This window comes from Astyanax mexicanus, unplaced genomic scaffold, assembly GCF_023375975.1.
Source record: "Astyanax mexicanus isolate ESR-SI-001 unplaced genomic scaffold, AstMex3_surface scaffold_38, whole genome shotgun sequence".
Lineage (NCBI taxonomy): Eukaryota > Metazoa > Chordata > Actinopteri > Characiformes > Acestrorhamphidae > Astyanax > Astyanax mexicanus.
The window spans coordinates 30,469-102,557 of NW_026040048.1; the positions used below are offsets into that span (position 1 = coordinate 30,469).

Genomic DNA, 72,089 nt, shown 5'->3' on the forward strand with positions numbered 1-72,089 from the left:
GACTTTGTGTGCTCTGTTTTTGTTCTGCATGCTGATCTTTTTTTTTTTCAAATAGAGCATCAAAGCCAGCTTTTCCAGCTGCTTGCTGAGACTTTGTTATTCTGGGTTCAGATTTGACAGAGAGGTGTCTTGCTTTGTAATCTGTTGTTAGAAGCCGCTCCATGAAGGTGTGAACCAGATCTTTCTTTTTGTTGGGCTCCTTGTATTGTAATGACAGTGTTAGATCAAGAAAGTGAGCCATCATGAGTACGCTCCCATTTTTGCCTTCCAGACCAAGTTTTCTCAAGAGGTCTCTTGAGTCTTCTTCCTAAAAAAACAATAAATACAGCAAAAATAACTACTATTATTTCTGTACCTTTCTTTGTCAAGGTTAATTAATATTTCAATAGGTATTAATGCATATACCATAAGAAACTCAGCTATGTATTAATGGCAAGTTTAATGTGTTTCCACAAACCCTGAACTGATGAACAATGCTAATATACCAGCCTTTTCCAAGCTACTGTCTCTCTACAGTCAATATAAGACATCTGGAGACAGTGGGGGACCAACATATTTAGAATCAGAGTGTCCCTGAACAAACAGCCCTATAGAGGATTTGTTACACAGAAAAGGGAAAAAGGAAGCAACTTAAATAGCAGGAGTTGAACGTAGCATTTGGGGCTCCCTGCTACCAGGCATAGAAGACTTTCTAGGCTTCACAGTGGGTGAAGAATCAGAGTGTCCCTGTGTTTTCATACCTGACCTCATTAGCTTTTTCCAGCTATATGTTATACACCACCTGTCTAGGTCAGGTTATCCACTCACATGGCTTTTCCGACCATTGCTTTGCTGATGACACCCAGCTATACCTATCATTCTCACCTGATGGTTATTCGATCTCTGCACGGATATCACAGTGTCTCTCAGACATATTTTCATGGATGAAGGAGCATCACCTTCAACTAAACCTCTCAAAGACTGAACTTCTGGTTATACCAGTGAAACCATCTTTTCGACACAGCTTCGCTATAACCATTGACTCATGCAGCAGCATGTCTGGTCTTCAACCAGCCAAAACGGGCACATGTCACCCCGCTGCTCATTGAGCTCCATTGGCTACCAGTTGCTGCTTGTATCAAATTCAAAGCCCTTACGATCGCCTACAAGGTGATGACAGAACAGCTCCTTCCTACCTGCACTCACTCCTGAAGGCTTACGCTACCTCCCGGCCGCTGCGCTCCTCCAATGAACGTCGCCTCGCTTTACCAAACAAACATTCACACGAAGCAATCCAGACTGTTCTCATACAGAGTTCCACAATGGTGGAACAAACTACCTTCCACTACCAGATCAGGAGAATCTCTCGCTATCTTTAATAAACTCCTGAAGACAGAGCTCTTCAAAGACCACTTACTCTCCTAACACCTCTAACAAACTAACTACTTTTAACCTCATCTGCTTCTACCTCTTCTCTACTCCTCTATCCCATAACTTCCGTTTGACCTCCTTTAGGCCCTATCTTAAGATGTTTTACCTTTAACTTCTATTATTTTTGTACTTAACTTCTATTATTTTGTACTTCACTATTGTAAGTCGCTTTGGACAAAAGTATCTGCCAAATGTAATGTAATGTAATGTTATTGTGCTCCACCTACCCATGCAGCATCATGGGTTTTCCAAAACAGCCCACACCCAGCTCCATTACAAACCAGATGGCATATATATGGGTTGGTTGTCAGCCCATATATATTGTCAACACAGTTGCTCAAGGGCCCAACAGTGGTCCCCTGACAAACCCTGGTATGGATCCCACAGGCTAAGTGTGCAGAGCTCAACAATGAGCTGCTCCATCAAGTCTTACATTACATTGCCAAATGCAAGGCAGTGGAGCCGATTCTTTTGGAAATATAGTGTACTTTTTACTGTTTGCACTTGGTTGTGGCTGGACCAAGTGTTATAGAACAGGCCTTCGCTTTTCCTTTATGACATAGGGACCTTGCCAAGAAGCAAGAAACTTGCCGAACTGGAACTTTATTTGAATTCATAAATTTGCTGAGCATTTGTAGGCACATGATCAGTTTTTTTTTTTTTTTGTTGTGGTAAAATAAAACATATTTACAGCATTTACAGCATAATTGTGTATAAAGTTAGCTATTTGTAGAAAGATGTACAGAGCATCCAAATGATATACCACGCTAACAAAAAAAATCTACTTTTGGGCGAACTAAACGTGACATGTTGGGGAAATGGCTCCCTATTTACTAGTTAGGGCACTATTGAGTATGTCAGCCATTTTTCTTTGAGTGTCCAAATCGTAAGGGGGAATTCTAGCGTGATTTTGAGGGCACTAAAAAACTCCCATAATGCATCATGATTTATAGTAAACATCGCTGCTTACTAAGCGAGCTAAATGTGTCCCAAAATGCATTACGGGTCTCGCTACTAAGCAACACACAGCCGAACAATGCGACAGCGAGCCATCAGGGTTGCCAGATTGTTACAGTGGGATTCAGAGAAAACCAATTCACTGGCCAAAACGTATTTCAAAGCCGCCAAAATACTGAGAAAATCACCCAAACAGCTGATTTTCATAATATAAACAATATTACAGGGTTTATTCCAACATGATCCTAAATAAAATACCATAAGTATCTTAAATATCACTAATTTAATAAATAATTTTAATAATAAAATAAATAAATAAATATATTAGTTTATCTTCATGTTTGTATTCTGTGTTTTGTGCATTGTATCATTGTATCACACAAACCTAAAAAACAAATACATTACATAAAAATAAGCTTGCAAGCAATGAAAGAAATACTCACATATAATAATGAACATAAACACAGCTAGGTTAAGTCAAAAAGCCAGTATCCCATGGTTTGGCCAACCGTGAGGAATGATTAAAGTAAAAAGTATATAGGTTGTTAGCTTTTTTGTTTTGCCATTTATGTGAAAATTTATGGTTTGTATGTGGTGACATGATAAATCTATTTTTTAACTGTGACTGGTTTAAAATTAGCTAACCTAGATAAGGCAGAGACAGTCTGGCATTTTGTGGTTCTGTGAGGAAAGAATTAATGAATGATGCAACCCCTCTTTAGGCCATGTCCCACTGCGATTGCGTCTAAATATCCACTAAAGTACGTCCAAATTTATCAGAAAATTTATCAAAAAAAGAATTTTGTGCCAAAAGTTTTACGTAAAAAAATAAAATCCACAATCAAAATTTTAAGAATCAAAAGTAAAACATGTATGTTGCAAATTCAAAAGAGAAAAAATATATATCAAATATATATACTTAAATATACTTGGTTATTTTATTATTCTTTGCACTTATTTGAAAATTATTTTAGTTTGGATTTTGCCAGTCTTTGCTTTCATTTTTGGATTTTTTTGGATTTTCTGTGGATTTTTGTGGATTTTGCTGCTAAAGACTTTTGCTTCTGGAATCTCTCCTTTGCTTCTGCTTCATTGTTTTGGTTCTGATTTTTGGCACACTTTTCACGGGTGGGCGGGGCTTAGAAGAAGGCGTTCCCCTTTAATCTCTATTGGTCACCTACCCTGAACCCTCGTCTGAGACAGACCACGCCCACCCCGCCAGCTTCAAGCGCTCTTCCAAACATGGCGGAGCGAACGGGGTTCAGCTCACAGCAGCACCAGCAGGTACTTTTCCAATTAAATTTCGTACAGACGTTATGTTTAATGTTATATTTCTTTTTTAAGTAAGTGTTTAACTCTATTAAGATGCTCATGTTAGCGGGGTGTGCTAAATATCCATGCTTAAATTATACTAGTTAGTTAGTGAACACTAACCTACCTAGTCAGTGAGTTAGCTAGTTTACCTAGGTTATCTGGTCAGCGAGTTACCTAGCTACTTAACCTAGGTCATCTGGTCAGTGAGTTAGTGGGTTAGCTAAGCTAGTTAGGTTACCTAGTCAGTGAGTTAGCTAGTTAACCTAGGTTATCTGGTCAGCGAGTTAGCTAGCTACTTAACCTAGGTCATCTGGTCAGTGAGTTAGTGGGTTAGCTAAGCTAGTTAGGTTACCTAGTCAGTGAGCTAGTGGGTTAGCTAAGCTAGTTATTATGCCCCAGGGTAAAGCCAAGTAAGTGCTGGTTAAGGTTAACTAGCTAACTCACTGACTAGGTAACCTAATATAACCCACATAAATTGCACTGGGTTATTGGGTGCAGTTTGTCCCCAGTCCACTAGAGGGTGCTGTGCCGCATGTAAAGGAGTGCATCGCCACTTAGAAGAAGACTTCATGAGCACATTTTCTCTCCAGTAGTAGATAGAGCTTTCAGGAGTAATAGAGAGATAAAGATTTAACAACATCTTGACATTTAACCATTCCTTTTCGATTCAATCCTTTGTTTTACTCATTCAAGAAGAAGTTTTCATTTGAATTACCACTCTAGAGCGTTTAATCATTGAATCTCCGGTGAGTGTCTGTTTTACAATGCAAGCCAGTGTATTAGACATTGGTTAGCTTCTTTTTACTCTTGAGGTAAAACAAACTTGATGGTCTAATTTTGTACTTTATGTTATGTGTGTTGTATGTAGAGCTAAAATAAAAAACCAGTTGGAGATATATTGAGACCTGTTATTGTTTAAAACCGCCGTGTTAGTTTAGAGCGGCGCCTTTTTTTCTGATCACGTGCACCCTGCGTGGGCACGCATATATAGGGCCAATGTTTTCAGGCCTAAAGCCATTGTAATGACGTTTTGAATGTAATATGATGTGGTTTACACATAGTAAGTTGCTAATGGCTTACTGTTGATATGGTAATTGTTTAACTGTGAATGTACATGTCTTATGTGTGTTGACTAGAGTTACAAATGACACACTGTCATTCAACTGAACTGGTACTGTATTGTACAGTTGTTTAAGCACTTGATTTACATTAGATTCTATATTTATAGAAATTATATTTGAGTCTAAGTGTTAATGCTTAAGGTGTGAAGTGAAACAATCCTGCATGGCACTAATGAGGTATCTTACACTGCCACTTGCAGATTGGTTTTTTTTGTTGTGCATCTTCTGCCACAATTAAGAGAGAGAGAGAGAGAGAGATACGGCGAGCCTGTGACCTTCCTAAGGACTGTGACCAGCGTGTGTTCGTGTCAACCTGCAAGCCTGTGACTTGGACGCATCCTGTTTGCATTCCCTTGGATTACAGATAAGAATTAAGATACACATCACTCACATACTACCCGGGTAGTGATTCAAAAAGGCCTTGTTTTCATTTTTTGTTCATTGATCTATTCAAAGTACGTACGAAGACTTTTTTTTTCCAATTTTTTCTACTTTTTTCCCTTCGTGTGGAATTAAAGAGCATTTATTGAACTTTGAACCGAAACTTTGAGTTTGAACATTGAGGTTGGATATTGAACTTTGGGGTTGAACTTTATTGCACCTTGTTGTACATTGGGTAACTGACTGACTATACATTTTACTGACTGACTAAGGGTTTTACATTTTCTATTGTGGTTACTGATATCTTTTTCCTGTGTGCTACAATAAATGTTACTCCTTTTTTTTCTTCATCTAAATTCTGGTCATTGCCAATTCTCTCCCTGTAGCCGAACCTAGCTCTGATGACTCTAGTAATATAGTAGTCCCATATATTATGTTAAGATAGAAGTGGTACATCATTTGGCGAGCCAGCCAGGAGAGTTTTGGGCCCGACCCTGACCGTTAAATCAACATTTTTTTTTGTGTTTTCTACGCATTAAGTGAATTATCACTTTCCTTTCTGGGTTTTTGTTGCGTGAGTGAACTTCTTTTTACTTGAGATATGGATTTTGAGCAGAAGTATGGTGTTAAACGAGAGTATTCCGTTGCCCTATTCGGTATTAATCATACCGATACTGATGCAGATATCACTGAAACTTTTGAGAAATACGGTAAAGTAGCTCAAATAGTGAGATTATCAAGCAGAGTAGATGGTAAATGCTCTGCCATTATTGAATTTGAATCTGACACTGCAAGTGCTTCCATCGAATCCCACCTACCTTCTAGCATACAGAATATCACAGAGCCCACTGTAACATGGTACATAAATAGTGTTGAAGCCCTGATGCTGACAGCTCATGACTCTAGCGACTCCAGCAACCAAGATGACAGTAGCGACGCTGACTCTGTCCATAGCTCTACTCCCCTCATAACCAGATGTAGAAAGACCCCCACACCTACGAAATCCTACTTAGAGACACCTAAGCAGACTAAGAATAAACCCTGTGCTGTGGCCAAGCAGAGCGACGTGGCCCCTGCATCTGAGGAGCTGGACGAAAATATGCTGAACCCGCCAGAGGTGAGACGCATCGTCGTTGAACATGTGATAAAAAACAATGCCTCCCAATCCCAGAACCAGTCCAAGTGGTTGCGCTCCTTCTCAGGCAAAGTGCCAAAGCCACCAGGCGAAGCTGACTTTGAAACATGGCTGCTCCATGTGGAACTGATGTTCCATGATCAAACCTCCATCGAGGTGCAGCGAAGGAAAATTCTGGAAAGCTTGCTTCCCCCAGCGTCAGATGTTGTGAGGCAGCTAGGTACATCTGCCCACCCTAGAGACTACACTAGGCTTTTGGAGTCTGCTTATGGTATCGTGGAAGATGGCGAAGAGATTTTTGCCAAGTTTCTCAATACGAACCAAGATCCTGGAGAAAAAGCTTCCAGCTACCTGCAGAGGCTGCAAACTTTGCTGAGCGCTGCTGTGAAAAGAGGTGGAATCAAGGCGTCTGCTGTCAACCGCCACCTGATGAAGCAGTTCAAGCGTGGCTGCTGGGACCATGACCTTGTCCTGCAGCTGGAGCTGAAAAGTGGAAAGTCCCTTGATTTTGCTGATTTCCTGTTGCAACTACGAACTGAAGAGGACAAGAGAGCAACCAAGCTTGAGCGCATGAACCGCCATTTGAGGTCATCCAAAACCAAAACCTCAATAAACACTCAGAGTGTGGTGAACACCGCCTGTGTCTCTGAATACAATGCCAATACACTACAAGCATATGTACTGGAGACTGAGAATCTCAGGAAACAAGTTGCTGCACTGCAAATGCAACTTGACTCAAAGAAATATAGAAAAGAAAAGAAACAAAGATCTGCAGTCCCCCAGTCTGCCCTGAATCAACCCACAATCCAAGCAGAGACTCAAGTCCACAGAACAACTTCTCAGGTTACACCCAGACCCCGGCCCAAAGCCTGGTTTTGTTTTCGATGCGGAGGTGATGGCCACATAGCCAAAGCTTGTGAGAACCCCTTGAACAAGGCTGCTGTCGACCTCAAATACAAGGAGTTGAAGGTGAAGCAGGACGAATGGGCAGCTAAGTATGGTCTTCATTTAAACTGAGCATGGTTTCAGGAGAGGGGCATCCTGAAGCCACTGAAAGAGACATTAGTCCCAAGGAAAAGGAAAAAGCCAAATGTTGCTCCCTTACACCCACAAGAGAGGAGCTCATGACTGGATTAGTTGGCTCAAGGTCCATGGTTAGTGTCACCATCGGAGGAATCCAGCATGGGTGCCTAATTGATTCAGGTTCACAAGTGACCACAATCTCCCAGTCATTTCACAATACCTACTTACCTTCTTATCCAGTTTGTCCTTTAGACAACATAATCGACGTGGAGGGAGCAGCAGGCCAGCGTGTGCCTTATACAGGCTACATTGAAGTTGACATAACATTCCCTGAAACTTTTGTTGGTAGGCCCAAGACCGTAACCACTTTGGCCCTCATTGTCCCTAATTACAGTGCCATCTCCATCCTTGTTGGCACTAATGCTCTGGACCTTTTGTACGAAGGCTTCGATGAAAGTGCCAGTGCACCTGTTCAAGAGACCTGTGCATATGCTGTTCTGGTTAAGCACCTTCGCAGTCTGTACAAGAGTAAGGCTGCACACAATGACAGGGTGGGTGTTGTCAAACTCCTGCACAAGAAAGCTGTAGTCATCCCACCAGGTCAAAGAATAGTGCTAGACGGCTACACAAGAAACGTCAGTAGTTTTCCTGAGGCTCCCTTGCTTGTTGACTTCCCCCCTCGTTCACTACCAGGTGGGCTGACATTTTGCTCTTACGTCATGTCAAGCCCCAGGAAGACATCTTTCAAAGTTCCTGTCTTGCTGAAGAACGATACCACACATGATGTCACAGTGCCAGCACACTGCACTTTGGCGGACCTCACAGCTCCGCTGTCAGTTTCTCCACTTACCTCCCTGAAGAGTGAAGGCCCAACCGGGTGCTCTGAGCCTGAATATTCTGTGACTGCTGAGAGCCCCATTGCCTTCGACCTCAGTGATTCATCTCTCTCTGAGGAGTGGAAGGAAAGGATAGAGGAAAAACTGAATTCCATTCCTGAAGTTTTTGCGAGAGATGACCTTGACTACGGACATACAACAGCAGTCAAGCATAAAATCCGTCTCTCTAATCCAACACCCTTCAAGCAGAGGGTGAGACCCATTCACCCGTCTGATTATGAAGCCGTCCGTCTCCACCTGAAAGAGCTGTATGATGCCAACATCATAAGAGAGTCTGAAAGTCCGTTCGCATCACCAGTCGTCATCGTAAAGAAGAAGAATGGCAAAATTCGACTATGCATTGATTACAGGAAATTGAATTTGCAGACAATCAAAGATGCTTACGCCTTGCCGAACATTGAGGAAACCTTTGCAGCTCTAACAGGGTCCAAATGGTTCTCTGTAATGGATTTGAAGTCAGGCTTCTACCAGGTGGAAATGGAAGAGGACGATAAACCCAAAACCGCCTTTGTCACGCCCATGGGATTTTGGGAATTCAATAGGATGCCGCAGGGAGTAACCAATGCTCCGAGCACCTTCCAGAGAGTCATGGAGAAATGCATGAGCTCCCTAAACATGAAGGAAGTTCTTGTTTTCCTGGACGACCTTATTGTTTTCTCAGAAACCCTTGAACAGCACGAAGAGCGGCTTATGAGAGTCTTGCACCGTCTAAAAGAATTTGGGCTTAAGTTGTCACCTGAGAAGTGTCATTTTTTCAGAAGGTCAGTGAAATACTTGGGACATGTTGTCTCAGAGAATGGAGTTGAAACTGACCCTGATAAGATTTCAGCACTCACCACCTGGCCCAGACCCAACAATATCAGGGAGCTCAAGTCTTTTCTCGGGTTCACTGGCTATTACAGAAGGTTCATCAAAGACTTCTCAAAAATAGCAAGGCCCCTCAACGATCTGACTGCCGGCTATATCCCTGCAAAGAAAAAGAACAAAACTAAGTCCTTCTCGAACGCTGACCTCAAGTCGCCTTTTGCCGAAAAGTGGACGTCTAAGTGTGAGGAAGCCTTTAAAAGCCTCATTGAGAAGCTGACCACTGCCCCAATCCTTGGCTTTGCCAATTCAAGTTTACCTTACACATTACACACTGATGCGAGCCTTCATGGTCTTGGGGCGGCTCTTTATCAACAACAAGATGGACAGATGAAAGTCATAGCCTACGCCAGTAGAGGACTATCGAAATGCGAGCGAAGATACCCCACTCACAAACTTGAGTTCCTTGCTCTTAAGTGGGCTATAACCGACAAGCTTTCAGACTACCTCTATGGTGCAGAGTTTACCGTTGTTACCGACAACAATCCCTTGACATATGTACTGTCATCTGCCAAACTTGACGCTGCTGGACATCGGTGGCTTGCCGCTCTGTCCAACTTTAACTTCAACATCCAGTACCGGGCCGGCAAGAGAAACCAGGATGCCGACGGTCTGTCCAGGCGTCCCCATGACTGCGAACTGGCAGATTCCAGTGCTGAGGCTGAAGACAACCGAGTGCAGCAGTTCCTGACAAAGTTCATGAGGGAGGAGAGTGATGCCACCTTCCCTCAAGAAGCAGTCAAAGCTGTTTGCCAGAGACACAACCTAGAAAAGCCCTGCAATACAGAGGAAGAAAGTAACCACTTACCTGTAATTGTTGAGTCCCTCGCCATGGATGTGAACGCCATCCCGCCTGAGTTCACCCACACTGATTTGCTTCCAGGGTCCAGCACCCTTCCCGGAATGTCACAGCTGGAATGGGCTGCTGAACAAAGAGCCGACCCAGTAATCAGCAGGGTCATTGACATCGTCAGTGCAGGGAAGCGGCTTTCATACCGGGTGAGGCAGAAAGAAGACAGAGAAGTCCAACTGATGCTACGAGTTCAGGATCAACTTGTCATCGACAATGCCGTCCTTTATCGTAAGAGAGTGAGCAAGAGTGAACCACTGTTCCAACTGGTCCTTCCCAAGAAGTATCGCGAAATTGCTCTTGGAGGTCTCCATGACCTAGTTGGACACATGGGATTTGAAAGGACAGTCGACCTGGTCCGCATGCGTTTCTATTGGCCGAGGATGGCCATGGACGTAGATGCAAAAGTAAAGACCTGTGAGAGATGCGTTCGTCGCAAAGCAAAAGCTGAGAGAACAGCCCATCTGGTGAACATCCGGACCAGCAGACCACTTGAATTAGTCTGCATGGACTACTTGTCCTTGGAGCCTGATGGCCGTGGAACAAAGAACATCCTCGTCATCACTGACCATTTTACTAAGTACGCTGTTGCCGTACCAACCACTGACCAAAAGGCCAAGACAGTAGCCAAGGCTTTGTGGAACCACTTTTTTGTCCATTATGGCCTGCCCGAACGCCTGCATAGCGACCAGGGTCGCGACTTTGAATCTGCAGTAATCAAAGACCTCTGCCTCCTCCTTGGGATTAAAAAGACAAGAACTACTCCCTACCATCCGCGTGGTAATCCAGTGGAACGGTTTAACCGTACACTTTTGGAGATGCTGGGTACCCTTGAAGAGGAAAACAAAGTCAAGTGGCGTGACTATGTTCAACCTTTAGTACACGCATACAATTGCACCAAAAATGACACAACAGGCTTTTCCCCTTACCAACTAATGTTTGGGAGACAGCCAAGCTTACCTATTGACGTTGCATTTGGCCTTAACCCAGCTGGTCAGAGCAGTGTCACTCACACAGAGTATGTGAAGCGTCTCAAGGAGACCTTGCAAGAGAGCTACAGAATTGCAATCGAACACAGTGAGAAAATTGCCCTAAAAAACAAAGAAAGATACGACATGAAAGTAAGAGAAACTGTCCTGGAGGAAGGAGACCGTGTCCTGGTCAAGAATGTTGGATTGAGGGGAAAACACAAGATAGCGGATCGTTGGAGCCAAACCGTTTATAAAGTGCTAAAGCGCATCAATGATTCTCCTGTCTATGTTGTTGCCCCAGTCAACTCTGATGGTCCTGAGAGGACGCTGCACCGTGACTTACTCTTACCTTGTGGCTTCCTGGTGCCATCCACTGAAGCAGAAGTGACTCAGCACAAGCCGAAGAAAACAGCAGCCCAACCTACTCAAAGTCCAGCATGTGAGGAGAGAGAGCTGTCGGGAGATCTCTGTGAAAGTGAGGAAGAACAGGTCATTGACTATGGTGTCCCTGATACTACTTACCCATCAATCACTATTGTGCACGAAATCCCTCAGACTAAAGCAAATCCTGCACCGTCAAGACTCCGACCTGAAGCTGAAGTGTTCCGGCCTGCTGCGTGTCCGCAACGAGGCCCTAGTGCGGATGAGTCTTCTGACTCCAGTGAAGATGAGTTGAAAGAGAGTGAATTGTCTGCTGATGTAGAAGAATCAGTTGCTGATGTAGAAGAGGAGAGGGAAAAGACAAGCCTTGTGGAAGAGGAGAATGAGTCGGAAACAGTGCTTGAAAAGGAAGAAAGAGTTGAGCAGGAATCTGTGGGAAACGGAAACCCTGATGAGTCATCTGAGTTTGAGGATTCCAGAGTGAATGATGTCCAAGAGGGAGAAGACATGGAAGACACAGGAGTGAGACGATCAGCTAGACAGAGGGTAGAACCTGACCGACTGACGTACCATACGTTAGGAAATCCCCTGGCTTTAGTTCTGCAATCTTTATTTAAGGGACTTGACCAAGCCTGTACTAAAGCTTTAGACTTAACTCCTGTGATTACCCCCACTCCCTTAGATGTAGGTCACTTAGCTATGGTTTGATTTAGGAGTACATGCAGAGGCGCATGCACATTCAGGAGGGGAGGATATAACCCACATAAATTGCACTGGGTTATTGGGTGCAGTTTGTCCCCAGTCCACTAGAGGGTGCTGTGCCGCATGTAAAGGAGTGCATCGCCACTTAGAAGAAGACTTCATGAGCACATTTTCTCTCCAGTAGTAGATAGAGCTTTCAGGAGTAATAGAGAGATAAAGATTTAACAACATCTTGACATTTAACCATTCCTTTTCGATTCAATCCTTTGTTTTACTCATTCAAGAAGAAGTTTTCATTTGAATTACCACTCTAGAGCGTTTAATCATTGAATCTCCGGTGAGTGTCTGTTTTACAATGCAAGCCAGTGTATTAGACATTGGTTAGCTTCTTTTTACTCTTGAGGTAAAACAAACTTGATGGTCTAATTTTGTACTTTATGTTATGTGTGTTGTATGTAGAGCTAAAATAAAAAACCAGTTGGAGATATATTGAGACCTGTTATTGTTTAAAACCGCCGTGTTAGTTTAGAGCGGCGCCTTTTTTTCTGATCACGTGCACCCTGCGTGGGCACGCATATATAGGGCCAATGTTTTCAGGCCTAAAGCCATTGTAATGACGTTTTGAATGTAATATGATGTGGTTTACACATAGTAAGTTGCTAATGGCTTACTGTTGATATGGTAATTGTTTAACTGTGAATGTACATGTCTTATGTGTGTTGACTAGAGTTACAAATGACACACTGTCATTCAACTGAACTGGTACTGTATTGTACAGTTGTTTAAGCACTTGATTTACATTAGATTCTATATTTATAGAAATTATATTTGAGTCTAAGTGTTAATGCTTAAGGTGTGAAGTGAAACAATCCTGCATGGCACTAATGAGGTATCTTACACTGCCACTTGCAGATTGGTTTTTTTTGTTGTGCATCTTCTGCCACAATTAAGAGAGAGAGAGAGAGAGAGATACGGCGAGCCTGTGACCTTCCTAAGGACTGTGACCAGCGTGTGTTCGTGTCAACCTGCAAGCCTGTGACTTGGACGCATCCTGTTTGCATTCCCTTGGATTACAGATAAGAATTAAGATACACATCACTCACATACTACCCGGGTAGTGATTCAAAAAGGCCTTGTTTTCATTTTTTGTTCATTGATCTATTCAAAGTACGTACGAAGACTTTTTTTTCCAATTTTTTCTACTTTTTTCCCTTCGTGTGGAATTAAAGAGCATTTATTGAACTTTGAACCGAAACTTTGAGTTTGAACATTGAGGTTGGATATTGAACTTTGGGGTTGAACTTTATTGCACCTTGTTGTACATTGGGTAACTGACTGACTATACATTTTACTGACTGACTAAGGGTTTTACATTTTCTATTGTGGTTACTGATATCTTTTTCCTGTGTGCTACAATAAATGTTACTCCTTTTTTTTCTTCATCTAAATTCTGGTCATTGCCAATTCTCTCCCTGTAGCCGAACCTAGCTCTGATGACTCTAGTAATATAGTAGTCCCATATATTATGTTAAGATAGAAGCGTTACACTAACTAGCTTAGCTAACCCACTAACTCACTGACCAGATGACCTAGGTTAAGTAGCTAGGTAACTCGCTGACCAGATAACCTAGGTAAACTAGCTAACTCACTGACTAGGTAGGTTAGTGTTCACTAACTAACTAGTATAATTTAAGCATGGATATTTAGCACACCCCGCTAACATGAGCATCTTAATAGAGTTAAACACTTACTTAAAAAAGAAATATAACATTAAACATAACGTCTGTACGAAATTTAATTGGAAAAGTACCTGCTGGTGCTGCTGTGAGCTGAACCCCGTTCGCTCCGCCATGTTTGGAAGAGCGCTTGAAGCTGGCGGGGTTGGCGTGGTCTGTCTCAGACGAGGGTTCAGGGTAGGTGACCAATAGAGATTAAAGGGGAACGCCTTCTTCTAAGCCCCGCCCACCCGTGAAAAGTGTGCCAAAAATCAGAACCAAAAAAATGAAGCAGAAGCAAAGGAGAGATTCCAGAAGCAAAAGTCTTTAGCAGCAAAATCCACAAAAATCCACAGAAAATCCAAAAAAATCCAAAAATGAAAGCAAAGACTGGCAAAATCCAAACTAAAATAATTTTCAAATAAGTGCAAAGAATAATAAAATAACCAAGTATATTTAAGTATTATTATTTGATATATATTTTTTCTCTTTTGAATTTGCAACATACATGTTTTACTTTTGATTCTTAAAATTTTGATTGTGGATTTTATTTTTTTACGTAAAACTTTTGGCACAAAATTCTTTTTTTGATAAATTTTCTGATAAATTTGGACGTACTTTAGTGGATATTTAGACGCAATCGCAGTGGGACATGGCCTAAAGAGGGGTTGCATCATTCATTAATTCTTTCCTCACAGAACCACAAAATGCCAGACTGTCTCTGCCTTATCTAGGTTAGCTAATTTTAAACCAGTCACAGTTAAAAAATAGATTTATCATGTCACCACATACAAACCATAAATTTTCACATAAATGGCAAAACAAAAAAGATAACAACCTATATACTTTTTACTTTAATCATTCCTCACGGTTGGCCAAACCATGGGATACTGGCTTTTTGACTTAACCTAGCTAATCTGCATAATGGTAGTTATCTCAAACTCCATCACAGGTTCTATTTAACCTGGTCTGGTAATAGTAAAATATAAAGTTACATAATAAAACCCAATACATTTTCTTTTTTCAAAGTAGTGGTTTATCAGACTTATCTGGCCTTAGGCTCGTCCAGCTAACCAAGCTAGCGTTAACCTACCTACCTTACCTACCTTAGGCTCAGAATCCACCACAGGTTCTATTTAACCCAGTTTCTTAATAAATAATAAAATATAGTTAGCTAAAGTTGCACCATAGAACCCAATCAATTGCTCTTTTCCTCACAGTTACACAAAGTCTTATCCAGCTAACCTAGCTAAGTTAACTAGCTAGATAGCTAGCATTAACCTAGTTCAGTTACCACCTCAGACTGTTTATCTTTCTTCAGGGCTAGATTTTCTTACTCTGACTTTATTTATCAACACCCAATATATATTCCTACCTGTCATATATAATAATTTCAACTCTAAACACTAGCATAAGCAAGACAAACCTTCAAATAAAAAATAAGCATCTAGCATCTGCCTAACCTGCTGACAGTGGCACAAAAAGGGGTATGCAGCCTATGTAAAATGTATCTGCGTTTAAGTAATTTAACTGCTTGTTATATTTACGGTGGCTAAAAGATACTCCTCTTACTGAACTACATGAAGAAACCCTGAAATTAACAGCATGCGGCGGCTTGCACTGTTGCCAGATTGGGTGGGTATGCCAAATGTCGAGTTGGCAGAGACAGAGCTTTTAGTGCTGCTGATGGAAATTTGAAGCTGTGTTTATGTTCATTATTATATGTGAGTATTTCTCTCATTGCTTGCAAGCTTATTTTTATGTAATGTATTTGTTTTTTAGGTTTGTGTGATACAATGATACAATGCACAAAACACAGAATACAAACATGAAGATAAACTAATATATTTATTTATTTATTTTATTATTAAAATTATTTATTAAATTAGTGATATTTAAGATACTTATGGTATTTTATTTAGGATCATGTTGGAATAAACCCTGTAATATTGTTTATATTATGAAAATCAGCTGTTTGGGTGATTTTCTCAGTATTTTGGCGGCTTTGAAATACGTTTTGGCCAGTGAATTGGTTTTCTCTGAATCCCACTGTAACAATCTGGCAACCCTGATGGCTCGCTGTCGCATTGTTCGGCTGTGTGTTGCTTAGTAGCGAGACCAGTAATGCATTTTGGGACACATTTAGCTCGCTTAGTAAGCAGCGATGTTTACTATAAATCATGATGCATTATGGGAGTTTTTTAGTGCCCTCAAAATCACGCTAGAATTCCCCCTTACGATTTGGACACTCAAAGAAAAATGGCTGACATACTCAATAGTGCCCTAACTAGTAAATAGGGAGCCATTTCCCCAACATGTCACGTTTAGTTCGCCCAAAAGTAGATTTTTTTTGTTAGCGTGGTATATCATTTGGACGCTCTGTACATCTTTCTACAAATAGCTAACTTTATACACAATTATGCTGTAAATGCTGTAAATATGTTTTATTTTACCACAACAAAAAAAAAAAAAACTGATCATGTGCCTACAAATGCTCAGCAAATTTATGAATTCAAATAAAGTTCCAGTTCGGCAAGTTTCTTGCTTCTTGGCAAGGTCCCTATGTCATAAAGGAAAAGCGAAGGCCTGTTCTATAACACTTGGTCCAGCCACAACCAAGTGCAAACAGTAAAAAGTACACTATATTTCCAAAAGAATCGGCTCCACTGCCTTGCATTTGGCAATGTAATGTAAGACTTGATGGAGCAGCTCATTGTTGAGCTCTGCACACTTAGCCTGTGGGATCCATACCAGGGTTTGTCAGGGGACCACTGTTGGGCCCTTGAGCAACTGTGTTGACAATATATATGGGCTGACAACCAACCCATATATATGCCATCTGGTTTGTAATGGAGCTGGGTGTGGGCTGTTTTGGAAAACCCATGATGCTGCATGGGTAGGTGGAGCACAATAACATTACATTACATTACATTTGGCAGATACTTTTGTCCAAAGCGACTTACAATAGTGAAGTACAAAATAATAGAAGTTAAGTACAAAAATAATAGAAGTTAAAGGTAAAACATCTTAAGATAGGGCCTAAAGGAGGTCAAACGGAAGTTATGGGATAGAGGAGTAGAGAAGAGGTAGAAGCAGATGAGGTTAAAAGTAGTTAGTTTGTTAGAGGTGTTAGGAGAGTAAGTGGTCTTTGAAGAGCTCTGTCTTCAGGAGTTTATTAAAGATAGCGAGAGATTCTCCTGATCTGGTAGTGGAAGGTAGTTTGTTCCACCATTGTGGAACTCTGTATGAGAACAGTCTGGATTGCTTCGTGTGAATGTTTGTTTGGTAAAGCGAGGCGACGTTCATTGGAGGAGCGCAGCGGCCGGGAGGTAGCGTAAGCCTTCAGGAGTGAGTGCAGGTAGGAAGGAGCTGTTCTGTCATCACCTTGTAGGCGATCGTAAGGGCTTTGAATTTGATACAAGCAGCAACTGGTAGCCAATGGAGCTCAATGAGCAGCGGAGTGACATGTGCCCGTTTTGGCTGGTTGAAGACCAGACATGCTGCTGCATTCTGGATCATCTGTAGTGGTTTTACTACACAGGCCGGGAGGCCAGTTAGTATGGCATTGCAGTAGTTGAGGTGTGAGATTACCACTGCTTGTACCAGGAGTTGGGTGGGATGTTGCGTCAGAAACGGTCAATTTTTTCTGATGTTATAAAGCGCAAAGTGGCAGGATTGAGCAACTGAGGCCATATGGTGCTTGAAGGAGAGTTGGTCGTCAACCAGAACACCCAGGTTCCTAGCAACATTTGTTGGGGAGAGAGAGAGAGAGAGAGAGAGAGAGAGAGAGTCAATGGTTATAGCGAAGCTGTGTCGAAAAGATGGTTTCACTGGTATAACCAGAAGTTCAGTCTTTGAGAGGTTTAGTTGAAGGTGATGCTCCTTCATCCATGAAAATATGTCTGAGAGACACTGTGATATCCGTGCAGAGATCGAATAACCATCAGGTGAGAATGATAGGTATAGCTGGGTGTCATCAGCAAAGCAATGGTCGGAAAATCCATGTGAGTGGATAACCTGACCTAGACAGGTGGTGTATAACATATAGCTGGAAAAAGCTAATGAGGTCAGGTATGAAAACACAGGGACACTCTGATTCTTCACCCACTGTGAAGCCTAGAAAGTCTTCTATGCCTGGTAGCAGGGAGCCCCAAATGCTACGTTCAACTCCTGCTATTTAAGTTGCTTCCTTTTTCCCTTTTCTGTGTAACAAATCCTCTATAGGGCTGTTTGTTCAGGGACACTCTGATTCTAAATATGTTGGTCCCCCACTGTCTCCAGATGTCTTATATTGACTGTAGAGAGACAGTAGCTTGGAAAAGGCTGGTATATTAGCATTGTTCATCAGTTCAGGGTTTGTGGAAACACATTAAACTTGCCATTAATACATAGCTGAGTTTCTTATGGTATATGCATTAATACCTATTGAAATATTAATTAACCTTGACAAAGAAAGGTACAGAAATAATAGTAGTTATTTTTGCTTTATTTATTGTTTTTTTAGGAAGAAGACTCAAGAGACCTCTTGAGAAAACTTGGTCTGGAAGGCAAAAATGGGAGCGTACTCATGATGGCTCACTTTCTTGATCTAACACTGTCATTACAATACAAGGAGCCCAACAAAAAGAAAGATCTGGTTCACACCTTCATGGAGCGGCTTCTAACAACAGATTACAAAGCAAGACACCTCTCTGTCAAATCTGAACCCAGAATAACAAAGTCTCAGCAAGCAGCTGGAAAAGCTGGCTTTGATGCTCTATTTGAAAAAAAAAAAAGATCAGCATGCAGAACAAAAACAGAGCACACAAAGTCAGAGTCATCCAATGGATGTTCAGATGGCAGTGTTCCTCTGTGCAGATCCTTTTCTTCAGCAGATCATTGTAACTAAGTTGTCTCAGTGTCAGTATGCAGTTCCTCTGCTGGTTCCAAATCCATTTACTGGAGATAATGAACTCCCTCTGTGGACGATGCGCCAGATCAATAAGAGCTGGAAGACCACTGATACTTCAGGAGTCATCAGTAAGACCCTGCCCATGTACAAAGCTCAAACTCCAATGGTGACGTTCTTCAGGATTGGCTCCATTTCCTTATCCAAGTCTCAGCTGATGAACAGGCTGATCAATGAGAAGCACGACACGTTCTTCCACAGGGACTGTCCAGGCAGCAGCAGAGAGTGTCTACTGATGGATGGAGTGGTGGAGATCGCCTGGTACCTCCCATCTGGGAAAAGCACTGATCATTTCTCAGACTGTGTAGCGTTCTGTAATCTACATGGAGATTCCAGCATCAACGAGACTCAGAGAAAGATTCTTACTGAAATGTCCTCTGTGAATGTTGCACTATTACCTCAACTTGATCGGAATGACAACAACATGGTCATTGTGAAGAAACTTTGGAAGTCTTCTACTCCACTTATTGTTATTCTGACTGATGAAGAGGATGATGGTGAAGAGGATGTGTGTGAGATCGGAGAGAGAAAATACAAAGTTTCACTGAAGGGCAGAAACCAGTCTGATGTTTCTGTTGCTCTCAGAGGAGTTATCAAGAACTGCCTCTCAGAACAGCCTGACTGGGGGCTTGGAAAAATGTGTGGCGGAGAGAAAGAATGTGTGTATGGCAGAGAATTAAAGAGTGTGTGTAAGACAGAATGAGTGAAACAGAAGTGTGTGTGTATGTATTGGAGTTTGTGTTAAACTGTGTGTGAGCGGGGCTCCTGTGAGCGGTGTGATTGGTTGAGTGTACGAAATCTTGTGTGACAACGAAATAGGAATGGATGAGTCCCACTGCAGGGGAGGAGTCCAAGGTGAAGTAGGTGGAGTTGGTCCAGCCTATTGGTTTTAGACTGAGAGGTTGGTTTTATTTGTGAATTAACGCTTGTGGGACATCATAGAAAATAGAACATCAGTTCAATAGGGAAATAGAGTAATACACAGTGAAAATGGGGGACAGAGGTGAACAGGGGGAAAAGGCTTTTGTATGGGTAGATATATATATATATATATATACATATATATATATATATATATGTATATATATATATGTATATATATATATAAGAAAATATATAAGGCTATAAAAAACCTAACTATACAAGGTAAGGATCTATCTGTAAACGGAGCGGTGCAGTAGATGTTATTAATGGTCATAAATAATTAAATAATTAACAGAGTAAAGTGCAATGACATTGATTACGAAAGTAACTGATGTGACATAGAACTATAATATAATATAATATAATATATGCATACGTTATAAGACAGTTCTAAAAATAAATGTGAAAATGTAAATACCCAATCATGAGTACAGTGTACTTTAATGTAAGCGAGGTTGGGGAAGTGTTAATATAAATAATTATGTTGTTGAATAATGTCTGAGTGGTGTGTGACTGGATAGAGATTTAAAGAATTTAATACAGGGATTATGGGGTTGGTTAGCAAAAAAAGAAAAAAACAAAAAGGAAAAAAAAAAAAAAAAAAAGGGGGAGTCAGAATTGATGAAAATAATTAGCTTAATTTTGGGTATTGGACTATATCTTGGGGGCCCTAACCTAACAGGGACATATGTCTAACTCTATATTCTATAAGCAAAGCTAATAATGAAAATAATGAATGTGTGTGGCTGTGTCGGAATCGTTTCCTATTGCAGAAATACTAAGCCATTTGGATTGGCCATTTTTACAATGCTTTGTCGAAACTCAGCAGTACATTTTTTCCCCATATAGTTCACTATTATGTTATAATAATATTGCAAAGAAGAGGTACGCTTGACATCCCAAAATATACTATGCCATGCAGTACTGTTGTGTCAGATGTCCTCAGAGCAGGACAAATAAACATGGTTTCTTGTTTGATTGTTAAATAATCAGTTCAATAAATAGAAAAATGCTACATAGTGAATGAATTAATGAGTGAGCCATTCCAAACACAGCTTTTTCTATCAGGTGATTTAGTCAATTATCTTACTATTCGTTTCTTATTCAGACTGATCTCAGTTCAGTCCTAGCTGAATGGGACTTATATAAGACAGATGTAATTTCTAATTTCTCTATGATCTCATGTATCTCAGGCTATGCTGACATTTTGATCCTCTTAAGAGGGATAGTTGATTTCAGAAACCAGTGAGGAAAGACCTTACTGATTTGAAAAGGAAACTCAGTATTGGATGTAATACAAGCATTAGTGAATTGGGTCTTTCTCATTTTAAATAAGGGGAAATAAAATGTGTTTAAAAATGCAGCTCTCTGTTTTGCTTTACGGTATTAAATTAGACTAGAAAGAGATCTGGAAAACAGCATAAATTTAGTTTTCATGCTTATACAATGCCACCTATAAAACAAATGCATAATTTTCTGGCTGTAGCATGAACAAAATCAGCTAAGCAATATAAAATTGTTTCATCTGCATAATGGTAAAGTTTGCAATCTGAGCAGCAGAGCCAGCACTATAATTTATGTATATATTAAATAAAACTGGACCAAACTTTAACCTTGTGGTACATCTGTGAGATACAGATGCCAAATCTGAATAATTATTCAGAGCAGTGGCATCAAAGCAAATAATTTAAGCTAAATTCAGTGGGAGAGAAAGGGTGATACTGATGGTAATAAATAAAATCTGTATACAATAATAACAAATGATACACCATGGGTACTTGGTGCCTTGCACAGGCTTTCAAGGTCAACACCAGAGTGTGAGTTTATGACAGTATGACATACCTGGGTTTGCGTTCCCTAGCTGCACCCTGCAGGAACACTACAGCACTGAATGTTGATAAAACAGTGCTGCTACGCTGTGTGTGGTTCAGTGGGATAGGCTGGTTAGCCAAAGACGGGTAAGATCCCAACGTAATACAACGGGACAACCTAAGACAGGCACAGTCTCGATCTGACCACCACATGCATTTCAACAGAAAACGGAGAAAACATCGTGGAAGGGAAGCGCAGCCCAGGGGGAGAGTGAGTGGATGAATGAAGTGATGGGGTGTGTGTTCAGTGGAGGCCTGGGCAGGGTAGACCAGCTCAATGGACAGTAAGAGGGTGAAGCAATTTTGCGTTAAGTTCTCTGAAACATAAATTCTGTTTCAGAAAAAGGGGGAGATGTGAATAGATTATCATTATTACCACCATTATTTGCCCAATAATTATTTTATACTTTTTATCTTTTTTAAACCTATTACCTTTTTCATCCCTCACCACTATTACTAAAATTTTTTGAACAATCATTATTTTATAGATATAGAGCATTTTTTAAACTTTTAGCTTGTTTATCTTTTTAAAGTTTGGTTTTAAAACAACCACTATGCAGATGAGCAATTACTTTCAGCAATATTGTAAAAATTTTAGCTTTTAAGACACACTCAAATCTAACTTTAAAATATGAAATGTAGACACAAAATTAAACTTTCACTATTCAACATGTAAGCCATTTTTTGAACAAGAAAAACAATGTGTGAGGTTTGATAAATTGTTTAAGGAATTAGATGTATAGTTGATAATTGTGAAAAGCAATCTGCTTGGCATTGTATATGCATAAATACATATTGAACATATCGATCAGTAAATGAAAAGCATTGTTCGGATTTACTTGCTATAATAACGTGGACAAAGCAAAGCATAACATCTGTGTTTATTAATATTGCTAATATTATTGTCTGTAATGGAACGATTGATACAGAGAAAAATAATCACGTTCCACTTATCCCAATTCTTAAAGCACTAAATAAAATCAACTAAATCTAGAAATCAAGGCTTTATAAAAATCTTGGGAACTGAATAAAGTCAGAAACATAATTTCTTAGTAAAATAGCACACCGCAGAAAATTAAAGTGGCAGGTAAAATAATATAGCCACAAGCGGTGATTCTAAAGTCCAAGCAAAAGTAACCCATGAAAGCCCAGTACATCAACATGGAACCATTCCTGACACAGAAATCACATTATGTGTAGTTTGTTTGAGTTTAAAACTTTGGGCCCTGATATTGTATAAATCAGTGTGGAGATGAAGGGGAGAATGGAGCGGCTGATCATTAAAACTTTGCATGGAGCAATAATAATAAACATGATTCAGATATATTTCCAAATGTTTGTTCCTTATTTATTATCTATATAATATTATCAATACAATATAAGAAGATATGCAGGAAGCATTCAGTGGGAGGTTTAACAGCAGGTGCGTTTAAAGCAGCAGCTTTGGGCTGTGAAGCAGTAAAATATGGTCTGTACAATGATGGAACTCCAGAGCTGGGTTGTTTTAGTGTCTAGTGCTGATCTTTAACTTTGGTAGGGTCTTTGAGAGTGGAAGTAGAAGTGCTTGAGTTTGTGTGTGTGCATGCATGAGACATAGTGTGTGTCTGGTGGTAAACTTGGTCGTGCAAATTGGAAGTGTTTGTAATATCTAATTTGGATATAAGAGATTAGTTTGAGCAACAGGGAAGCAGTTACACTAAAAGGGAAAGGGATGTGAACAAAAGTAAGGTAAAAGCCAGTAATTAATGGTGATGATAATTAAATGTTGCAATTTAAAATTGAAAATTAATAAATGTTACGGATTGAACGCACATTTGACAGTAAAGATCATGATTGAGTATAACTGAAAATCAGGACAACTGAAGAAGGTAAGAAAACAAAAATTGGGCTGAAATCTGTGCACAGACAAAATTTAAATATGAAATAGTTAACTTCCAAGGGGAAATTAGAGATCAAGTTAAGTGTGATAAATGTATTTTAACCATGTATTTTAACTTGCAGGAAGGAGACACGGCGGAAGCATTAAAAGACTTCCAAAATGCATAGAGAACCTTAAACATGATTATAATGAATATAAAAGTCTCGTTTCAGATCTGTTTACACAGGGGGAGAAGGAGAACGTGGTGCAAAGGTGGACCAGTCCGGACACAGAGTGAAGGTTCCTCCGCCATTGTGCATGAAAGGGGAACGAGCATGGCTGGATTGAGCCTTTCCAGGTGACTGAGAGAACAACGTACGCAGATCAACTGATAGGCGAGGGTTCGACAGCTGTGCAGCAACAGAGATCGCTCACAGAGCAAGCAGGAGGAGACGAGACAGCAGCAGCTGAAAAGTCTGACCCTGCAGCAGCAGAAGGCCTGCAGGAAGGAGGGGTAGCTGAGTCCCCCTCAGCAGGCCCGCAGCAGGAAGGAGGGGTAGCTGAGTCCCCCTCAGCAGGCCCGCAGCAGGAAGGAGGGGTAGCTGAATCCCCCTCAGCAGGCCCGCAGCAGGAAGGAGGGGTAGCTGAATCCCCCTCAGCAGGCCCGCAGCAGGAAGGAGGGGTAGCTGAATCCCCCTCAGCAGGCCCGCAGCAGGAAGGAGGGGTAGCTGAATCCCCCTCAGCAGGCCCGCAGCAGGAAGGAGGGGTAGCTGAATCCCCCTCAGCAGGCCGCAGCAGGAAGGAGGGGCAGCTGAATCGCCCACAGCAGCAGACAGCACACAGCAGGGGCCGTCAGTGCCTGGCTGTGACTGAGGAGAGGAAGTGAGGGAGTAACTCATTCAGCAACTTTTCAATTGCGTCAAAGTACACTACATACAGAGACTCTTAAACACATCTCATTAAAGAACACACATAGTCTTATCACACACCAACTCATACTTTTCATTCACTGATATTGCAGATATCAAGAGCCAGAATAAAGCTCTTCGTACGTGGGTCTGAGGTAGTCTACCTTCAGAACCCTGAAGAAAGAAGAAAAGAACAACACGCATTGTAACTTTAACATTTACACATATAAGGTTATAAACTGTGATTTGCTAAATTAGGGGGGGAACACATTATTTTTTCTTTACAGGTTGTCCTGGACATTGTTTTCTTTACAGGTTGTCCTGGACATTGTTTTCCTTTACAGGTTGCCTTGGACTCTTGAAAAAACGGAATTGTAAAAAAAAAAAAAAAATACACTCTGTAACCTTAACACTTACACATATAGGGCTATAGATAACAAGTTTACTAAATAGGGGAAAACTTAGAGGGAAAACACATTTATGGTTTAATAATGGCTTCGTACGGAAAAAGGGGGTGGAACAGGGCAAGGTACGGACACCATAATGAACCAGCACTCCCTCCAGTTATTCCAATATGGCTCCAGGTAATAATAACCATTACTCTAATGGGTATAATGATAATAAAGACTGTAAACCGCCATGTATTTTACCTATACTGGAGTGTGAGGAAGAGCAGGAGGAAATGCTGTAAACCAACCAGTCTTGGGGATGACTTTAAGTCAATGATGTCACTTCCTCCTTTGATAGAGTTCGAATTATTAGCCGCCTGGGGCAGAGGGGCTGTGGGAGAATTTTTCCTGTCAAAAATTGGTTGGAAGGCTGCCGGACAGGTTTTCGCTCCCACCCTTTTCGTAAAATGTTCAATCACATGTTTATCAAGTGTTGAACATATGTAAATACATATTTGGAGGAATTACGATGTGTTGACGTATCTGGTTGATACGTCAAAAGTGGGAATTGAAGAGTAACTGTTTATTTTACCTTGAGTGTATTGACAAATATCTTTCAGTTATGATTACTCATCTTAGTATCTATAATTACATAATCATTGTGTGAAACCTTGTATTTTATATGCATTAACCAATACTCACATTACATTTGATCATTTTTACTCACAGTGTATTTTATATATAGAAGATTTATATAGAAGATTAACCAATAATCACAATATATTCTTTACATATATAATAAAACATTGTTTGATCAGGCATGTGACTAACACAGATTCACACAAATTAACCCTCACGATACATAAGGCGTTTACTAACACATAGGGTCTATTGTATGGCGGTCTAACCACGCGCCACTAACACATTAACATATAACATATGAGATGTAGCTCATGCTTGAAGCATTTCGTTCACTGCATGACCCTAACTAACGGTCATCAACTCGACTGGTACACTCGGTACGAGACTACATTTCTACAGAGGAGGCTTTTAGATCAAAGCGGCCTTCTGTGTGTGGGGGAACCTGCAGCGGCTTCAAAGAGAGGGGTGACACACACTCACACAGATAGTGCCACGATGTTCCATTCTGGAAGAACACAGTCAAGGCCAAACACTAGTGGTCCGGTCAGACACGTGAAACTTGAGTACTAACACTTGAAATTATGCATATTAACATGAGCTAATCGTTAGCAACGCCTCATCAGCAGGTTTCACGTCATTTTGGGTATAAAACATGGAGTCAGATCAGAGGGGGGTCAGAACTTATGCTGGGTGGCTGTTAGACGGTCTTTCATGTGTGGGTTCTCCTGAATATTCAGTACTTTGTAATAAATACTTGGTTTGCTTTCAACTTCACTCCACCTGTCTGACTCTCTCTATCAAACGAACACGTAGGGGAGTTGTACCCCGTATGAGGGGTGGGTGTTGACCCACCTTTCATTTTCTTTTCTACAACAATATCTACCTGGCCAGTCAGCTTCATGTTAGCTAGCTAGCCAAGTTAGCATTAGCGTTTTTTTATCACAAAATGCTTTTAAACTCAATTCACGGAATTGCGGTCGCATCATGTGGGTCTCGCAACCTCAAATAGTGTACATTTTAATTTTACGTGTATCTGGATACTCATATCTGCCAACCAATGTGTGAATTACGAGCTATGCTAGCGCTAGGGCGCTAGCGTTAGCTTGCTAGTGTTAGCTCGCTAGCGTTAGCACCCTAGCGCCAGCATAGCTCGTAAAACAAACTTTTAAACTCAATTCACGGAATTGCGGTCACATCATGTGGGTCTCGTAACCTCATATAGTGTACATTTTAATTTTACGTGTATCTGGATAACTTACTCATATCTGCCAACCAATGTGTAAATTACGAGCTATGCTAGCGCTAGGGCGCTAGCGTTAGCTTGCTAGTGTTAGCTTGCTAGTGTTAGCTCGCTAGCGTTAGCACCCTAGCGCCAGCATAGCTCGTAAAACAAACTTTTAAACTCAATTCACGGAATTGTGGTCGCATCATGTGGGTCTCGTAACCTCATATAGTGTACATTTTAATTTTACGTGTATCTGGATACTCATATCTGCCAACCAATGTGTAAATTACGAGCTATGCTAGCGCTAGGGCGCTAGCGTTAGCTCGCTAGTGTTAGCTCGCTAGCGTTAGCACCCTAGCGCCAGCATAGCTTGTAAAACAAACTTTTAAACTCAATTCATGGATCCTTTCGCATCCTAGGGGTGTTGTAACCACATATAGTGTAAAATATATTTTTATGTGTAGTTAATTGTTCATATTTGTCTTCAAATATGTAGTATGCTAGCGCTAGCAGGCTAACGTCATTAAACGGCCAGTCTCGGAGTTGCGTTAGTAGTGTAATGTGGTTCACACGGTAAATAAGGGATATTTTGTGAAGTGTTTTTGGTTTAGCTAGATTTGGCTCATACCCACAGGGAAATACAATGTTTGAAACAAATAACTTAAAGCTCACCTTCCGCGAAAATCCGATTTTTCTTGTTTTTTGTGGAATACAGTAGGTCTCTCCGAGTTGAATGTGTACACCTGCACATTAAACTGTTTTGCAGCCCCCATTAGAGGGTTTTCCATCCACCAAGTTTTTGCGCATTTTCAAAATGCGCATGAAAAAAGCTGGATGGAAAAAGTCAAAAATTCGAAAAAAGCCCCAAATATCGCAAAACGATTTTTACGCTAGGAGGGGGAGGAAAAGTTAGAATATCGCATCGCCAAAATTCGGAAAAACTGGATGGAAAAGGGTTTTTCGCATAAAAAATGACGTATCAGGCCTCAAGTCATGTGATTCTGTACCATGTGATCAGACCTAAAACAAAAAACTCCCACATTATCTAAAGTTTATTCGCATAACTGTAGTGAATGGAAACATTTTTTTCTGCCGAAATTTGGAAATTGCGCATTCTTTTTTCGAAAGGTTTGGATGGAAACCAGACTATTGTCTGCAGGAGCTAAGCAAAGAAATCCCCCCTCCCCCCCTCCGAAAAACGGGTGAATTTTGAATTATCTTTCTGCCTACGTAGGCAGAAACTCACAGACCAGCCCACCTTGGCTCGAGAAACTCCCAGAGGCGGAGCTGAAGCGACGCAACATCACCGCTCATCAGTTAGGAGGTGGGAGGCAGTGAGCGGCAGAGCGGTGGAGGGGCGTCGCAGTGCTCCTAGCCAATCAGAGGAGAGATATTTGCATGCTGTTTGCATGTATGAATATTCATGAGCAAAGCTGGAATCCGGTCATTTTGGACACACCCCTAAAACAGTCCATTAAAAAGAGCTATACAGAGACACCTGAGCACTTTTTTTTTACAAAAACGGCTCACATGTCATTCATTCATACTAGAGACCACAACTAGACATTTTAAAATGAAAGAAAAAACGACGGAAGGTGAGCTTTAAGTGCACCGGTACTCATTTTTAGCTTTAAACCAAGTTCAGCTTGGCTGATTTAACATAAACTGAAGACCCGCTGAAGCCACACAATCCACTTAGTTTGGTTTAATGCCCGCGTATTCTCCAGTAAACTGGCTTTGGTAACGCAGTGTTGTGTGACTTGCACAAGCTTCCGTAGGACAGATGCTGCGCATGCTCAGAAGTTCAGTCCATGAACGAGAAACGTAGGCGAGGATCGCGAGACAGGTGAAAAGCGGGCGAATCTTGATCCATCCGAGTAATTATCGTAGTATATGTGCTTTTTTTGTAATGTAATCTTTAAAGGTTATATGTAAGTGTGTGGTTATATTATGAATTTTATGGCCTTAGTGTACCAAAAGCGGACGCATTAATAGCTAGCAAACTTCCTTGCTTGCTGACTAGCTAGTTAGCTATATAGCCAACAAAATAGCCTTACTGACTGATTAATTAATTAATTAATTTGAATCGTTACTAAAGCTGCTGTGACCTGATGTCACATTATTTTAAGTTTTTCAAAAATACACATATATTTCTAAATAAAACTGTTTTATAGACAAACAGCCAACAAAACTCATAAGTAGCTCCTCCTTTATTAAAATCTGTATTTACTGTATAATATAACCTGATTTTAATAAAGTACAGTCTCTAACGCTTAGCCAGATAGTTTAACCAATATTAGCAATGGTAATGACTGAGTGAATCCTGTTTAAACTCACCTCAACTGCAGTAATTTAACCCAACGTGTGTGTTTAAAGTGTGCAAAAATGAATGTATCAGCAATTAAGAGCAGATCAGCATGTTCAAAATGCCAAACAGTTAATAATCTTAAATCCATTTCTTGTTTTTGTCAGAGCTGGTAAACTTTTTTTCTCCCCTAGTTATTCCTAATTTTCTAACCACAACTTGTGTGTTATTACAGGGTGTCTCTGTCAGTAAGAACAGTCCTGCAATTGTAGGCTGGGTGGTGTACCTTTTTTGGCTCTTGTGGTAAGTTTAATGGTCTTCTTAACATGTATTGATTTAAAGTTATATCTGTTTTTTGCCCCAACATGTGTTTAATAGTTTATAATACAGATTGACCTCATTGACCATCCTGTGCCAGCTCCTTTAACAAGCTGCATTCAAATCACTTTACAAATGAGCACTGGAAAAAAAAGTAAATAATAGGAATACCAAATGTTATTTGCATGCTCTGATTCATTTTCCACTTATTTTACCAGTGTATATTTTTAAAACAATAAAAAAGTTACTATTAATATTTATTGAACACTAGACCTTTTTTAAGATCCAAGAAGGTATATCAGCAAATTACAATACATTTAGCAGTGGCAGTGCTTTTTCAATCGTGAATGTAGTTCAGCAGTTCAATTTTAAAAGTAAATGTACCTTAGCAGCGGTAATTAAAGTAGATGTGGGTGAAATTTATACAGAGAAAAGCAGTCAGTATTTTGATAAACAAACAAAGGCTAAAACTAGACATATATTTAATATGAGCTAGTAAAATGGACTATGGGGAATGCATAAAAGTAGCAACAGATATCAAATGGTAATTGTATATGCATTTTTTTTTTATGTTTGTTTTTTTTTCAGTACCATGAATGTGGAATTGTAAAGACTGTGATGCAGAAGAAGCTACAAGATCTCAGTTACTGAAACACTACAGGTTAAAACATGGCCACTTTGGCCGCAGACACCCTTATCCATGCACATATTCAAATTGCCCCTGCACCTTTAAAACTTGGAATGCACTTCGAAGCCACCTGTGTAGATCACATTTTGATCAGACATCTCAAAGATGATGCACAGATTAGATTAGATGCACAAAGTAGATTGCACAACATTTAGCTGCCATCATTGTTCCTGTAATGACATTGCTTCCTTAAGAGATTATTTTGCTCACGTCAACAGCCATCTAATAAGGCATGAAACCATCAGTTGTATATTTGATAATTGTTCTTTCCAAACAAACATTTACGGAACATATCAAACTCACAAGAACAGAAAACACAAGAAATTTACACTGAATGATTTTAAAGAAGGTATTGTGAAGAATGGCACAACAGATTCACTTTGTAGTGCAGGAGATGCATGTTTGAGAGAGAGTGAAGTGTTGGATGTTGAAGTTGAAGACAATGCACTTGTCCCACAACAAGATAATTTCCAACAAATTATAGAAGAGAAATTGGCATTTGTTTTATTAAAATTGGAAAACTGTTTTCATGTACCAAGCTCTGCCGTTGATGAACTGCTAAATGAGTTACAGTATTTGATTAGTTCAGCGTCTTTTTCTAATAACATTGTTTCTGATTTCTTCAATAATCATAACCTGCAAATTGATCAGTTACTCATCAAAGTGTTAGGCAGTGTAATCTGTTCATCTAACCCATTGTCAAAAGTTTTAGGGAAAGATGGACCATTAGCCACTTATTTTTAACGGAAGCAGTATTACAAGGATCATTTCAATATTGTTGATCCAGTTCAGTATGTCCTAGATGCAACGGCAAAAAGAAGTTTTCAGTATGTACCGTTGCTTAAGGTTTTACATCAGATAGTTAATCAAAAAGATGTGCTTAATAAGATCGTTGACAAGAAAAGACAGCAACAGGTAGTGCATGACCATCTAGATTACAGGTTTTCTGAGGATGGGCAGTATTTTAAGAACAATGATTTTCTCTCAGGGGAGGAATTGAGAATTGCTGTTTGTCTATATGTAGATGATTTCAAGCTTTGCAACCCCCTCGGTACTTCAAGTAAAACGCACAAACTCTGCGCTGTCTATTGGGTTTTGGGGAATTTGATTCCTGGCAGCAATTCTACTTTGGACTCAATTTACCTGGCTCTTTTATGTAAAAGTAAGGATGTGAAGACCTATGGCTATCACAAAATATTTGAGCCACTTCTTCAAGACCTTGTTACCTTGGAGCAGCAGGGAGTTTTTGTCTCACAGTTGGGTACATTTTTGAAGGGGACGCTGCAGTGTGTGGTGTCAGACAATCTTGCAGCACATGGAATAGCTGGCTTTGTAGAAAGTTTTTCAGGCCAGTATTTTTGTAAGTTTTGCACAGCACAGCGTGCAGAAACTCAGGTCAAAGAAGTAAAATTCGGTGCATTCACCAGCAGAAACAAAGAGCTTCACCAAGTCCATGTAAATACTGCACAGACAAAAGGAAGCAGCTTTTTAGGTGTGAAAAAAGCGTGCATTTTCACAGAGAGACTTGCTCATTTCTGTGTAACATCAGGGTATCCCCTAATGTTGTTCATGATATTTTTGAAGGCATAGTCCCAGTTGAGCTTGCTCATTGTTTTTCTCAGCTTATTTCCAAAAAGGTGTTTACACTTTCTGACCTCAATACAAGGATTAAAAACTTTCAGTACAAGTGGGGGGACAAAAAAAAAATCGTCCTCATTTGGTGCCACTTCATTTTGAACGCCGTAAAACAATCGGTGGCAATGCACACGAAAATTGGTGCTTGATAAGGTTATTACTATTTATGATTGGCCATTTGATCCCTGAAGATGAGCCCGCTTGGAAAGTAATTCTGGACTTAAAAGATATTGTAGAGCTTGTTGTCTCCCCTGTCCATTCTGAGGAGTCAGTGGCATACTTGGAGTGTAAAATCTCAGAGCACAGACAGAGATACAAAGAAGTGTTTCCTGGTCAGGTTCTTCTGCCAAAACATCACTTCCTGGAGCATTATCCAGAGATGATCAAGCAGTTTGGCCCCATTGTGATGTTTTGGACCATGCGCTTTGAGGCCAAGCATAGTTTTTTTAAACAGGTTGTCAGACACACCAAGTGTTTCAAAAACATTGCACTGTCCTTGGCGAATAAGCACCAGTTTATGATTGGCTATCACATGCACACAAGCAGTTTTGGGAGATCAGCTTTTGATGTGACTCACGTTTCAACAATTCCAGTAGATGTCATGAAAGAGGACATTGCACATCACCTAAGACAGAAATACCCTGGTCTCTCAACAGTAACGCTAGCTCAGAGGGTCTCTACCAGTGGCATGGAATATAGAAATGGAATGATCATTGTGCATGGATCAGTAGGTGGATTGCCTGATTTTGCAGAAATTCTTCAAATGTGTGTATTTGTAGACACATTGATTTTCATTTGTAAAAAACTATGTTCATGGTACAGGGAGCACTACAGAGCATTTGAACTTCAGTCATCTTCAGCAAGAGAAATTGTGTTGGTTGAGTTAAGTGAACTGACGGACAGCTACCCTTTGGTTGACTACAAGTGTGGAATCCACCGAATGGTCTCCCTTAAAAGATACATACACACATCTGGTAATAAATCTTAATATTTATTTCACCATATGTTTTTTTTTATTTTTATTTTTTATTAAGATCCAAGTTAAATAATAAAAAAGGTAAAGAATGATAATTTTTTATGGTTTGGGGAATAATTATTTTTTTAAAATGTATATCTATGGTATATGTACTAATAATCAAATACTGTCTACTGTTTTATAATTTTCCTTTCTTACAGATTAACCTGTTGACCAGTATGTCTGCTTCAGCTGTGCTTCGCATCATCCTAGGGCAAGATGACTCCACTAAATTAACCCTGCCCTTTGGAATACCAGACTCTGTTGAGGAACTTAAAAGTGAGATAAAGAGACAATGTGATGTGTCAGGAGACTTTAGGATGCAGTACAAGGACATTGATTTTGATGAGTTTTTAAACTTGACCTCCACTTCAGACATTCAAAACAAGGCAACACTCAAAGTGATCTACGTCCCAGGTGCCTCATCTACAAGTAGCCCTTGCCTTTCACCACAGACACCCACCCAGGATGAGAACAGATCCATGTCGTCAGACACAGACATTCTCTCATCTTCATCATCATTGTCATCGTCTTCGTCGTCACCATCCCTGCGATGTTCACCATGGCCAGATGCCTTTCCTGTGCCAGTGTTTATCTATGATGTTGAGATCCAGCTCCAGCGGGCAAATAGTGACTTTGAAAGTAATGGTACCCTCTTCAGTCCTAGTCCAAAAATGAAGTCTGACATTCTTGAATGCTTGGCATCACAAATAATCAAATATAAAGCATATCCCTCAAATGCTGAATTTGATGCAGTAGCTGAAGCACTGGTGAAGAAGCACCCATGTTTAAGGGAGCAAGGATCTGTTACTGGCTTCTCTGGGTGGAAGATTAGTCTAAAATATAAGATGGCGAATTTTCGCACTAAGCTGCGAAACATTGGATGTTCAGAACTGAATGTCAATTCCCTTAAGCGTAAACAGAGTGGTCAGCACACATCTCCAAATCAAGTGAAGAAACCTAGAAGAGCAGAGGTGAACTACTGTCCAGACTTTCCTGTCGGCCATACCAAAGAGAGCCTAGAGCAAGAAAGGCTGTCACTGTTGTCCGAGGTGACGAAGAAAAACAATGAACAGGTGGTTAAGGTGAAAATGGAAAAGACATTCGCTTACAGACGGCATGAGGTGATTGAAGACAAGCCGTTCATTGCAAATTTCAAGGAACGGTGGCCAGCTCTCTTCTCTGAGCGAGAGGCAAGTTCTTAAATGCTGTGTTGATAATAATGTAAGGTTTTTGGGGTTAAATGGATAACCAAATGTTCATTTGAACATGACAATAAATAAAATAATTTTCAAATTATTCTAATACAAGTTCAGGTATTGCTATATGTATTGCTGTTTGATAAAGTGCAGCATTGTGGTAAATGTGTTCAAAGTCTGGCCACTTGTGGTCATTGGGATTGGTTCAGAAAATCATACCAGGAAATGACTTTAATTTCCATGAAAATTGTACATTTATGGAGAAGTTATCTTTATTTCAACGATGATCACACTTATGTACAACTGTAGCAATGTTTTATCTAAAACGCATCAAGAAGTAAAAAATAATATTTAATTAGTTAAGTTATTGTATGTTTTTATTGTTCAATATTTTGTTGGACATATTTTGGATTCATTCAAAACTTGTCTTTTTGCTTTCAATATTAAATGCTTTGTAGGTTGAAGCAGAGTTTGCACGCATCACCACTGTCCCACTGAGATCTAAGTTCATGCAGCAACTTGATTACCACTCTTCCCAGCTGATGAAAGTTTTGCCACGGAAAGGAGGAGTAGCTGGACAAAAAATCAAGAATATCTTTGCTGACGTGGACAAGGTATGTGTGTTTCTTACAAATGTATTATCAAAAACAAAGTAAGGTAATTATGCATGGAACTGAATATCGAAGTTATCTGGTTTATGGAGAATGTTTTATTCACACAGCTCTTCACACAATATTCATTAAAACTGATGCTTATTTTTATATACTATCATCTTGACAAATTAATAAAACCAAAACTGTTAAAGGTGCACTGTGTAGGATTTTCTTGATTATTCATGATTTTTAAAGAAGTAAATTTGCAACTTCACAGTCACTGTTCCACTCTATTGAGGTGCAACATTCAGAATAATATTCCTCTCATGTCTGATCTGGGCTCCACTGTGCTAAAACAAGGCTATGTAAGTTCTGAGAGCAGCCCACCCCAATATTTACATAGCCTTGTTTTAACACAGTGGAGCCCAGATGAGACATAAGAGGAATTTTGTTCTGCATATTACACCTCAATGGAGTGGAACAGTGATTTTGAAGTTGTAAATTTACTTCTTTAAAAATGATGAATAATCAAGAAAATCCTACACAGTGCACCTTTTAAATAAAGTGCATTTACACTGTTTATGCTTGTCTGCCTTTACACACACACATGAACATTCTATTCTTAATTCATAGGATGTAATATAATATAGACCTTTGCAGCTGTAATAGCTTCAACTTTCACTTCATAGAACACGTCTCCTCCTATAAGGTCCTGTGGCTGAGTTGCTTCTGTTCCCAATCGGTTTCACTTATAATACCATGACAGTTGACTGCATCCTTAGTAATGAAGAAATTTCACGACTGGACTTGTTGCACAGGTTGCAATTGTAGCACCACAGATATATAGACCCAATTACACAACCACTACAATGAGTGTTACTTGATAAAATAATTAGGATAGTTCTAGGACCAGTTAGGTTCGCTCTAGGAGCAATACACATGGAAGAAATGAGACCAGAATTTGTGCAGCAATAAAGTGTATTAAAATGTCAATCAATGCCAGTAGGTAAATAAAACAATGTAACAAAATAAATTCTGTAAATAAATAAATAAAAAACAATTCAGTTACTCAGTTTCCAAAAGAATTCACCCTTCAATAACCTTGGTCAACAATGAAAATGGTAAGTATACCCTTTGTATTTCAGTATTGTATATTTAATATTATATTAATTACTATTATTTCTCTAATCACCTGTGTTCTCTATTTTAGAGGTATTTATGCAGTTTAAGGTAAGTATTATTTTATTATTTTAATCTATTTATAGGTATTTTATAACTAATTAATTATTTCTTTCTTCTAGGTCTAATGGATTATTGATTAAAGGTAAGTATTATTATAATTACTGTTATCCAATTAAACCTCTAGGTTATTTTACACCAATAGTATACCCTTTAACAAACAACCAAAAATAAAAAAATAACAATTCTCTGTAGCAAAAACAATAAATGAATATCAAAACCACTTAGAAATTATCAAAATCAAATAACAGTAATCCAACCAATTAAAATTTAACCCTTTTCAGTATCTTTGTAGAGTGTCCTTTCTTTCAAAAAAAAAAAAATAAAATAAAATAAAAAGTGTCCTTTTTACTCAAATAATCTTAAAGTCCACAAATTTTCTTTAATGTTCACTATCAAGTGTTTGAAAATGTGAATGAAGTGTAATGAAGTCACTTGGGTCCTCGGGCTTGGCTCGCCATCCTAGCACCGCGCACTGCACCGGCCGTGTGCAGCTGAACGACACGAGGAGTGTTCGGGAAGATCCATTTCCAATCCATTTCACCCAACAAAAAAAACTGGCCTGTTTACATAAAACAGTGTCTGAGTTTCACATAACTCTTAACTTTTTTTAAATACACTTACATAACCGAACTCAGTAAAAAACATTACTTTTAACAGTATTACATTCAAAACAGGTCTTAAACATCCAAAATACAGCTTAATAAATCTCCACCGTTCCATAAAATTACATTTATAAGTGGATAAACTCATCTCACACCTTAACCAATAGCGTTAGCATAGCCTCAGGCTTGAAATATATACACGAGGGTTAGCTTAGCATAAGCTTAATAAGCTAAATTCAACACATTAGCTTAGCGTAGGCTAAATTAGCTTAGCATTAGCTTATCACAGGCTAGATTCAATGGGCTAGCTTAGCATAACAAAACGCGTTAGCCGCTAGGCTAATTAGCGCTATTTTATTCCTCTATTTATTCGGCAATTTGGTCAGAAAACATGTTTAAATATACTCTAAACTCACCGAATCCTATCCAAGGTTTTCACACACCACCCCAGGGCACATGGACACCAGGTTCTACCTCCACCTGGAGATTACCGGAGCGTGTAACTGGCAAAGTTTCACGAGGCACAATAAGTGAGCCTCTCCCCCTTTCTCCACTCTGCAGCCTCAACTCTAACAGCGGTCAGCTTGGTAGTGATTTACTCACTAACCACAACGCTGAATTCTAGCGTTTTCTACTATTTTTTTAATACTTTAAGCAGAGAACTTCTTGCATGACCTGTCTCTTCTCCTCCCGCAGAACTTTCTGGGTAAAACAGCCAGGGATTGACGTCCACTAACCAACAGGCTCCGCCTCTGTCTCTTAGAGGATTATTATGATTGGCTGCTGTTTTGCACCTTGGATCATCTGAAGAACTGATTGGCTGCTGTTTAGCGCCTAAAAGTTTTATTTCATTTATTATCTAAAATAAATAAAAACGATTTCCTTTTCATTTTAAACACTGTTTGGGAGTTTTCTTTTTTCTATTAATTAATTTATACTGTTTCAGAATAATTAAAGAAATAATAAAAATATATATTAATTATTTACTTTCTGCAGTTATCTAATTTATCTGTCTTTGTGACCCATTTAAGACCTGGGTTACACCCTCCCGTCTTTAACTGCATGCACGTCCCTGTGCATTGGACTAGTGGGATGTCTCACAGCAGGATTGGCATATTCCATAGAGGCAGCTTCTATAAGAGACTGAGTGAGGGCTGTAGTCATACCTTGGAATAGGGACTGGACAATGGATATCAGAGGATTGCCTAGCTCTGGATAGGTTAGTCTCTTGGCTTTTTCTCTGTGTCTTGTGGAGCGTCTCACTGATGCTGGAGTTTCTTCATCCTCAGATTCCTCTGTGGAAGGCTGTAGGTGTTCTGCATTTTCTGGTACCTCTTCAGCAGGTGTAGCAGAATGCAGCATTTCAGAATTTAGAGCTGGATCATCGACATGGTCTGTAGGTAAGTATTCATTTTCTGCTAATCTTTCAGGTAGGTTTTCTTTTACAGGGATCTTCTCAGGTAAGTTTTCTCTTTCAGGAATCTCAGGTAAGTTTTCTCTTTCAGGGATCTCAGGTTCAGCAGACGGGTTCTTTACAGCTGGTTCATGCTGGATTCTGAAGTTAGAGTCAACTGGTATTCTTTCATCCTCATGGATCTGAACAATTTCAACAGGTTCAAGCCTTAAGGGAACTGAAGAATAGTAGATTGGGTAGTCATCAGAATCAGAGTTAGAATCAGACTCTTCTGAATTCTCTTTGGGTGACATCTGTCTTGTTCTTGGTCTCCTAACCTTAGAAATAGGAAGGTCAGCTTCTTCTGGTGATAGGAAGTTGCACGGTCGGAGCAAATCTCTGTGCAATGTACGTAGGGGCCCAGCCTTGTTCTCAGGCTTTACTGTGTACACTGGGAGTTCTCCTGCTCTGCCCACAACAACATACACAACAGATTCCCATTTATCTGACAATTTATGTTTTCCCCTCAGTTTCACATTCCTCACTAACACACGATCACCCTTCTCTAGGGTTGATTCAGTGACTCTTTTGTCAAATCGTGCCTTGTTTCTTTCAGCAGATTTTGCAGCATTCTCGGTAGCCAATCTATAGCTCTCTTCCAGTTGAGTTCTCAGATGGCTCACATACTGAGAGTGAGTCTTCTCATGTTGCTTGTTCACAGAGATGTTGAAAGCGAGGTCGATTGGCAGTCTTGGTTTCCTTCCGAACATTAGCTCGTAAGGGGTAAACCCTGTACTGTCATGCTTCGTACAGTTATAAGCATGTACTAATGGCTTAACAAAATCTCGCCAACACGACTTCTCTTTCTCTTGCAAAGTCCCAATCATGCTCAGTAGTGTCCGATTAAATCGTTCCACCGGATTACCACGTGGATGATATGGTGTAGTCCTTACTTTATGAATTCCCATGACTTCACACAGCTCCTTGATAGTTTTGGACTCAAAGTCAGGACCTTGGTCACTGTGCAGCTTTTCAGGAACACCATAATGAATTATGAAGTTCTCCCATAAGCACTTCGCCACAGTCCTGGCCTTCTGATTGGGAGTAGGTATTGCCACAGCATATTTGGTGAAATAATCTGTGATCACCAGGATGTCTTTGGTGTTGCTGCGATCTGGTTCTAATGACAGGAAGTCCATACACACCAATTCTAGGGGTCTTGTTGCTTTGATGTTAACTAATGGTGCGGCTCTTTCAGCTGGTGCTTTCCTGAGTACACAGCGACTGCATGTCTTTAGCTTCCTCTCCACATCTGATGCCATTTGGGGCCAATAAAAGCGTGCTCTTAAAAAATCTAGGGTACGCTCCAACCCTAGGTGGCCCATGTCATCATGGAGGCTCTTCATTACCATCTCTCTTAGTTCTTCTGGTAGAACTAGCTGGAAATTGACATCTTGTCCTAGTTGTCTTCTTCTGTACAAAATTCCGTCCTTCATTTGTAACCGATTCCACTCTCGGCACATCAGAGAAAGTTTTGGCATCTCCCTTCTTGCAGATGGGGTTGGCACCTCTCCCCTTTCAAAAGATGAGATTACTTCTCTGATAACAGGGTCTGACCTCTGTTTCTGTTGTAACTCAACTTCAGTTATCATTGGGATGACTGGAAACCCTTCAAAGTGTTCGCCCAACACAAAAGCGTCAGGTAAAGAATCAGGATGAGTAGACAGGGATCCGACTAAGGGAATGGGTTCGACTTCTGATGCACTCAAGGATGGCTGGCATACTAACCGAGCTTCGCAGATTGCCTGGACCACTTCGGTGCTCACTTCTGCATTAGTGGTAAGCTCTGGTAAGTGTTGCAGCGTAAACTGTCTAATTCGGTCTTGTTCTTTCTGAGAAGAAGGGTCATCAATTTTAGTATTCGTGGGATGTCGTGAGAGGGCATCTGCATCGAGGTTATGCTTGCCAGGTCTATATTGCAACTTAAAGGAAAATGTTGACAATGCTGACAACCACCTGTAGCTTGCAGCATCCAACTTCGCTGAAGTGAGGATGTACGTCAGAGGATTGCTGTCAGTTATCACTGTGAATGAATTGCCATATAGATAGTCAGAAAATTTGTCTGTTACAGCCCACTTGAGGGCCAAGAATTCAAGCTTATGCGCTGGGTATCGCGCTTCACTTTTTGAAAGACCACGACTGGCATATGCTATTACACGTTGGTGCCCGTCCTGCTCCTGGTATAAGGCAGCTCCAAGGCCAACGGTGCTGGCGTCGGTGTGCAAGATGTATGGCAGACTGGGGTTGGCAAATCCCAGGACAGGGGCTGAAGTAAGCTTAGCGATGACCGTGTCAAAAGCTTCCTGACAGTTTTCTGTCCAGCGGTCCCCAAACAGTTCTTTTGGCTTGTAGTACTGGTTCTGACTTTTGGTCAGCTTACATCCTTTCCTCTTAGGAGCATATCCAGCAGTTAGCTCATTCAGGGGTTTGACTATCTTCGAGAAGTCTCTGATGAACCTTCGATAGTACCCTGCAAATCCTAAAAAGGAACGGAGTTCTTTGAGGTTCTTGGGACTCGGCCAGTTCTTCAGGACTGCAATTTTCTCTGGGTCAGTTTTCACTCCATCACTGGATACAATGTGTCCAAGGTATCGGACGGACTTCTGGAAAAATTTACATTTCTCAGGGGATAGCTTGAGACCATACTCCTTGAGTCGTTGGAGGACTTTGAAAAGGCGCTCCTCATGCTCTTCTAAGGTTTCTGAGAAGATAATGAGGTCGTCCAGAAAGACAATGACTTCTCGGAGGTTGAGGTCTGACATACACTTCTCCATGAGTCTTTGAAATGTACTTGGGGCGTTAGTGATCCCCTGCGGCATACAATTCCATTCCCAGAATCCAAGTGGGCATACAAAAGCTGTTTTATGTTTATCTGCTTCTTCCAGCTCAATCTGATAATACCCTGACTTCAGATCAAGAACTGAGAACCATTTGGATCCTGTCAGCACAGAAAAGGTTTCCTCCAAATGAGGTAGGGCATATGCATCTTTCACAGTTTGCAGATTGAGTTTCCGGTAATCTACACAGAGTCTTACTTCACCGTTTTTCTTCCTGACTACAACAATAGGGGATGAAAAGGAGGATTCAGACTCTCTGATTACTCCAGACTCTAACAACTCTTCTAGATGTATTTTTACTGCATCAAAGTCCTGAGGATGTATTGGTCTAGCTCGCTGTTTGAAAGGAGTTTCATCAGACAACTTGATGCGATGTTTCACTTGGTTTGTGTGTCCAAAGTCCAGGTCGTGGTGAGCAAAGACTTCAGGCATAGCGCTCAGTTTGCACTCTATCCTTTCTCTCCACTCAGCTGGGATAGGTGAATCAGCAAAGTCAAACTTGATACTTGCATCTGTGACAGAAGCTGTCATAGGTGAGGTGTCAATGGAGTTTTTATTCAATGCATCACTGGGCAGGATTTGTTGCAGTGCATGCAATTCAGCAAGGACTCGATTAGGAGTTAGGGTAATATCATGGTCTGTCTCGTTCCTCAGTACCACAGGCAGCTTAGCATGAAACTTGTCAGGTAGAGTAATCAGGCTGTTGGTCACAATGAGACCACCAGGAAGAGAAGCTGTTGAGGGTGACTCCAGAACAACCCATCGGTCAGCACCTCTGTGGTTCACGGATCCTTCTAAAATAGAGCACTGGCCTGCTGGAATGATTTTGGGTGCATTACTATGAAGCCTTACTGTGCCTACTGTGCAGTTTTCAGTTTGCTTATGCCTAATTTCTAGTGTTTTCAGGACCATTTTATAGCCATGATGTGGTGACTGATGTTTCAACTGATTCTTCTCAAAATGTTTCTCATACAGGACATCCAAAGTATTGGTTCCTATCAGCAAGGTGGGTCGTGCTGCTTCGCTGATGTCTGCAACAACTAATGCTAAGGTAGGAACTTCCACAACTGTACCTAGAAACTCTTTTGGAAAAGTGATGTTCAATTCTACATAACCTGAATACGGAACAGGCTGTCCATTAGCTGCTTCTACTTCTAGTAGATCACCAATAGGTTTACAGCTCAGGGCTGGCTGATGTGTCTCATGAAAGGATTTGGAAACAGTTGTCACCTGTGACCCTGTGTCAAGCAAGCAGTTGTATTTCTGTCCATCAATGACCACTTCAGAAATACACTTGGTCCCTACTAGACCTCTTGGTAAGCTACCGTATGTTTTGGTCTGAGTAGTTTGGTTGTTTACACTGGCCCTGGTAACATTAGGGTTCTTAGTTCTCTGTGAGATTGTCTGGTTCACTGTATTGTGTTCACGGTCCCAAGCATGCTGCTTCTCAATTAACTGCTTCTTTTTAGCAGCCACTAAGGAAGGGTTGGGATAAGCTGGACAGGATACAGCAGTATGTCCGTCTTCTCCACAGCAGAAACAGTACCATGGTCTCGGCCTTTGACTGGACTCTTTGGTAGCACTGGTCTGTGTTTCTTGTGTCACTGTTCTGTCTCTTTTCTTGTTTCTCATTTCAGACAGCACTGCAATGGGTTTCTGTGGCTCTGGAACCATCATGTTGGCAACTTGACTCTGCAGGTGGGCTACGTGTTGTCTCAGCTCTAAAATAGCACCTTCTGAGTACTCAGGGCATTTTGGCTTTGGCTTTGACACTTTAAGTTGCCCTTGCAAGTCTTTGACTTGTTTTCTTAGGCTGTCAACCTCAGCACTAAGGGTTTCTTCTTCTTGGCTAACATAAGTCTCAGCCCTGACAGCATGGGAGCTGGCACGAAACTTTGCATTACCAAGATGCTTTTTCATTCTCATCTCTTTGGCAATGTGCTTATCTTCTTCCATACGCAGATGGAACAATAGCTCAGAAAATGAGGGTGGGTTATTCTTCTTCTGCTCCAGCTGGAGGTCAGCAAGTAACCCATTATCCCAACATCCACGACAAAACTGGCGTAACAGGTGCCTGTTCTTCTCACTGGTGGGTAGACTGCCTTATTTGATCACTTTACTTAAAACAATGTAGAGCCTTTGGAGGTATTCGGACGGCTTTTCACCAGCATCCTGTAGAGTATTCAGAAATCTTGCGAAGAGCTCATCACCGTCTTCAACAGTGGCGAAAGCTGAGTCAAGTAGGTCTAGATAAGCTCTTGGAGTAGCCTGTGGACCCAGATGCTTTACTAGATTAGCTGCTGGAGGCAAAAGACTATCAAGAACTCTTCTGGATCGACACAAGTCTGACACTGCAGGGTCTTGCAACAGTAGTTCAACGTTGTTTCTCCATGTCTCATAGTCAACCTCATTATTAGGATGGGGTTTCTTCCCTGAAAAGACTCTAAGCCTTACTGGGGCATTTGCATGTGCTGCAGTTTCTCCACTCCTTACAACATGTTCAACAACAACGCGTTGAATAGCAGGAGGGTTCAATTCCTTTGGTGTGAGCACCACATTATGTTCAGATCGTCTCTCTGAGTTAATCGCTGGGAAGCTCTGAGCATTCGTTGGTGACTGTGGATAAGCTGATGACACTTGATTTGTAGGTTCTGCCTCCCATGAACTGGAACTATCTTGGATTCGGCCAGTTTGGTTATCTTCTTGACATGTCATTGTTTCACGACACAGAAGGAGTTGCTCTTGTAGAAGTTCTGTTAACGGCTTCCTGCTTTGTGCTGCTAGCTTTTGGAATTCGGCTAGGAACCAGTTTGCATCAGTTTTTGTGGCTGAAGGCATGTATACGCTTGCCAAAGCAGTTATCTTGTAGGAGACATCTTTTTGCCTTGAACTACGGTAAGTATATGGCAGTAAGGGTTTTAGAGTACTGAGAGCTAAAGAACTTTTAAACTCCACTATTGCATTTTTGTGAAAGGCTGACGTGGGGTTATTAATACGCAGTACCCTTGCAATGTAGCCATGCTGCTCTAAATAGTCAGTTAGTTCTGTATCTGTTTCTGTCTCAGTTAACCCACTAACAAGAACTGAGTTAGCAACATTAACTTCTTCCTGTTCTACAATTTCCATGGTGAGTATACACTTTGAGTGCTATTTTAGATCTAGATTTTGTTTAGCTTATTTGTATAGTTTTTAGGTGTGTGTTCTAATTATTTGGTCTCACTGCTTCCAGTTTTATTACTCCTGGCTGGCTCGCCAAGTTCTGTAGCACCACAGATATATAGACCCAATTACACAACCACTACAATGAGTGTTACTTGATAAAATAATTAGGATAGTTCTAGGACCAGTTAGGTTCGCTCTAGGAGCAATACACATGGAAGAAATGAGACCAGAATTTGTGCAGCAATAAAGTGTATTAAAATGTCAATCAATGCCAGTAGGTAAATAAAACAATGTAACAAAATAAATTCTGTAAATAAATAAATAAAAAACAATTCAGTTACTCAGTTTCCAAAAGAATTCACCCTTCAATAACCTTGGTCAACAATGAAAATGGTAAGTATACCCTTTGTATTTCAGTATTGTATATTTAATATTATATTAATTACTATTATTTCTCTAATCACCTGTGTTCTCTATTTTAGAGGTATTTATGCAGTTTAAGGTAAGTATTATTTTATTATTTTAATCTATTTATAGGTATTTTATAACTAATTAATTATTTCTTTCTTCTAGGTCTAATGGATTATTGATTAAAGGTAAGTATTATTATAATTACTGTTATCCAATTAAACCTCTAGGTTATTTTACACCAATAGTATACCCTTTAACAAACAACCAAAAATAAAAAATAACAATTCTCTGTAGCAAAAACAATAAATGAATATCAAAACCACTTAGAAATTATCAAAATCAAATAACAGTAATCCAACCAATTAAAATTTAACCCTTTTCAGTATCTTTGTAGAGTGTCCTTTCTTTCAAAAAAAATAAAATAAAATAAAATAAAAAGTGTCCTTTTTACTCAAATAATCTTAAAGTCCACAAATTTTCTTTAATGTTCACTATCAAGTGTTTGAAAATGTGAATGAAGTGTAATGAAGTCACTTGGGTCCTCGGGCTTGGCTCGCCATCCTAGCACCGCGCACTGCACCGGCCGTGTGCAGCTGAACGACACGAGGAGTGTTCGGGAAGATCCATTTCCAATCCATTTCACCCAACAAAAAAAACTGGCCTGTTTACATAAAACAGTGTCTGAGTTTCACATAACTCTTAACTTTTTTTAAATACACTTACATAACCGAACTCAGTAAAAAACATTACTTTTAACAGTATTACATTCAAAACAGGTCTTAAACATCCAAAATACAGCTTAATAAATCTCCACCGTTCCATAAAATTACATTTATAAGTGGATAAACTCATCTCACACCTTAACCAATAGCGTTAGCATAGCCTCAGGCTTGAAATATATACACGAGAGTTAGCTTAGCATAAGCTTAATAAGCTAAATTCAACACATTAGCTTAGCGTAGGCTAAATTAGCTTAGCATTAGCTTATCACAGGCTAGATTCAATGGGCTAGCTTAGCATAACAAAACGCGTTAGCCGCTAGGCTAATTAGCGCTATTTTATTCCTCTATTTATTCGGCAATTTGGTCAGAAAACATGTTTAAATATACTCTAAACTCACCGAATCCTATCCAAGGTTTTCACACACCACCCCAGGGCACATGGACACCAGGTTCTACCTCCACCTGGAGATTACCGGAGCGTGTAACTGGCAAAGTTTCACGAGGCACAATAAGTGAGCCTCTCCCCCTTTCTCCACTCTGCAGCCTCAACTCTAACAGCGGTCAGCTTGGTAGTGATTTACTCACTAACCACAACGCTGAATTCTAGCGTTTTCTACTATTTTTTTAATACTTTAAGCAGAGAACTTCTTGCATGACCTGTCTCTTCTCCTCCCGCAGAACTTTCTGGGTAAAACAGCCAGGGATTGACGTCCACTAACCAACAGGCTCCGCCTCTGTCTCTTAGAGGATTATTATGATTGGCTGCTGTTTTGCACCTTGGATCATCTGAAGAACTGATTGGCTGCTGTTTAGCGCCTAAAAGTTTTATTTCATTTATTATCTAAAATAAATAAAAACGATTTCCTTTTCATTTTAAACACTGTTTGGGAGTTTTCTTTTTTCTATTAATTAATTTATACTGTTTCAGAATAATTAAAGAAATAATAAAAATATATATTAATTATTTACTTTCTGCAGTTATCTAATTTATCTGTCTTTGTGACCCATTTAAGACCTGGGTTACACAATCTTTCACTGTGCTGAAATTCACTGATCTCCTGAGAGTGACTCATTCTTTTACTAATGTTACTAGAACAGTCTGCATGCCTAGGTGATTATAGGTTTTATACACCTGTAGTGGACATGTAGGTGATATACCTGAATTAAATTATGTGGATGGGTGAGTCATTACATTTAGCAATATTGAATCTTCTTGTCCTAATTAAATGTTAAGATTATTTTGTATTAAAATCATGTTAAGGTCATTTTAGTTGCCTTTATTGTTGTCAGATTACTTAAACATCACTAGCCAAATTTTGGGTATAGCGCAATCGGAGGAGTACAATAGGTAATATATTAATGACCTTAATTAATTTGACCTTTATTTTGATTAAGGTCATTGTTGCTTATTGTAATATATGCAGATATGATGCAATCAGAAATCATGAAGTAACAATTTAGTAGACTAAACTGTTTGCTTGTGCAGTGATCAGCAAAGGTGTTAACTGCTGTACAGTATAATAGAATACCTTGCACGTTTCTCTTGCGTTTTTGCTGCAGAATGATGCCATTGAAACAAGAAGAGCATGTGTACTGAAGGCACTAATTGTCTACCTGAATGAAGACCCCGAAAACCTCATTAGGGAGTATCTTGTAAGGATTTTTTCTTCTGCTTTCCACAAAATTCACAGATTCACTAGTTTTATATTTTAGACTTTGTATTTACATGCATGTTTTAAGTAAAGTAGTTAATTATTGATTTTTATCCATGTAATGTGTGGCATACAGAAATTGAACACTGTCACTTTTAGAGAGTGCTGAGTTGAAAGTAGTTCCGACCGTTGTTGTACTGTGGACATTCAGAGAGCGGGAGTTGAGGAATAAACACCCTGTTAAGTGAACGCAGACTGTCGTCTCCTTTTTATGTCTCGTGAGATATACGGACATTACATGGTGTCAGAAGAAACTGGGTGCCTGAAGGAGCAGTTACTTGTGCGTTAAAGGAAGGTAACGCTATGGCGAAGTTTAATCCACCGAGTGAGTTCAAGTTTGACCGCCCAGCGGAGTGGCCGGAGTGGAAACAGAGATTTTCGCGCTATCGGCAGGCAACGAAGCTGAGTAAGGACAGCGGAGAAATACAAGTGAGTTCTCTCATTTACTCCATGGGGAGCGAGGCTGAAAAGATATTTAGCTCGTTCCACTTCGCCAGTGAAGAGGAAGAGAAAGACTTTGATAAAGTTCTCAAAAAGTTCGACGAGTACTTTATTCCCCGCCGTAACGTTATACATGAGCGGGCATGTTTTTATCAGCGCAGCCAGCAGCCTGGGGAGACCGCGGAGCAGTACATACGCGTGCTGTACGAGCTGGCGGAGTACTGCGAGTTTGGGGAAAGGCGAGATGAACACATCCGAGACCGCCTAGTGGTGGGCATTTTAGACAAAGACCTGTCTCGTAAGTTTCAGCTTAAAGCGGATTTAACGTTAGCTGAAGTCATTGATCAAGTGCGGCAGGCAGAGGGGATTACTAAGCAGGTCAGTCTCCAGTCTAACCCACCGGAGCCGCAGTATGCAAGCATGAATGCGCTACGTCATCACGGCAGCCCGCAGTCAGACAGACGGGGGAGGGGCAAGCAGCGGCAGAGCAGCAGCAGCCACCAGGGGCGCTATAAAGCAGAGAGTTGTGTGAGATGTGGAAAACCCAAGCACAGTGATATGAAAAGATGCCCTGCACTCAAGAGTAAGTGTAATAAGTGTCAAAAACAAGGACATTGGGAGCGTGTGTGTCACTCGAAGCAAGTGAGAGAAGTCACACAGGAGGTAAAACAGCCATACTTCCTTGGGGAAATCGGCAGAAAGACCCACAGTGAGGAAGATTGGACAGTTAACCTGGAGGTGAGCAATATCCCAATCACCTTTAAAATAGACACTGGAGCAGATGCCACAGTTATCAACCTGAACACATTTAAAATGATGAAGCCTAAAATCAAACTTACTCCACCCGACACCAACTTTATTAGCCAAGGAGGACACCTCAGCTGCATGGGGCTATTTCAGGCTACCACAAAATACAAGGAAAAGCAATACTCCTTTAAAGTATATGTTATGAGAGGTCGAGTCAGTTGTCTTCTAGGCCGTCCCGAAGCTGTTGACATGGGTCTCGTGAAACGAGTGGACGAGGTCAACAGTGTCTTCAGGTCAGGGGGACTACTGAACACAGAACCAGTGGAAATAGTCCTTCAGGATGATGCCAAACCATATTCGGTGCACACGGCAAGGCGGATACCTTTGCCGCTTGTCCCTCTTGTGAAGACAGAGCTCCACCGTATGGAAAGTGAAGGCATCATAGAAAAAGTGACTAAGCCAACCGAGTGGTGCGCGGCCATGGTGCCGGTTCTAAAGCCCAACAGAAAGGAGGTTCGCTGCTGTGCAGATCTCCGGAGGCTCAATCGAGCAGTGAAACGCGAAAAGTATGTGCTACCTACTATCGAGGAAATACTGCCTAGACTTGCAGGATCGACTGTATTCACAACACTGGATGCAGCAAGTGGCTTTTACCAGATACCTTTACATGAGAACAGTAAAAAGCTCACCACCTTTATCACACCGTTTGGGAGGTATGCCTTCCGGCGCCTTCCGTTCGGGATCACGAGTGCACCAGAGATTTTTCAAAGAAAAACGGTAGAGACTCTGGCAGGATTGGAAGGGATAGAGCTGTTTATGGATGATATCCTCGTTCATGTAGAAAGCGAGGAAATCCACGACCAGCATCTAGCAGAGGCTCTGAAGGTCATCAAAGCATCAGGGCTCAAGTTGAACGAGCACAAGTGCAAGTTCAGGCAGACCAAGGTCCGTTTTCTGGGCCATGTCATCGACAAGACCGGCGTCCGGCCCGACCCGGAGAAGGTGGCTGGGATAGAGAACTTTCCCCAGCCAAACAATGTCACGGAACTGAAAAGATTCCTGGGGGATGGTGAACTATTTGGCCAAGTATGTTCCAGAGCTGTCTACAGTAGCAGAGCCACTCTACGTGCTGCTTAAAGGAAAGATGGAGTGGTTGTGGGAATCTGCACAACAGATGGCGTTTCAAAAGCTCAAAACCCTGTTGGCCACAGCCACAGTTGTAGCTTTCTATGATGTGACGAAACCCACTGCCGTGTCAGCTGATGCCAGCAGCTACGGGTTGGGGGCTGTTCTTCTCCAGCAGCACGGTGACCAGTGGAAACCTGTGGCCTATGCGTCTAGGCGGCTGAGCGACACTGAGACAAGGTACGCCCAAATTGAGAAAGAGTGCCTGGCCAGCGTCTGGGCGTGCGAACGATTTGACGAATACCTGTTCGGACTTGCCAATTTCAGACTCATAACTGACCACAAAATCATGTTAAGGTCATTTTAGTTGCCTTTATTGTTGTCAGATTACTTAAACATCACTAGCCAAATTTTGGGTATAGCGCAATCGGAGGAGTACAATAGGTAATATATTAATGACCTTAATTAATTTGACCTTTATTTTGATTAAGGTCATTGTTGCTTATTGTAATATATGCAGATATGATGCAATCAGAAATCATGAAGTAACAATTTAGTAGACTAAACTGTTTGCTTGTGCAGTGATCAGCAAAGGTGTTAACTGCTGTACAGTATAATAGAATACCTTGCACGTTTCTCTTGCGTTTTTGCTGCAGAATGATGCCATTGAAACAAGAAGAGCATGTGTACTGAAGGCACTAATTGTCTACCTGAATGAAGACCCCGAAAACCTCATTAGGGAGTATCTTGTAAGGATTTTTTCTTCTGCTTTCCACAAAATTCACAGATTCACTAGTTTTATATTTTAGACTTTGTATTTACATGCATGTTTTAAGTAAAGTAGTTAATTATTGATTTTTATCCATGTAATGTGTGGCATACAGAAATTGAACACTGTCACTTTTAGAGAGTGCTGAGTTGAAAGTAGTTCCGACCGTTGTTGTACTGTGGACATTCAGAGAGCGGGAGTTGAGGAATAAACACCCTGTTAAGTGAACGCAGACTGTCGTCTCCTTTTTATGTCTCGTGAGATATACGGACATTACATGGTGTCAGAAGAAACTGGGTGCCTGAAGGAGCAGTTACTTGTGCGTTAAAGGAAGGTAACGCTATGGCGAAGTTTAATCCACCGAGTGAGTTCAAGTTTGACCGCCCAGCGGAGTGGCCGGAGTGGAAACAGAGATTTTCGCGCTATCGGCAGGCAACGAAGCTGAGTAAGGACAGCGGAGAAATACAAGTGAGTTCTCTCATTTACTCCATGGGGAGCGAGGCTGAAAAGATATTTAGCTCGTTCCACTTCGCCAGTGAAGAGGAAGAGAAAGACTTTGATAAAGTTCTCAAAAAGTTCGACGAGTACTTTATTCCCCGCCGTAACGTTATACATGAGCGGGCATGTTTTTATCAGCGCAGCCAGCAGCCTGGGGAGACCGCGGAGCAGTACATACGCGTGCTGTACGAGCTGGCGGAGTACTGCGAGTTTGGGGAAAGGCGAGATGAACACATCCGAGACCGCCTAGTGGTGGGCATTTTAGACAAAGACCTGTCTCGTAAGTTTCAGCTTAAAGCGGATTTAACGTTAGCTGAAGTCATTGATCAAGTGCGGCAGGCAGAGGGGATTACTAAGCAGGTCAGTCTCCAGTCTAACCCACCGGAGCCGCAGTATGCAAGCATGAATGCGCTACGTCATCACGGCAGCCCGCAGTCAGACAGACGGGGGAGGGGCAAGCAGCGGCAGAGCAGCAGCAGCCACCAGGGGCGCTATAAAGCAGAGAGTTGTGTGAGATGTGGAAAACCCAAGCACAGTGATATGAAAAGATGCCCTGCACTCAAGAGTAAGTGTAATAAGTGTCAAAAACAAGGACATTGGGAGCGTGTGTGTCACTCGAAGCAAGTGAGAGAAGTCACACAGGAGGTAAAACAGCCATACTTCCTTGGGGAAATCGGCAGAAAGACCCACAGTGAGGAAGATTGGACAGTTAACCTGGAGGTGAGCAATATCCCAATCACCTTTAAAATAGACACTGGAGCAGATGCCACAGTTATCAACCTGAACACATTTAAAATTATGAAGCCTAAAATCAAACTTACTCCACCCGACACCAACTTTATTAGCCAAGGAGGACACCTCAGCTGCATGGGGCTATTTCAGGCTACCACAAAATACAAGGAAAAGCAATACTCCTTTAAAGTATATGTTATGAGAGGTCGAGTCAGTTGTCTTCTAGGCCGTCCCGAAGCTGTTGACATGGGTCTCGTGAAACGAGTGGACGAGGTCAACAGTGTCTTCAGGTCAGGGGGACTACTGAACACAGAACCAGTGGAAATAGTCCTTCAGGATGATGCCAAACCATATTCGGTGCACACGGCAAGGCGGATACCTTTGCCGCTTGTCCCTCTTGTGAAGACAGAGCTCCACCGTATGGAAAGTGAAGGCATCATAGAAAAAGTGACTAAGCCAACCGAGTGGTGCGCGGCCATGGTGCCGGTTCTAAAGCCCAACAGAAAGGAGGTTCGCTGCTGTGCAGATCTCCGGAGGCTCAATCGAGCAGTGAAACGCGAAAAGTATGTGCTACCTACTATCGAGGAAATACTGCCTAGACTTGCAGGATCGACTGTATTCACAACACTGGATGCAGCAAGTGGCTTTTACCAGATACCTTTACATGAGAACAGTAAAAAGCTCACCACCTTTATCACACCGTTTGGGAGGTATGCCTTCCGGCGCCTTCCGTTCGGGATCACGAGTGCACCAGAGATTTTTCAAAGAAAAACGGTAGAGACTCTGGCAGGATTGGAAGGGATAGAGCTGTTTATGGATGATATCCTCGTTCATGTAGAAAGCGAGGAAATCCACGACCAGCATCTAGCAGAGGCTCTGAAGGTCATCGAAGCATCAGGGCTCAAGTTGAACGAGCACAAGTGCAAGTTCAGGCAGACCAAGGTCCGTTTTCTGGGCCATGTCATCGACAAGACCGGCGTCCGGCCCGACCCGGAGAAGGTGGCTGGGATAGAGAACTTTCCCCAGCCAAACAATGTCACGGAACTGAAAAGATTCCTGGGGGATGGTGAACTATTTGGCCAAGTATGTTCCAGAGCTGTCTACAGTAGCAGAGCCACTCTACGTGCTGCTTAAAGGAAAGATGGAGTGGTTGTGGGAATCTGCACAACAGATGGCGTTTCAAAAGCTCAAAACCCTGTTGGCCACAGCCACAGTTGTAGCTTTCTATGATGTGACGAAACCCACTGCCGTGTCAGCTGATGCCAGCAGCTACGGGTTGGGGGCTGTTCTTCTCCAGCAGCACGGTGACCAGTGGAAACCTGTGGCCTATGCGTCTAGGCGGCTGAGCGACACTGAGACAAGGTACGCCCAAATTGAGAAAGAGTGCCTGGCCAGCGTCTGGGCGTGCGAACGATTTGACGAATACCTGTTCGGACTTGCCAATTTCAGACTCATAACTGACCACAAGCCCCTTGTACCCCTTATTAACAGTAAAGACCTAGATAATGTTCCCATTAGGTGTCAGAGGCTGTTGATGAGGCTTATGCGATTTAGTGGAGTAGCTGAGTATGCACCAGGGAAAACACTAGCAGTGGCTGACGCTTTGTCTAGAGGCCCAGAGCAGTGTTATGGTGAGGGAGATCTTCAAGATGATGTGGCAGCACACATAGATGCAGTTATAAGCCAGGTACCAGCCACACCACAAAGGTTCAGTGAAATAAAGCATAGTACAAATAATGATCCACAGCTTCAGGCAGTACGCAGCTTTATTAGGTCAGGTTGGCCTGAGTATGTAGACAGAGTTCCAGAGTCAGTAAGGGATTTTTACCAGGTCAGAGGAGAGCTATCTGAGCTAGATGACTTGGTAGTGAGAGGGAATCGCATAGTTATCCCAGAGGGTATGAGAAAGGTGATTCTAGAGAGAATTCACGATGGGCATCAAGGTCTAAGTAAGTGTAGAGAGAGAGCACTTCAGTCAGTTTGGTGGCCCAAAATGGGACTGGACATTATTACCAGAGTGCAGCAGTGTTCATTCTGTGTAGAGAATAGAAACACGCACAGGAAAGAGCCTTTAATTTCAACTGAGTTACCATCTAGGCCGTGGCAGAAAGTGGCAGTAGACCTATGTGAGTTTAAGAAACAGAACTACTTGGTTGTTTCTGATTACTTTTCTAGGTTTTTAGAGGTCTTACATTTACCTAACACTACAAGCAGCCAGGTTATCTCGAGGCTTAAGTCTACTTTTGCACGTTACGGTATCCCAGAGGTGTTAGTGAGTGACAATGGTCCTCAGCTAGCTTCTGTAGAGATGAGAGAGTTTAGTAAGAACTATGACTTTACTCACGTCACTTCTAGTCCCCATTTCCCTCAGAGTAATGGCCATGCAGAAAGGGCTGTTCAAATTGCAAAGACCATCCTACGTCAGGACGACCCTCTTCTCGCTCTGTTGACATATAGAGCTACACCCAACTCCTCTACAGGAGTCAGTCCAGCTGAACTGTTAATGGGCAGGAAAATCAGGACGACCTTGCCGATGCTACAGGATAACCTGAAACCTTGCTGGCCCAACATGGACAAAATTCAACAAGCTGATGGAAGAGCCAAGCAACGGCAGGCGTACTATTACAACAGACACAACGGAGTGCGTGAGTTGCCACCGTTGAACACAGGAAATTTTGTACTCACGAAACTGGATGGACAGAAACAGTGGACAACTCCTGCTGTTGTTCATGGCACAAGCTCCACACCAAGGTCTTACATTGTGGAGACAGCAAAAGGCGAGCGTTACAGAAGGAACAGACGCCACCTACTGGCTGTTCCCGACCATCACACATCAGACAGCAAAGATTCTGATGTGGCTACTACATCAGTGGAGGTGGACATTGACGGGACCACTGAAACTGTGACGCCGACTTGTGTCACACAAGAGACTCTTACACCTGGACATACAGTCACACGTTCTGGCAGAATATGCAAACCGGTAGTTAAGCTTGATCTGTAGCCAGACATGTTTAGCCATGTTGATAAAGTACAGTGGTTTAGATGCTGTAAGAATCTGTTTTTTCATTTTGTTAGGGAGGTAGGGAGGTAAAGATATTGCAGGATTTTTTTTGTTGCCAAAGTAATCCACTGTGTGTTAGGTAAAGGTTTTCTACTTTCAGAAAAGGGGGGATAAGGATAATGGAATGAAAATTTGTGATTCCAGTAAATGATTTTCAGTTACCACTGATTCATTTTTGAATGTTAGAAAGCATTTACAAAATAAGTTAATTTAATTGTTTACAGTATATATATATATATATGCTATTCATGTTTATACAGAGGAGCTCTTTTAAAGAGGGGAGATGTAATGTGTGGCATACAGAAATTGAACACTGTCACTTTTAGAGAGTGCTGAGTTGAAAGTAGTTCCGACCGTTGTTGTACTGTGGGCATTCAGAGAGCGGGAGTTGAGGAATAAACACCCTGTTAAGTGAACGCAGACTGTCGTCTCCTTTTTATGTCTCGTGAGATATACGGACATTACAATCCATATGCAAATTTAACCCTCACGTCCTTCCCTCAACAAAGACAGAAATATTTGTCACAACTGCATAGTGAAATTCCTTTTTACTAACTTAATTAGCAGCAGTGCTAAAGCAGTTTCATTTCTCAAATTGATGATTGGAAAAAATTGATTGGAATTTGTTGTGTGTGTGTGGGTCTATGTCATTTGGCTGATGGTGTATTTTTTTCTGTCTTTCAGGATGTTGAGGACAAGCAGGAGATGGAGCAGACAGTTCTGGGAGTCTTTGCTGTAAAGAAGGAGGGGGCAGAACCCACTGATGACCTGGAAGATGTCGGTATAGTCATCGAAGGAGTGGAAGTACTTCGCACCCTTGGTAACATTGCAAATGCAGTTGCCATTTTATTTGGCCTCATGTACTCACTGGATTTGAGCTACCCAAACAATCTTAAGTACACATTTGAGGTTCTGCAGAAAGTTGTTATGGAACTGGATGACAAACAACTGTCAAGAAAGGCTCAAGTGTTAAAAAACAAACTGTTTGAAGGGAAAGTGTAGACTTTGAAAGTGAGTGCCACTTCAGAGTATTCCAAAGAGGACAACTTTGACCTGAGGTATTTGAAATCCAGGACAATTTGAATGTTAGTGTTCTGGTTTTGTTTGAAGTTCTAATGTTTGATGTTTTAACGTTTTAAAAATGTTCACAAAAGGGAGTAAGGAGGGATATTAAAAGCCAGAACAGGAAAACGCCATGCATCAAAGGGTATTAAGAAATTTCTTAAAAGGAACCCTGCCTGGTAGCACTTATTTCTTAATATGTTGTTATTACTCTAAATCACTAAGCTATGGTGTTGTTAAAAAAAAAAAAAAAAACGGACAATAAATTATTAGTTTGAGAAGTGCTTTTATTCTACTTATTTGACATATGGGTGCCGCCATTATTTTGCACCATATTAGGCTTACAAGTGATATCAGCTGGGGTTCACTTTAAATTTTCTTAATTGTTTGATACAAGGTTTCCGTTACCCTTATATTAATGCTACAACATTAATCATCCTTGTTTCTATTCACATTGTCTATCTGAACAGCTCCACTGACCATACAGTAGCACTTTTTAGTCTTATAGTCCTTTCTCTCTGGCTTTGTGTGCACACTGGATTTGAGCAACCCAACTAAAATTAAGGTACACACTGCTCCACCATAATCCATTTGACGCCATCACAATCATGCCAGTGTCACTGCAGTGCTCAGAAAGACCCACCACGCAAATAGCTGCTATATGGAGGATAAATGTTTAACTAATTTGAATATTCAGATATTGGAATATGAGTAAAAAAAATTAAGTTTAAATTCATAAAGAAAACCACTGTTTTTAAATAGTCAATATACTAACTAATTCACATGATTTAAGTAAGCACTGAGTAATAGAGGGGAAAAAAGATTGAGGTCCATTTATAATTTAAAATAAATATATTATTCAATATATAATTGTGACAGGCAAGAGGATAAAATAGGCATACTAAATGCAGTCTGTAATTATAAAACTAAACTGTGTCTAATAGGATCAGTGGAGCTAAAAAAGTGAGGGGAAAAGTGAACAGAAGTCACTGGTACCATGTTTTACGTGTATTGGTTTAAGCATGGTGTTTTGATAATGATCTGGCTAATGTGTTGCACTTATGGAATTGATAAGCAAAGGAAATTTTATTTTGTTTACTTATTTATTTTATGCCTTATTATATTGGGTCAATGTAATAGAAGATGTGCTTTTAAAAATTATTCTATCATAATTAGAAACTGCTGGCATTGAAAAGAGATGTTTTAATATAAAGTTCTTATTAAGTCAGATGTTTTTCAAGTCTCAAAAGTAAACAGGAAAGTTCAATTCAGGCAATTTTATATTCTCTATTGGAAGATGTGTTTTTTTTTATATGAAGAAATAAAATGATCTAATGCAGGGTTTCTTAACCAGGGTCAGGTTTTGACATACTTCTTGGGGTTCTCAAATGTAAAGCTAATTAAGCGTGTTTCTTTAGGCTAACTGTGTATCGCGTTGGATCCGGATTACAAAGACCTGATTTAATGTTTGTTTAAATGCAGTTCAGAAGGATGAAATTGTAACTAAGAAGCAGTTGTGTTTTATCTAATGTGTGGCTAATGAGTTGAAAGGGATTTAGAGTTCAGAAATGTAAGATGTTCAAAAGATTTGTAACAGTTCAGCTAAAGGTTGTGTGTAAGTAAAGGTAAATTGGGATCCCATGTACTTTTTGTTGTGTGCACATTGCAAAACAACCTTGTAAAAGGACAAAAAATACCAATTAAATGTTGCAAATGACCATAAAGGACTCCTTTTTTTTGCAATGTATGCAGTTGACCATGGTTTGTCTGTGTGCTAAATAATTATTTCACAGAAACAAAGTGATTGTGATTTGAATTTACATTTTGGAAAACTAGTTAAATACTTTTTAGAAAGACATATATTACTATTGAGAAAGACCTACCTAACTATACTTTGTAGTTTCAACTTAACTGACTTAAGTTTTGGTAAACCAGCAGTTATGTTACATTTACATAAGTGACTTAGTTCAGTATAATGAAATACCTTTCTGTTGTCATTAATCAACACAGTTAATTAAAACAAAAGAAAGAGCATTTTGTTGAGTTTATGTTGGTCGATTTAGTTATCTATACACAAACCTATTAATTTAATCCAAGCTAACTTTGACACCAATATATTGGTTGTAAATAATCTAGTCATGTTGGTTTTACCTAATACAGTCATGTTGAATTTACATAATACAGTTATGTTGTGTTTACATAATACAGCCATGTTGGTATTACAAAAAATAGTCACTTGAATCCTAAATAAATGATTTAATTATATCAAACACAACTCAGTTTAGTGGAAATTGTTGACATAACTGGATTAAGTAAATCCAACGAATTATTTTTTTGAGTGAGAGATGCTATGCTTCAATACAGGTCCTTCTCTAAAAATGTGCATATTGTGATAAAGTTCAGTCTTTTCTGTAATGAAATGATAAAAAATTAACTTTCATATATTTTAGATTAATTGCACACCAACTGAAATATTTCAGGTCTTTTATTGTTTTAATACTGAGGATTTTGGCATACAGCTCATGAAAACCCAAAATTCCTATCTCACAAAATTAGCATATCATGAAAAGGTTCTCTAAACGAGCTATTACCTAATCATCTGAATCAACAAATTAACTCTAAACACCTGCAAAAGATTCCTGAGGCTTTTAAAATATCCCAGCCTGGTTCATAACTCAAAACCGCGATCATGGGTAAGACTGCTAACCTGACTGCTGTCCAGAAGGCCATCACTGACACAGGGTAAGACAGAAAGAAATTAAAACAATAAAAGGCTTGAACTACGTCAGTTGTGTTTAATGAATCTAAAATATATGAAAGTCTAATGTTTATCAGTACATTACAAAAAATAATGAACTTTAGCACAATATGCTATTTTTTTAGAAGGACCTGTATATGGCATATTGTGTGTATATATATTGAGCCTATAATTATTCACACAGCCAGATATTAATTATGACATTTTTCTGGACCGCAGGAGGCCACAGCAAGTTAAGACGATAAAGTAGAAGCTTTTGCTTTGATGCCAGTGTTGCCTACTCTCAACGCTCTTTTAGCTCGGCTTGGAACCTTGAATGGTTCTTTAAGGATGAGCCAAACTCACACGTAGCTAAAGGTGGGTAATCCAGGTCCAGAAATTAAAAATCCATCCCAGGGATTAGGTTGAACTAGCTCCAGAGCCAGCCAGGCAATGGGAGCGAAATCCTGGGATGGATTTTTACTTTTTGAACCTAGATTACCCACCTCTACACCTAAACTCATAAAATTAACAGCTCACACACGCTCTCCAAACGAACTTACAACACTGAATCCATAGCCTAGACCTAGCAAGCAGACCATTACAAATTCACCATTAGTGCAGCACTAGTTTACTACAGTATATTATCAACATATAACTGTAGGAAACAGTTAGTTTACCTCAATATGCATTTTCAAATTAGATGCTGAATGTCAGCTCGTGCTGCTGAGCTGCATCACATCTGAAAAGAGTTGTTTTTGCATCCAACCATTCAGAAGAACCTCGCTGCAGCTGGAGACGCATAACTGGCGCACTTCTGGAGTTTAAAATGACGTGCAGGTCATGCATCAAATACAAATCAATAGAGGGTCTGAATAGTATATGTTTATACTTGTTATCCAACCACAAGCTTTCCGGATGGAGCGATTTATCCGTTTGTTTTTTTTAAGTTGTCGGAATGAAATATGAGTAACGAGGCTATTTTATCCGTGCGCCATATATATATATTTTTTTTAGTTCTGACAGTTTTTTTCCCAGCATTTTTTACTCATTATTTTTTACTCAGTAATGGGGAGTTTTCCAATATAGCCAAGTAAATTACTTGTGTCAAAATGTACTTGAGTAAAAGTAAAATTACCTATTTTAAAAACTACTTTAAAAATGACAAATTACTCATAAAATCTATTCAATTACAGTAACGTGAGTAAATGTAATTCGTTATTTTTTTCACCTCTGTTAATTATGTACTGGAACTGATTTTCGGAGAGGTATTGTTGAAAATTAGGTGCTTCAAGTCCTCCCTGAATTCTCAGTTTTTTGTAATGTAGTTAATTTGATTCTAGATGGTTTGTTTTTCCAGTAAAATTTGGAGATAATTGAGTCTAAGGTTCTACACCAGATATAAGGGGGTTGGATGGGAATCACTGAAAAGAAGTAGTTTATATTATACTGTAATTTTGATAGTGGATATTCTGTCACAAAGGGATAGTGGGAGGTTCTCAGCATTTGAAATACAGGTCCTTCTCAAAAAAATTACATATTGTGATATAGTTCAGTCTTTTCTATAATGAAATGATAAAAAATAAACTTTCATATATTTTAGCTTCATTGCACACCAACTGAAATATTTCAGGTCTTTTATTGTTTTAATACTGATGATTTTGACATACAGCTCATGAAAACCCAAAATCTCACAAAATTAGCATATCATGAAAAGGTTCTCTAAACTAGCTATTACCTAATCATCTGAATCAACGAATTAACTCTAAACACCTGCAAAAGATTCCTGAGGCTTTTAAAATCTCCCAGCCTGGTTCATAACTCAAAACCGCAATCACGGGTAAGACTGCTGACCTGACTGCTGTCCAGAAGGCCATCATTGACACCCTCAAGCAAGAGGGTAAGACACAGAAAGAACCTCAGTGGGAAGTCTGTGGGAAGGAAAAAGTGTGGCAGAAACTCTGCACAACGAGAAGAGGTGACCGGACTCTGAGGAAGATTGTGGAGAAGGGCCGATTCCAGACCTTGGGGGACCTGCGGAAGCAGTGGAGTGAGTCTGGAGTAGAAATATCCAGAGCCACCGTGCACAGGCGTATGCAGGAAATGGGCTACAGGTGCCGCATTCCCCAGGTCAAGCCAAATTTTGCATGTCAAATCAAGGTGCCAGAGTCTGGAGGAAGACTGGAGAGGAGGAAATGCCAAAATGCCTGAAGTCCAGTGTCAAGTACCCACAGTCAGTGATGGTCTGGGGTCAGCTGCTGGTGTTGCTCACAGTGCCAAAACCACTGGTAAATGGTTTACTGACCATGGTATTACTGTGCTCAATTGGCCTGCCAACTCTCCTGACTGAACCCCATAGAGAATCTGTGGGATATTGTGAAGAGAAAGTTGAGAGACGCAAGACCCAACACTCTGGATGAGCTTAAGGCCGCTATCGAAGCATGCTGTGCCTCCATAACACCTCAGCAGTGCCACAGGCTGATTGCCTCCATGCCACACCGCATTGAAGCAGTCATTTCTGCAAAAGGATTCCCGACCAAGTATTGAGTGCATAACTGAATATAATTATTTTAATGGTGACTTTTTTGTATTAAAAACACTTTTCTTTTATTGGTCAGATGAAATATGCAAATTTTTTGGGATTTTTGTTTTTTCTTTATTTTTTTGCCAAAATCATCAATATTAAAACAATAAAAAGGCTTAAACTACTTCAGTTGTGTGTAATGAATCTAAAATATATGAAAGTCTAATGTTTATCAGTACATCAGTACAGAAAATAAAAAACTTTATTACAATATGCAATTTTTTTGAGAAGGACCTGTATTTGTTTACATGTCTGACCTGTTTTATTGGACAAGAAGGACATGTTTGTGAGAATGCTGTTTGTGGATTACAGTTTGACATTCAACGCCATCGTTCCCTTGAGGCTTGGTGTCAAGGTCCGGGATCTTGGTCTGAACAGCACACTGGACAGCACAGCTGGATCCTGAACTTCCTGATGAACTGACAGCAGGTGGTTAGGATGGGCAACATCACATCCTCCTCACTGACCCTCAACATCAGGGCCCCTCAGGGTTGTGTGCTCAGCCTCAGGGGCGGACTTAGATAAATATTTATGGGGTGGCAGGAATGGGGCAGGAATTTTTGAGGGCTGGCAACATATGGCAGGTGTATAAGTCAAATATATAAGGGCACTGGCTGCCATTTACAAACTTGTACAGACAAACTTAGTCTCATGCAGTCTTGTGCATTTGAGGTTTCATGTTTATATTAGGAATAAGTGACCATACATTGTGATCTCACCTAATAGGAGATAGAAGTACGCATACCTGTCAAGTTTTGGATTTAAAAATAAGGGAAATTTTCCGCCGCCCGCTTCGAGCCATGTGTGAACTACTTACAAACTACAATTAGATGATCAGAATCTGATAGGCCTACCCTCGTTGACACTGAAATACTGTGGACATTCGTTCATATGTAATTCTTATAATACAGCCTAAATAAAACCCTTTTCTAGATATTTACCTGAAATCTTCACTTTTTTGGCAGGAGTGCACTCCCTTAGTAGTTACATATTTTTTTTATTAAGTGAATTTGAAATTAAAAGGAACGGTGCACAAATTCTGCAAAATTATTGTTGGTCACCTAAAAATAGTATCATGAGCTTTTACTAAAGGACATGGACCAGATATATTCCTCAATAAAGTGTGCAAAAAAGTACGTCAACAATTGATTTCACATAATAATGTAAACAATTCACTTGTTTCTAAATTGTTCTTTTACCTTTTAAAAGAGATAGATAGATAGATAGATAGATAGATAGATAGATAGATAGTGTCGTGCCGTATGTGACGACTCTTAGGCCACCCTTAAAGGGTAGCCTGGGCTAGCTAAAATGAGCTCTTTAAATTATCTAGTCATGCATAAATGTAAAAAGTTCTAAGTTCAAAAGTAGGAAGATAAAAATAACAGACGAGTGCCTTGAGTTAATGAAAGGAGAAGACGAAGCTCTTCGAAGTTCTAAGATGATCTTTTATTGTCTTGAAGTCAGCCAGGTTCGATCAGAAGGATTCAGTCTTCTGAATACATAGAGAAATACACATACTTTTATACAGCATTTGGGTAAACAAAGGTGGGGGCCTTAGGCTCCACCTTTTACTGTTGTATAACCATTTTCCAGTTGAACATAATTGTTCCCATATATGATCATTTTTAGGGAGGTTTTTTCCAGTCAAGGCCATGGCATTATGCCAATATTCCCTTAATTGGGTTTAATTGTAACCAAACCAACATGGTATGGGTTTTTTAAAAAATGACCTTCACGAGCACATACTTTCCCAAGAGAGCTAACGTCTAGGTGGACATCTGGTCTTCGTCCAACGAATTTAGAGATACGCTCCCTAGCCACCATATAGCATCTTCTGGGAACTTGGCCAAGGTATGGCCTGTTTATCTTATGTAGCTGTCTCCCCCGAGACATGCCTGTTACAGGCCCAGACAGATGCTGAGCGGACTTAATGAACTTGCTCATATAAGGCCAAGTGTTGCTTTAGTATGAAGACTGACGCATATCGATTTCCAATATCCTAATTTAGGCCCCACAATAGATAGATAGATAGATAGATAGATAGATAGATACTTTATTGATCCCCGAGGGGAAATTCTAGACATCCAGCAGCAGACACAAAGTTACAAATTGAATACACAAAGTTACAAAATAAAATATATAAAATATAAAGATAAAGATACATATAAATACAATCAAATAAAAAAATAGAATGTACAATGTAAAAATACAGTCTATTGTGTGTGTGTAATGTAGAATGGAGGTAGTGCAGTTGAACAATAGACAGTGAACACCAGTTGATGTGCATAAAGTGAGGATAACTGATGTCAGCCATACAGAAAGTGCAAATAAACAGTTATATAATGATTTAAATTCAGCAGTGCAAAAGATATGTAAACAGTAGATGGATGAACTAGTGAATGAACTACTAGTGCAAAATAGGGTAGAACTATAAAAACAGTGTTATAGCTGAGAGTGCGTCCATGGTGTGGCCAGAGTTGCCAGGGTGAAAAAGTTTCACAGAGTCTTTAGTTTGCTGTGCTGAGATGAGTTGAAAAGTCGTATGGCCTGAGGGACAAAAGACTTTCGGAGTCTGTCTGTGGAGCAGGACTGGGACAGCAGTCTGCCGCTGAATGAGCTCCTCTGCCTGGTGATGGTGCTGTGCAGAGGATGGTGTCCATGATGTTCAGCAGCTTGCTGAGGGCGCTCCTCTCTGCCAGTGGTGTTAAGGACTCCAGCTCTAATCCCAGCACAGAACCAGCTTTCCTCACCAGCCTGTCCAGTCGTCCAGCATCCCTCTTGCTGATGCTGCCTCCACAACACACTACAGCGTAAAAGAGGACGCCGGCTACCACAGACTGGTAGAACATCAGCAGGAGTTTCTGGCAGATGTTGAAAGACCTGAGCCTTCTGAGGAAGTACAGTCTGCTCTGAGCCTTCCTGTAGAGGGAGTCAGTGTTCACTGACCAGTCCAGCCTATCGTCCAGGTGCACACCAAGGTATCTGTAGGACTTGACCACTTCCACATCGACCCCCTCGATGGAGATTGGCTGCTGAGCAGAGGGCCTGGACCTTCTGAAGTCTATGCACATCTCCTTGGATTTGGAGATGTTCAGCTGTAGATGGTTCATCTTGCACCACACCACAAAATCCTCAACCAGGTTTCTGTACTCCCTCTCATCACCATTACGCACACATCCCACGATTGCAGTGTCGTCAGAGAACTTCTGCATGTGACATGCCTCCGAGTGATATTTGAAGTCTGATGTGTACAGTGTGAACAGGACTGGAGAGAGAACAGTCCCCTGCGGTGCCCCTGTGCTGCTGATCACTGTATCAGAGGAGCAGTCCCTGATCCTGACATGTTGTGGTTTTTAAGGTAGTCAGTGATCCAGGTGACCAGATGCATATCCACCTCCATCTTCATCAGCTTGTCTCTCAGCAGTAGGGGCTGGATGGTGTTGAAGGCACTGAAGAAGTCAAAGAACATGACCCTCACAGCACCTCCCCCCTTGTCTAGATGAGAGTGAGCTCTGTGCAGGAGGATGGCATCTTCCACTCCCACCTTTTCACGGTACGCGAACTGCAGTGGGTCCTCAGCCACTCCCTGCTCTCACAGCTGCTGAGTGGAAGGAAGCTCACAAGCTTGAAGACCAGAACCAGGGAGAGATACGTTTTAAAGTCGTCAGCGTCCTGTCATTACTTTACCACCGCGCTCCGCAAACCAGCAAGCTCATTGGTTGTTTCTCCGGAGAGGAAATGTATTTGGGGCTTTGATTTGGCGCCCCCTCAGGTGCAGCGCCCCTATGCGTCGCATAGGCTGCATACCCCCTTTTTGCGCCACTGCCTGTACTTCCCACACATCTCATTCTGTACTTTCACTTTACTCATAGTTACTCTGTTACCTACTGGACTATTTCCTCACTTTCTCTCTCACACACACACACACACACACACACATACACACTCCTGCACATATATATAGCATCGTGTATTTATATATTCAGTCTTACTTAACGTATTTCCATGCAATACCATTTGTCAGTAAGTCTATAGTGTAAGTTATTCTGTGTATTGTGTATATTGTAAAGTTATCTGTATAGTCTATTTTATTTTACTATTCTACGTGTTGTAAAACCTGTTCTATGCACAATTGTGGGAACCTGTACCCAAGTTTTTCACTTACATGTACACCTGTAATCTGTGACGTAAAAAGTAAAATTCTTGAATCTTTAAGCTTGAATTTTACTTGACCCATATTCAATATAATAGAAAAGTAAATTTAAATATTGTAAACTGTAAATCTACAAAAATATTTCTCTTGATTATTATCATGAAGCTATCAAATTATTTTTTTTTCTATATATTGCTCATTATTAATTCAATTCAATAGTTAAATTAAAGTTTTTGGTTTATAATCGTAAAGTATTTTGTTGCAGATGTTTCAGAACTTGTTCATGTTGATGAAAAGTGTTTTAAAACACATTATTATTAAATTGTATTATATTATATTGTTTTTTGTATTATTATTTTGTAAATTAGTTTTATTCCACCAAAGCACATTTGCCTAATACTTAATCAAACTATGTAGGGTACTAAGCAATGTAAGCTTTTTTGGCCACAATATATTTTTAAGGATACGTACTGTACAGATACTATTACACTTATCCAAAAACTGTACGTGAGCACACTACTCCATAGTCATGTCAGAGTTGAAACAATATTTCAATATTTTCTAAAGGGTAGAAAAATCAGGTGGAATAAAAAAAGAAAAAAATAATTATTATTTTTTACAAAGATACATAATGCCTACTGCAATCAAAAAAGAAGAAGGAGAGGAAAGAAAAATTAAAAAAACCTTTGAGGGTGGGAACCCTAAAAAAAATCAACAACAAAAAACGAATAACAATAATAAAATAACAATAATAAAAAAACATTAAGACTTCCAGCACTGTGCAATTATAAAAGTAAAAGGGGAAGAAATAAAATTGGTCTTAAAACTTGTGATAGCCTTTATTTTATGCAAATAATTTTCAAACATTATTTATTAAATCCTATCATTTTCATGTGTGCTATTGACTTTTAGTTAAATTACAGGTGTCAGTTATGTATGAGAGGTTATGACAAGAAACTAATAAAATAATAATAGACAAGGCAAATAATACACAGTTGTTCGTAAACTCTTTTGCTTCTTAATGAAATTGTTTATTTAAATTTTCATAAAACGTTATCCTTTATTTAATAGAGTTTGCAATGTTCACTATATTTCTACTTCTACTCCAAAGATAGATAGATAGATAGATAGATCCTTTATTTATCCCGAAGGAAATTTCGGAAATTTTGTATACCCAGCTCATAAACATGTGCTGTATATTACTGTACACATCAGTTGTTCCAGGATGGTATGGATGTCTGCCTTGGTGCAACTCCATCTGAGCAAGGTTCAAAATATGAGTTGGTCTTTAAACACTCAGGAGTGAGTTTGAGACAGAGGAAGCAGAATTCTTTGTTGCACTGATTGCATACAATATATTTACATTTCTCTGTGCTGTGTTCAATCAGAATTCCACAGGTTGGACAGGCACGGACAGATGGGCATTCAATATTCTGAACTTGTGTTAAGGTGATGGTTTTACACTTCAGCAGTAACTGCAGGTCTGCAGTGCATCCCTCATTATCACACCTATCAGAACGAGGGCGATGACCTTTCCACTCTTTCAGACACTGCCAGCAGAACTCGTAGTTCCTTCCGGTTCTCTTACTGCACACTGTGCACTGCACACACAGGTTTGATGGGCTTGATCTCTCGATGAAAGATTCGCATCCAGGACACTGCAAGACAAAGGAAATTAAAACATAAATACTAAACATTTGACTGGGATTGTTGGACATGTGCACGTGAAAAGAGGTTAAATAGTGTGGCTAAGGACCCTGTTTCCACTGTGGACGAGCAAAATGGCTTTCAAATATCTGAATAAATGTACAGGCTATTTATGCATATTTACTACAGAAAAGCCATAAATTAAAACAGATGTACAAACGTAAGGTTCATTTGTTTACTTTTGAGGAGATTCGCGAGACAGGCCCTTCTCGCGGATCTCCCCGGCTATGGTGTTGCGTCGGGACCTCCCTCCGGACCCGTTTGCCCGGCGCCTAACATTCGTGTAGTTACAAATCGGTTGCTTCTGTCTGATTCACCTGTTGACAGATTGTGCTTTAAAGCAAAAATAGGACCGCCTACCTAGTTAAAATACAAATGCAGAAATAAATAAAAAAAAAATTGGAAATGAATAAATACATGAAGAAATGTATAAATAAATAAATGTAGAAATGTTGAAATAAATAAATTTAGAAATTAATTAATTAATTAATGCAACAATACATTCAAAATTAATATATAAATAAATGCAGAAAGAAAACCAAATTAAGATTCATGCATGGAAATATGGAAATAGATTCTTGATATCATTTTGAGTGTGTACTTTTTCATGACAAACTGTATTTATTTATTCATTTATGTATTTATTTATCTATCAATACAATTATTTATGCATGTATTTACTTATATATTTATTTATTAATTAATATATATGTGCAGTTATTTATTTATACTTATGTCATTTTTCATTCTTCCATAAATAAGTCCTTAAAGAATGGGGTTAAATGGAGCTAAACGGTAAAAATAAATTCATTAAAAATAACAACTAATTATTTGTCCTTGATATTTGTTTCATATTGGGAAGTAGAATACTGTATTTTGCTAAAACACACCCTGTTGCACTCAGTGTACTGTTAGTTCTAATTGACTAATAAAAGAGCCTAATAAAGAGCTTGCTTACCAAGTCATGCTGCTTCAAAGCTTTCTTCCTGCACACCACAACAGTATGGATTTTTCAGACCATCTGTTCCCACTGCATATACTAATCATGCATGACTTTTTTATGACTTTTTTCTACACCCGTTATCCAATTTTCCACCTCCCCTGAGCATATAGAACACTTTATAGTTCTATATTTACAGATTGCAGTGTTTCTGTTTCTCTGTATACTTTGTTATTAGGCTATTATAGTCAGGTCTGCTGAAGTTGTTAGCCACACTCTGATAATCTGATCACATTCTCTGTTCTCCATAAATCCAATCAGAACTAATTTCATCTCTTTACCTTAACCTCTTTTCTAAGTTCATGACATTTATCCAAACTGACACTTGCTAACCTTTATTTTATTTATATTTTTTAAGTACTGTTAATCTCTTAAAGGGCTCTATTAAAGGTGTTGACCCAAGCCAGGTCACAATTTAGACACCCTGGAAAGACATATCACAGCCCATCCACAGCCATTTAGCCTCTATGTTGTGGATAGCGAGGTACACCACATTGCTCAGGGTTGGTGTTCCAATGTGGCTGGAAGATATAAGTAGGCAACCTTTTGGCACTTAACCGTGGTACTACCTCCACCATGGAGACACCAGTAAGGAGTATATGACTTGCTGGTTATGCCATGTGACACTAGTGGGAACCCCTAAAGGATGCACTAAAATTTGAAGGATAGAGTGTCCCCAAGACCAGGACTGAGAGGCAATGCAGTATATTTTGTATATAGAATTTAATAATTTAATTAATATGCTGTATTATTCATGAAATAATGGCAAATCCAATATGGCACCCACCACAGCTGATGTATTTGCACTGTCCTCTAAGCAACAACGCTACTTTTTGTTTATTTCTGCTTTAACACACCTGGACGCTATGTTCAAGGTAGATTTCAACCACTGCAAACTTTAGGCTGTTCTTCTAAGGTACAACCGACATGAGTGCTTTCCAACGAGGCTAAATAACACCCTCAATCAGGTCTACAGCATCACAAGGGGCACATATAACACAGTGCTGCAGCCGCACTGTGGACATTCGGATCACATCTACATGTTTCTCTACCCAGTCTATAGGAAATTCCTCAAGCAAGATTCTTCAGTACAACAGTTAAAGTGTGAAATGAAGAAAGGGATTCTTCAGCTCTTTGTAAGTACAAACTAGGATGTGTTTGGATCTGCTGCAATGAGAGAGAACTGTACTGTTGATTTAGAAAACTATGCTTCTGGGGTAACTGGCTACATCAGCACCTGCCCAGAGATGGTTGTAGCCACAAAACACTGCAGAGTTTACCCAAATCAAAAACCCTTGATTAACTGTGAAGTTCAGTTCAAGCTCCATGCTCACTCCACTGCATTTGTCTCAGACAACTCTGGGGACTACAAAAGGGCCAGCACTCATGCACCTCTGACCAGTGACCCGTGTAAATGACTATCAACCCTTTGCATTCACTATGATCATGATGAAGTGCTTCTAAAGAATAGTCATAAGTCACATCAAGGGAGCCATCCCAGACACACTGAAACGTATGCAGTTTGCGTATCGCAAGAATTGACAACACTGTTTTCACACAGTTCACACTCACCTGGAGGGCAAAGACACCTATGTCAGAATGTAGTCCATCGATTATAGCTCAGCATTCAACACGATCATCCCACACAAACTCACTCATATGCTCCTCACCCTTGGACTGACACCCTCCCTCTGCAGTTGGGTGCTGGATTTCCTAACTGGCAGACCCCAATCAGTCAGAATTGGGAACCATACATCCAGCACAATAACTGTTTGCACTTCACATATGATTGTGTTGCCTCCCATTACAACACCAGCATCATCAAGTTTGCAGATGACACCATTGTCATCGGTCTGATCACTGGGCAGGATGAGACATCATACAGAAGAGAGGTGGCAGTTCTGGTGGTGTGGTGTCAGGACAACAACCAGTCAACAACACTAAATGCTGACAAAACTAAGGAAGTAATTGTCAATCCAAGGAGGAGGGGGAAGTTTCTAGACCCTCTGTACATAGGCGAGACAGAGATGTAGAAGGTAGAGACCTTCAAATTCACATCAGTGAGGAACTCACCTGGTAACACAACACATGCTATATCATCAAGAAGTCCCGTTAGCGGCTGTACTTCCTGAGAAGGAAATTCATCATGCCAGCAGAAATCCTCAGCAGCTTGTACAGATGCATGGTGCAGAGTGTGTAAACCAGTTCCATCATAGTAAGGTATGGTAAGTGGGCTGCTCAGGACAGGAAGTCTCAAGCGGGTCACAAAACTGCACAGTCCATCTTAGGAGTAGCCTTCACATCCCCAGCACAGCCTCTTCACGCTTCTACCATCAGGAGTGTTTTTTTTAACAATGTGTTTAATGTTTACAGCTATATACAGTACTTTACTGTCATATTATTTTGCACAGATTACCAGTTTTAAGCTATTACGTGTCTACTTCTAATGAACTTTATTTATTTATTTTTTTTAGAAAATATAGTTTTCTTCAAGGGTTAAATAGGAAAAAAATAGTGAATCAAAACATCTCAAATAACAGAAGTCAATGCAACTGTAATGTAAAACAAATGTTTTGGGACAGACGATTTTCAGTTTGGCATAGTTGACAGAAATCTTAGGGGCACTTCTGGAATGGCTGTAAAAAAAAGTAATTCTAAATTATTCTAAATAATTTATTTTTCTCTCATCTGCTTTCAATTCTGTTAAATTTTACAGAGGTGTGTAACGATTATAAAAGATGGTAGTATACTTACAGCATTATAATCGACAATCATCTTTGTAGCATTCCCTTCAAGTTTACTCTCAAAGAATTCTCGTTCTTCAGATGTAAGTTTCGCTAAGCGACGAATTTCATTGTATGGCCACTCTTTCTTACACTCTGGGCAAGTCAACTGACCTTTTCCCTGAAATTAAAGAAGGAAGAGCAATAAATACAATGAACATAAAATTCAATTAGCAAAATACAGAATATATACATAATAACATATACAATACTCAGACATGTATAAAATACTAGAGACCCAGACTTAAGTAAAAGTACTATTGCTCTAGACAAAAAAATGACTTGAGTGGAAGTTGAAGTGTTCTTTAAGTAGTAAAGTATTCAACATTTTTTATATGTAAGTATTTCATGTAGTTTTACTGAAAGTAAAAGTACAGTACTGTGTTATGTAGTTACAGCACCCTCCATAATTATTGGCACCCCTGGTAAAGAAGTGTTCTTTAGCTTCTAATAAATTCAATAAAAAATAATAATAATATAGGACAGCAATGCAAAAAATAGAAAAATCTAAGCCTTAATTCAATTGCCTTTATTTGTTGGGGGGAAAAAATCACACATTAAGAAATAAATAATTTAAATGAAATCATGTGTGCCACAATTATTGGCACCCCTGGTGTTAGTACCTCCTTTTGCAACAAGACAGCACTTAATCTTCTCCTATAATTCTTCAAAAGATGGAAGAATACAGAAAGAGGGATCTCTGACCATTCCTCTTTATACAACCTCTCTAAATCTAAGTCCTGGGTCTCCTTAAATGCACTCTCCTCTTCAGCTCACCCCACAGCTTGTCTATTGGGTTGAGCTCTGGGGACTGAGATGGCCCTGAGAGAAGCTTGATTTTGTGCCTTGTGAACCATTTTTGAGTAGATTTGGCCACATGTTTAGTGTCATTATCTTTCTGAAAAACCCAGTGATGACCCATCTTCAGCTTTTCGAGGCCACCAGATTCTGAATCAAAATGTCCTGATATTTCAAAGAGTTCATGATCCCATGTATCTTTACAAGATTCCCATCACCGTTCCTCCCCCATACTTAACAGAGAGCATGAGGTGTTTTTCTGCGTACTCATCCTTAGTGTTTTGCCAGACCCACTTAGATTGTTTGTTGCCAAAAAGCTCTATCTTGGTCTCATCTGACCAAAGCACACGGTCCCAGTTAAAATCCCAGTACCACTTAGTAAACTCCACCTGTTAACGTTTATGATTATAACTTAGAAAAGGCTTTCTCCGTGCTGCATGCCTCCCAAACGGCTTGTTGGCATGTAGATAGCACCTGATGGTTATTTTGGAGACCTCGTAACCCCAAGATGCTTCCATTTGATTAAATTCTCTTAAAGTGAGCTTTGGAAAACGTTTTACTTCTCTTGTCATGTGTGTGGTTGCAAGATACATTTGTGACCTCTTCCAGGATTGTTTGTCACTGTTCCAGATGTTTTAAACTTTGTGATATTTTAAACTTTTGAAAAGTGTCCATTTGGTTTTATAAGATAGATTTAAAACCAACATGTTTAAGAGATATCAAATAACAACATGGAATCCTTGAAGAACACATATGTGTGGTCACATTTGTGTAAATAATTTCATTTAATTTGTTTTAATTTTATTTGTTTAATCAAATCTGCCATGTAACCATCATTGTTTTACAGTTTCTCTCAATTGGTTTGGCTCATTTCTTGAAACTGAGATGACATTTTCAAAATAACATGGACAAATCCCCAAACTAACTTGCGGTTCCTCATAACAGAATGGCATTTCTCATTGCTTTCATCACATTTCAAATGCTTTGTACATGTCTCAAGCACTTAGTACATCTTTGCAAATGGTTATGTACAAGTAGCCTACACCTAACACAATCATCCTACATTTAGCACATTTTCCAAAAGAATGCATCTTGTTGATCTATCCCAATTGGTTGGTTCTCAGTGTAATGGTTGTTCTCTCCAAAACATGTCGGCATAATTTCATCGTATAAGTCATCATCTGCAGAATAGTCTGCTCAATTATCAAAATGAGTTAAGAAGTTGTAATACAATACAGAACACATATTCTGGAACATTTCATAAATTCATGACGGTCAGGTGAGGAGGTAACAGGTAAAAGCAGGTTTTGATGAGGAGGAGTGTCCCACATTACAGGTGACCAATCCTTGTTACAGGTGTTGTCTATGATTTTGAATGCTGGCATTGCTGTATATATACAGCTTGGCCTGGTGTAAGTACTTTGATGATATAACAGGCGATCAGTGGAGAGGATGGCTCAGGCATTCTTCCCGCGGTGCATTGCTAAAGAACACATCAGATGTGATGTTG

At 40.2% G+C, this 72,089-nt stretch overlaps 1 protein-coding gene and 2 long non-coding RNA genes across 4 annotated transcripts; 2 read left to right on the forward strand and 1 right to left on the reverse strand.

Moving 5' to 3' along the window:
* Positions 1 to 28,631: 28,631 nt before the first annotated feature.
* LOC111190013 (sterile alpha motif domain-containing protein 3-like) lies at positions 28,632 to 56,610 on the forward strand. 2 transcript variants are annotated; one of them, XM_049473471.1, is made up of 7 exons: positions 28,632 to 29,093; positions 29,697 to 29,769; positions 32,254 to 32,405; positions 32,608 to 33,639; positions 34,104 to 34,259; positions 46,228 to 46,320; positions 54,437 to 56,610. In XM_049473471.1, the coding sequence occupies exons 4-7, from the start codon at positions 32,626 to 32,628 to the stop codon at positions 54,752 to 54,754; spliced, it is 1,581 nt and encodes a 526-aa protein (XP_049329428.1). In that variant the 5' UTR covers positions 28,632 to 29,093; positions 29,697 to 29,769; positions 32,254 to 32,405; positions 32,608 to 32,625; the 3' UTR covers positions 54,755 to 56,610. The 2 variants fall into 2 exon arrangements, with proteins under 2 accessions (XP_049329428.1, XP_049329427.1); XM_049473470.1 differs by lacking the exon at positions 46,228 to 46,320 and adding an exon at positions 49,349 to 49,441.
* Positions 36,522 to 36,978, forward strand: LOC125794060 (uncharacterized). The gene is made up of 2 exons (XR_007433559.1): positions 36,522 to 36,612; positions 36,779 to 36,978. It is a non-coding gene; the product is annotated as an uncharacterized LOC125794060 (long non-coding RNA).
* Positions 44,407 to 45,644, reverse strand: LOC125794056 (uncharacterized). Its single transcript, XR_007433553.1, has 2 exons — positions 45,066 to 45,644; positions 44,407 to 44,606 (listed from the first exon to the last, which is right to left on the reverse strand). It is a non-coding gene; the product is annotated as an uncharacterized LOC125794056 (long non-coding RNA).
* Positions 56,611 to 72,089: the final 15,479 nt, after the last annotated feature.

Coding starts and splice junctions, on each gene's coding strand:
- LOC111190013 (XM_049473471.1), top strand. CDS start 32,626: ATGTCTGCTTCAGCTGTGCTTCGCATCATCCTAGGGCAAGATGACTCC. Junction 33,640..34,103: donor CTCTCTTCTCTGAGCGAGAG/GCAAGTTCTTAA, acceptor AATGCTTTGTAG/GTTGAAGCAGAGTTTGCACG. Junction 34,260..46,227: donor TCTTTGCTGACGTGGACAAG/GTATGTGTGTTT, acceptor TTTTTGCTGCAG/AATGATGCCATTGAAACAAG.